General features: G+C 31.5%; 7 protein-coding genes across 8 annotated transcripts; 5 read left to right on the top strand and 2 right to left on the bottom strand.

Moving 5' to 3' along the window:
* The first annotated feature begins 7,325 nt into the window (after positions 1–7,325).
* LOC105138234 (Tetratricopeptide repeat (TPR)-like superfamily protein) lies at positions 7,326–19,105 on the top strand. 2 transcript variants are annotated; one of them, XM_011044276.1, is made up of 28 exons: positions 7,326–7,646; positions 7,746–7,837; positions 7,968–8,067; positions 8,375–8,479; positions 8,670–8,832; positions 9,231–9,351; positions 9,491–9,553; positions 9,680–9,760; positions 9,925–10,019; positions 10,116–10,266; positions 10,761–10,847; positions 11,183–11,302; positions 11,378–11,506; positions 11,591–11,688; positions 11,783–11,906; positions 12,010–12,117; positions 12,803–12,941; positions 13,572–13,682; positions 13,805–13,859; positions 13,990–14,065; positions 15,312–15,497; positions 15,596–15,706; positions 16,313–16,468; positions 16,566–16,724; positions 17,058–17,291; positions 17,602–17,772; positions 18,120–18,232; positions 18,332–19,105. In XM_011044276.1, exons 1-28 carry the CDS (start codon positions 7,487–7,489, stop codon positions 18,861–18,863), a joined length of 3,840 nt encoding a protein of 1,279 aa, XP_011042578.1. In that variant the 5' UTR covers positions 7,326–7,486; the 3' UTR covers positions 18,864–19,105. The 2 variants fall into 2 exon arrangements, with proteins under 2 accessions (XP_011042578.1, XP_011042577.1); XM_011044275.1 differs by having other exon boundaries at positions 7,746–7,840.
* Positions 19,106–27,534: 8,429 nt separating this feature from the next.
* Positions 27,535–30,252, top strand: LOC105138233 (cell division cycle 20.2, cofactor of APC complex-like). The gene is made up of 5 exons (XM_011044273.1): positions 27,535–27,902; positions 28,240–28,500; positions 28,682–28,951; positions 29,051–29,632; positions 29,753–30,252. The coding sequence occupies exons 1-5, from the start codon at positions 27,810–27,812 to the stop codon at positions 29,891–29,893; spliced, it is 1,347 nt and encodes a 448-aa protein (XP_011042575.1). The 5' UTR covers positions 27,535–27,809; the 3' UTR covers positions 29,894–30,252.
* Positions 30,253–35,144: 4,892 nt separating this feature from the next.
* Positions 35,145–37,387, top strand: LOC105138232 (syntaxin-121). The gene is made up of 2 exons (XM_011044272.1): positions 35,145–36,085; positions 36,607–37,387. Exons 1-2 carry the CDS (start codon positions 35,533–35,535, stop codon positions 36,960–36,962), a joined length of 909 nt encoding a protein of 302 aa, XP_011042574.1. The 5' UTR covers positions 35,145–35,532; the 3' UTR covers positions 36,963–37,387.
* A 5,930-nt stretch (positions 37,388–43,317) lies between these two features.
* On the top strand, positions 43,318–45,622 carry LOC105138231 (transcription factor bHLH91-like). The gene is made up of 4 exons (XM_011044271.1): positions 43,318–43,411; positions 43,568–44,473; positions 44,616–45,035; positions 45,151–45,622. The coding sequence occupies exons 2-4, from the start codon at positions 43,607–43,609 to the stop codon at positions 45,265–45,267; spliced, it is 1,404 nt and encodes a 467-aa protein (XP_011042573.1). The 5' UTR covers positions 43,318–43,411; positions 43,568–43,606; the 3' UTR covers positions 45,268–45,622.
* Positions 45,623–51,534: 5,912 nt separating this feature from the next.
* Positions 51,535–58,429, top strand: LOC105138229 (TatD related DNase). Its single transcript, XM_011044270.1, has 12 exons — positions 51,535–51,607; positions 51,742–51,762; positions 51,870–51,970; positions 52,284–52,341; positions 52,440–52,483; positions 52,633–52,713; positions 53,363–53,433; positions 53,564–53,674; positions 54,721–54,803; positions 56,930–57,146; positions 57,712–57,795; positions 58,061–58,429. The coding sequence occupies exons 1-12, from the start codon at positions 51,586–51,588 to the stop codon at positions 58,128–58,130; spliced, it is 963 nt and encodes a 320-aa protein (XP_011042572.1). The 5' UTR covers positions 51,535–51,585; the 3' UTR covers positions 58,131–58,429.
* Positions 58,430–62,751: 4,322 nt separating this feature from the next.
* LOC105138228 (33 kDa ribonucleoprotein, chloroplastic-like) lies at positions 62,752–64,966 on the bottom strand. Its single transcript, XM_011044269.1, has 4 exons — positions 64,443–64,966; positions 64,214–64,315; positions 63,223–63,531; positions 62,752–63,132 (listed from the first exon to the last, which is right to left on the bottom strand). The coding sequence occupies exons 1-4, from the start codon at positions 64,884–64,886 to the stop codon at positions 63,007–63,009; spliced, it is 981 nt and encodes a 326-aa protein (XP_011042571.1). The 5' UTR covers positions 64,887–64,966; the 3' UTR covers positions 62,752–63,006.
* Positions 64,967–65,171: 205 nt separating this feature from the next.
* On the bottom strand, positions 65,172–69,546 carry LOC105138227 (nuclear transcription factor Y subunit A-10). Its single transcript, XM_011044268.1, has 6 exons — positions 69,417–69,546; positions 68,535–68,846; positions 67,017–67,129; positions 66,850–66,918; positions 66,430–66,570; positions 65,172–65,978 (listed from the first exon to the last, which is right to left on the bottom strand). The coding sequence occupies exons 2-6, from the start codon at positions 68,773–68,775 to the stop codon at positions 65,577–65,579; spliced, it is 966 nt and encodes a 321-aa protein (XP_011042570.1). The 5' UTR covers positions 68,776–68,846; positions 69,417–69,546; the 3' UTR covers positions 65,172–65,576.
* Positions 69,547–70,911: the final 1,365 nt, after the last annotated feature.

Here is a 70,911-nt window from a genome sequence, read left to right as displayed (position 1 = left end):
ATATTTTAATATAATAAAAATTCTTCATAAAAAGGCAATAAAAATTCTATATGAAAGACTATAAAACACTTAAATATATATGCAAACTATAAATACTATATAAAATATCAATAAATCAACCTAAAACATGGATAGATGGGTTTACTTACATGGTTCGAGGAACATTTAAAAAAAAGGATTGAACCAAGACATTACTAAGTGTTGGGATAGATGAATTTGTGAGAATAAAGCTTAGATTTATGGCAAAATAGGGGGAATGGACTACTATTTTTTGTGGGGGAAGGAAAAAGAAGAACAACAACAAAGGGATAGAGGTTGATATTGGTTATAACACTTTTAAATTTATCAATGAAATTCTTGACGGAAACTGGTGATGGAATAATTCCCTCAATAATCTTGTTAGCAAATAATGATGTTTTATTTTACCAACATAATCACCAACATGATATTTCTTGATTTTTTAAAAAAATTTAAATTATGTTAGCAATTCCATTAGTTATTAATGACATAATATATTTTGTCGTTAATGGTGCTGGTAATGTTTGATAAATTTTTTTTGTCAATATTGAAAATTACTAATGAAAAATATTTAATTGGTAATTTTATTGCTATTTGACAATTTTCTTGTAATGTGAGTAAATTAAAGGGGAAGCCATCTGATTTGTAATTTTAGTCATTTTTATAAATTGAATTTTATTTGGAATTCAAATCAATACCTTCAAAAGAATTTCAAACACAGAAATTGATTTAACTTGTAAATTAAATTCTAAAGGTTTTAAATAGCCTGTTAGATAAAAGCATGAAAATACAACCATTTTTTTTTAATTTAGATCGACATCAAATATTAAAACTTAAAAGATCTTGATAAAGAATTTAAGTTAAATTGTGAACTTTAATTAAAAATTGAGAAGACATGATGGATTATATGGATGTGTTTTAGATTAATCGTGGTACATCATAACCATTAAATGGATAATAACCTTTTTTTAATATGAAGTTGAATTATTTGTGATTATAGTTTTAATTACAATAACTAGATCCATTTTGTGGCTTTTAAGAGCATTTATAACTATGCTTTTTTACCTAGGCTTCTTAAGTAGAATAACTAGCAAGGATGTTTTCTATCTGTAACATTCTTGCTTCTTGAATGATTTTTTATTTTAATTTTATCAATGATGCTTGCTATATAAAGTGAGAATAATAACACTTTTCAAATGGTCTTGGTGAGGAGGTAATGGTAGATGGAAAAGAAAATGTAGAGGGTTGATCAATGATGCAATTCAACTATTATTGTGGTGGTTCTATGGCCTGGATATGTTACCGAGAAGTTAGGAAAGATTACAATAAAAAGGAGCTAAAATAAAAACAATTATAACAAAAAAAAAACTCTTGAAAAGTTATGAAAATGATTTTCTTATATCTTTGTCTCTAGAGGCTAAACAGAAACATAAGCAATAAAAAAAAAGAAATACTTGGATTCAAAATCCAAAACCCAATTTGCCAAACTCAAAAAACCTTTAATAAACAACCCAACTTATTTTTTCACATTACATTTCTCTCTTTATAATTTCAATTTTGTTAAAAATAGAAATTAAAAGAAAAATGATTGTTTTAATGATTAAATTCTCATAATTTTAATGCTTTTCATCAATTTTACTTTTAAACTTTATAAAGTTCTTAATCAATAGCTTCCATCTATTTTTAATGCTTTTCATCCATATTTTTATCTAAATTGTTGATCTTCTAAATGACATTATTTTGAAGAAAGATTATTGTTTTTTAATAAGTGATTACAATAGAGGTTATTATTAAGAAATCAAAATAATTGAAGAGTAAGATTGATTTTAAAAAATAAGTTAGGCATAAAGTTAAGACTATTACAATAATTTGGCAAATTAGATAGGTGTCTTAGTAGGCCAAGTAAAAAAATTTCAAATGTAAAAACAAAAATCAAGGTGACACTATTGTTTTTAAATAAGTAAAGAAAATATAAGATTTGGATTTTTTACTCAATCAAGTTTTATAAGCTTGGTTAGTTTAATTATATGATTTAAAAAAAAATCATAAATAACTCAAAAAATACAATAATTAACCATAAAAAATAATTTTCTAGTATCATATTTGAAATAAAAAGAAAGAAAATTTTGTTAGAGATCTAGAGTTGTTCTGCCATAGACAACAGTCAACCATTAAAAAGAGTTTATCGAGATGTTTAAAATGGTATTGCAAAAGGCTTTATGACAATATTAAAAAAGATCGTACATGTCATTAGTGCAACGACCTATAAAGCAACTCAACAAAATATCATGGGATGAACATTTTATGCTTATATCAAATCAATTAATTTAATTTAGATAAAAAAATCTATAAAAAAGCTAAATCTAACAAATAATAAAAAATAAAAAGACTCAAGATCACCTGAATAATTACCAAAATTAATAAAAAAATCCTATAAAAATCAAATAAAAAAATAACTAGAGTCGAATCTCCTTGAGAGATGGAACTAGGAAAAAAAAGAGCTTAAAATAATAATGATCAAATTGGCAGTAAAAAAACTTAAGGACGATGAAATCATAAAAAAATAAACTTTTAAAAATCATCTTAAATAAAACAAATATCAATTAAAAGAAATAAGACCAAATTTGAAAAATAAAAAATTAAAGAGGAATAAAATTAAAAAAATCAAATTTCATATATCATTTAAAAAAAATTATAATCAAAATAAAAGGAACCAAATGTGAAGGAATAAATAATTGAAGAGCTGATTTTAAATTTTACAAGGTTAACATAGAAATTAAGGATAAGAGATGGAAAAAAAGGTCACACATACCAAACTAGAGGTCAGTTAGGAACACACGCATCAAACCAGAGGTCAAATTAAAACACACATCGTCCATGGATGGAGGGGAAGTGAAGATGATTTTAACACCATCTTGGAAACCACCTTTTGACCACTAAATGACATCTCATGTGCTACCAAAAAGATGCAGAGATAACTCACCCGATGAACATGTATTGCATGCGTTGACTAGGTTCTGTAAACAATATTTATGTTTATTTAATTACCAAACAACCCCTTAACTAACTAGATTTTTACAAAAAAGATGCAAAGGCCCTTGGATTTAAGTTATAAAAATTGTGTAAAATCAGTCATTCAACTATTGGAAAAAAAAAGGACCATAAACCCCTAAGATCCAACTTTATGATTTTTTACTTTTACAATAAATTATGTAATTTTAGCATGCTAAAAAATATGTAAAGATCTTTTTATCCCCGTTTAATTTGTAAATGACTTTTTCACCATTGAGAACAAACCATCCTATTCTTATACAAAGTTTAATGATTTTTTATAGAAAGATAAAAAGGTCAAAAAAATGTTTTAATTTACAATATTTTGTATCTTTGTTTATAATGGAAACCTCCACTCTTTTAGATATTATTAATATTTAAGTTGTAACTAAAAAATCAATTGAAATTTTTTGATCAAATTGAAAAGTTTCCACCATAGTGTAATTGCATTGTCTAATCGGTATATATTGTAGGATAAATACATAAATATATGATATGACATTCCCTTTTTTCTACAAAAAAGCAAATTCTTATAATTTAAATAAGAAATTATCTCGTCAAATATTTCATATCTTTCCTATAAATAACCAATTGTCATTTCAAATTTTTTTCCTCAAAAATCTACATTGAAATTAAAATTCATTTGATTAAGGAATTAAATTTTAGTGAAATAAAAAAAAAGCACGAGTCTTTGATTTTTTTAACACTAGAATTTTTATCTATTATAGATCGGGACAATAATTATTAATAAAAATTTTTCTGTTGATGGAATAATTTATTTTATTTCATACATAATTAATTATCTTATCTTATTTTGTGATTTAAACAATAATGTGATAATCACCAATAATTAGATATACTTTCCATTTCAATAAAAAAAGTACATTGATACATTATATAAAAAGAAATTAGATAGGTGGTTTACTCTATGACATGAGCAAAGCCATATGTTTTTCAATGTAAAAAAAAGATTTGACTAAATTGACTCAACTAGATTTAATAAACTCAACTAATTTAATTATATAAATAAAAAGTGCAACAATAATAAATAAAACAACAAAAGAATTGATAATGATGAACTAAAAAAATAAATGTTTATCAGTGCCATAAAAAGATATCCTCCACATATTCTTAAAATATCTCCATGATCTTATTTCATAATAAAAAAAAAATTAAATAAGGTTGGAATAACCCTATAAAAAAACAAAATAAAAAAATAATAATTTAAAGCCAATTTAAAGCAAGTCAAATGTTGCAAGATAAAAACAAAAAAAAAATTAAAATGATAAATAAAATGACCCGAGCCTATTTAGGTTAGTATGTCGAATTTATGACTTGGTTGTGATATCAGGATAACCCCATTAAAAATAAATTAACTGAAACTATAAAGCTCAATCATCAAATAACCTAAAGTTGAAGGGCAAAATTGAAAAAAAAGACTCGGGTTAACCTACATCCTAGGACATGTGTTCAGGATGACCCTATAAAAAGAAAAATGAAAAAGCAATATAAAGACCAGTTCTGAACCAATAAAATTCTGAACGATAAAATTAAAAAAATAATTAATTTTAAAAAAAGAACCTAAAAACCCATGATCAACTTGCGATATTCAGTGAAATTAATGACCTTAGTCATAAGCTTAGGAGTAACCTTATAGAAGGAAAGCCCTAAAAAATCAAGGAGAAAAATTCCCAATTAACCAAATGCTAATGAATGCAATTGAAAAATAAAATCAATAAAAAAGGATAAAAAACAAAACAAATACCAATAAAAAACTAAAGACCATAATTGATATAAAAAAACTTAAATCAAATGTTGAGTAATAAAATTGAAAATAAAATCAATGAAGAAAAAGATAAAAAAATAGCAATCAATGAAGATTAAATTTAATATAAAAATTAATTAAAACCAACTGATGAGGGATGAAATTGAAGAAACAAAAATCAATACTAAAAAGGATAGTAAAAAAAAGAACGAGTACTAAATTTGATACAAAAAACAAAGAATAAGACACCTGTAGTTTCTTTATAAAGTAACGAAAACCTGATGAGAAGAGAGAAAAAATAGAGGGAAAGAAAAAGTTCATGAGAACCCAACTGCCATGTTGTTGTGTACACATGCGTGACTACCAGAAAGATCACGTCAAGACACTTCGAATATCGCTATAAAAAGAGGTGTTAAGCCGTCGTCTAAAGCCTCACATGCCATTGGAAGATAGCAAAGCCTTCTCACATGCTGGAACGTGCGTTGCACCTAATAGCCTTTTTGTGCAACTTATTTATCAAGTCCTTCTATTTGTTTTAGTTTTAATTTTGGTCTCTTAACATTTAGTTGTTTTAAATTAGCTAAATTTTATTTTATTTTGCAAAATGGAGCATCGATTTTTTCCCTTGATAATACAAGATCCCTGTATCAAGGTAAATAAAATAAACTATTTAGTCAATTCCTAGATAAATTTAATTTGAGAGGATCTAATTAAAAAAAAAAAAGTGGAGGGATGGAAAAAAAATTACCTTGACCATACACATCGACCTCTGATGTTAGCAAATAAAAAGGACTCATTATTTGTTCAAGCTTTAAATTCGGTTCTCAAAGTTTTAATTCTTATAATTCAAAAAAATTAAATCTTAATTTGCTAAACCGAGCAACAAAATATTGCCATCGACAATGTAAAGCCTTTCATATGCAAACATAAAAAGAAATCACTATAACTAATACCATAGAAAAGCAACGTTAAATGAAAAAAATAAAAGAAAAACAAATTGAGGCATTAAAGTGGAAAACAATTTTGGAACAAAAATATAGAGAAAAATGTGTGAGTCTACATTGTTCTCTCTCTCATGACATAATGAAATATTGATACTATTTAGTTTTTTTTTTTAATTTCAATTGATTCTTTTCATTTTTAGCATTTAATATTTTGGTTTATTTTAAATTGGTTAGTCTTGTATAAACTTTTTATCATTTTTATTGGTGTTTGATTTTGGAAACTTTTTTTTAATCATCAAAGTTATCTTTGGACTAACCAAGTTAATTAGGTCACATTAGATTAATCCCCATACTATTTAAATTTTTTTTTTCCCTACTAGAGAATATGTTTGCAATATCTACCTCTTTTTTTTTTGCTAAAAAAATTGATATGATCTGCAATATAGCACATGCTAACACTCTTATGTAATTCTAAAACTAATTACCATGATTGAAAAAATAATGAATTCATTATAATTCAATTTAATTAAAAATAAGTGTAATTTTCAATGAAAATGTTTTAATATATTGCTCGGTCTTGCAATAGCTATAAAAAAACAATTATAATTATAGTACATTAAAATTTATAAAAATAATTAAATAAAATTTATAATACAACAAGTACCAATATTTGATAGTTCTTAATTTTATTTTATGGACAAGTAGGTAATATAAAAAAATAAAAAATAAAAAAATAAAATTAAGTTAATAATAATAATAAAAAAGTATCTAGAAAAAGATTCTAAGTGCATAGACTTGGGTGATTCAACGTGCCTCAACCTTAATAAGAATAACCAACCAAGGTGCGCGAGTTTGCAAATCTAGATCCATGTGCCCGGATTTTGATAATATTTTTTATAAAAGGAAAATAACATGGCATGTTGCTTGTTTGCTCCAATTTCAATGACTAGAGGTTGCTATAAAATCAATCCATGGGTGTTTCATATTTAAAAATTTATTTTAAACTATTTTTGATCAAAAAACATCTAAAATACATGTTATAGATCTAAATAAATCTTCTTTTACTATCAAGACCCAAGAAATATCAAAAAATAAAAAATAAATCCAAAACCTAAAATCTTTTAGAAATAAGATCTAGTATCCCATGTAATTTCAATTTCAAGGTGATATAATAATCCAATAAAATCATATTTATTAAATAGAATCTATTTACATCAAAATTAATTATTTTAATGGTCTTAGTTAGTGTTAACCAATATTTTTTTTTATTACTAGAATTTATTGATTTTTTTTGTAAATTAAAAAAAAAATTAGAAAAATAAATTTTTGGAAACAAATTTTATTTAGTTTTGTTTTTCTGTAATTGTAATGTAATTTGTAATTTTAATTGTAATATAATGTAATTTGTAATTGTAACTGTAACACGTTTTATTTACTAAAAAGAGAATGAAAGTACCGTGGCACCCTACCCTAAGTAAATAAGAGAAAGAGAGTGAAACAGGGATCCAAATAAGTCGATGCACAGTCCGTGGATCATCAAGCCAAAAGTCCAGTCCATTAATAAACAAAACGGGCCACCGTCATTCTCTTTACGCTAACCAGCTCCCTCCTTCTCCACAAGCACCAGACGCTGAGAAGAATTAAGAGATCTGATCAAAACCAAATCCGAGTCAACTCAGCGAGGGAGCCACCCGGTAATTTTGACGGCATGGATCCGGCGAAGACTTCACTTGGTAAAATGCTATTGGAGGAGATCACTCCGGTGGTCATGGTCCTCCGTACACCGCTGGTAGAAGAATCTTGCCTCAAAAACAGCCTCTCCTTCATCGAAATGCTTAACCCCTTTTGCGACTTCAATAACATCGACGGTTAGCTCTCGCTCTCTCCACTATCTATTTCATGCTACAATTTTTGAAGCTAATTGAGAGTAAAAATTGAGATTTTTCCTTTGGTTTTGTTAAATGCAGTGCCTGTACGGACTTCGAGTGATCAGCCATACAGGCTACAGAAGTTCAAATTGAGATTATTTTATGAGTCTGATATTAAGCAGCCGGATATCGTGGTAGTCGTTTTGTTTGGTAGTTTTAAAAAATTAAATTTTGGATTTACAATTTAGATTAGGTCAAGTTTTATTCTCGATGAAACTAAACTGCAATTTTGGCCTTTTGATTATGTTCTTGTTGAACTAGGTAGCGAAGGAGCGACTAAAGCAGGTTATTACTGAGGCAGGAGAGAAGGATAGATCGGATTTGTCCACTGATCCTCTAGATATTAGCAATGTACTTGCAAGTAAGTTCACTGTATGAGAATGTAAATTTGTCAACACGTAGCTATTTTATCAATTGTGTACGATTTCATTTAACTTGTCAACACGTAGCTATTTTATCAATTCTGTACGATTTCATTTAACTTTTTTTTTCTAATTCATTTGAATTTTTTTCTGCAGAGGTGAATGTTTTTATCGACTTTGATGCGAATTTATATTCTATTTTTCTGCTCCTTTGCATCTGCTTAATTTTCTTAGTTTAGATGCTTTTAACTAATGAAATTTATTTAAGATTTTAACTTTTTGGTGCATTTGAATTGTGATTTGCAGGCTCCAAATCTGAAATTTCACCATCTTGGTTTGAGATTTTCAATAAAGAGCTTGTACGTACTGTCTCTTTTTCCGAGCACGAGGCTTTTGACCACCCTGTGGCATGTAAGCTTTGAAAATTGATAGGAATAGGGGTTGTTATTTATTTCCCCATTTTTCTTTGGGCTACACGTGCACAATCATGATACATGGGTTATTTGGCTAATTGGATGATAGCTCTTCAAGGTTTTGGTTACTGTAATCATAAAACCATTTTGGGTTTCTTTCCTGAATTTATTTCTAATTTGATATGCAGGTGTTTCGGTTGTTTCTTCAAAGGATGAACAGCCTATCAACAAATTTGTGGACCTTTTCAACACTAACAAGTTGCCTTCCCTTCTCAATGACGGTGCAATGGACCCAAAGATTTTGAAACATTATGTATTGGTGCATGATAATAAAGATGGTCCCTCTGAGAAGTATGGTTTTCGTTCCTTTCTTTTTATGTTAGAAGGTATTATCTGAGCATACGATACAATAACAATAGATAGGGGCAAGTGTTTGGTTGCATAATTAAATCTTTGAGGTTATTATTCTGAGTCAATGCCTCGTCCTGTTTTTGACTCGGTGCATTTAACAGAATCTTCCGTTTCATACCATTTTCTGCAAAAAAGCATATCACTAGGGGCCAAACTTCATATTTGTTACTTGTAATATCAATTTGTTAATTTGGTACTGTATCCTGCATTTTGTTCCTTTAAATAACATTTTAACTACATTTCACACTGCTAAGATTTTTTTCTTCTCTCTTTAGGCAAGTCTTTACAACTCTGAATGTTTTTTGATGGGTTTTAAAATTTTATTTGTTTGATTCCAGGGCAACTAAAATACTAACAGAGATGAAAAATACGTTTGGCTTTAATGGCTGTCATTTACTTTGCATTAATTCTTCTCAAGATGAGCAGATAGAACATCAAGATAATCCTTGGGCTCCTTATGTAAGTTACTTTCTTGTATCATATATTCTTTTCATGCTTTGAAATATTTTACCATGTGATTCGTTTCTCTGTCTTGAGTTATTGGACACAATGAGCAAGATTAAGGTGGTGGCCTTATTTACTTTTGTGACATTGGCAGAAATTTGATTCTTCACCTAGTCAGGATCTTGGTCGTTATCTTAACATTGATGATTTTAATGAGGTAAATTGCTTTTATCACTGTGAGCATATGGTGTAAACTATATATTTTCTTTTGTTTCCTTATCTTTTATTTTGGGGTGAAATATTGTAGAGCTTTTAACAAATATACCCTACAAATTGGCAACAGATAAAGGATTTAATACAAGAATTATCATCTAAACATATCATTCCTTACATGGAGCAGAAAGTTCGTGTGCTCAATCAGCAGGTAGGGAATCTCCAGCATTCCTTTGTGCTTCGAGCCTTCTCATGAGGGCGCTTGCTTGCCTTCACTTGCACTACTCTGAAATCTAAGCTATTAATACAATTTTATTTTATTGTCTCTATGATTCCTTTTCCTTTCTTCCTCAAATCATAATTTATCATGGCTAGATTTCTGCTACAAGGAAAGGCTTTAGAAACCAAATTAAAAACTTATGGTGGAGAAAAGGGAAAGAAGACACACCAGATTCCTCCAATGGACCTATGTAAGTTTAAAAAATACCTTTTTTTTTCATGCCAAAGCTTGCTCCATATTTTACGCAAATTTTCCCTAATATAGGTTTCTACATTCACTGTTGAAGGTATACCTATAGCTCTGTTGAGTCTCAGATCAGAGTTTTGGGTGACTATGCATTCATGTTAGGAGATTATGAACTGGCATTATCAAACTATCGCCTTATTTCCACAGATTATAAGATTGATAAAGCTTGGAAGCGCTATGCCGGTGTGCAGGTATCTTCAAATTTTGTTTCTATAATTATTTGCTGTTTGCTACTCTTGATGACCATTTTCTAGGCTGTAATAATACCATGTGATTTCATATGGTGGATCTGGGATAGTAGTGTGATTATTGTTGGAAAAACATGGAGTGGTTTATTTATATTTATGCCTTTTTGTTCCTTACTCTAGCTTTTTGTTGTTTTGGGGTCCTATTCTGTGTGATAATTGGTGAATGTAATAAACAAACTTTTCTTTACCAGAACATTTGAGTGCAAAACCATGTTTTTGAAGCATTGTGAGCTCTTGTAACTTTTATATGGCATGTGTATCATATATGTTTTGGGAAATGCTTGGTTAGTCTGTCATTGCCTGGAAAATTCTGTGTTTTGCCTGCCTACCTGAAGTTCCTTTATTTGCTTCTTGATATTTCTTCAAACTATATTATCTCAACATGTGAATCATCTCCTCGAGCAACATTCTTCATTTGTTTCATTGGTTCCATGCAGGAAATGATGGGGCTTACATACTTTATGTTGGATCAATCAAGAAAAGAAGCAGATAATTGCATGGAAAATGCTTTTAACACTTATTTAGTATGTGTTTTTTTTCTTGCTTCATCCTTGATCTTGCAATATAAGGAAGAAAGCTATTTCATTATTGCGGATAAATCCTCTTGGTTGCATTTTGCTCTATTTAAAATGACGCACATACAACTCGTTTTCAGGCCTTGTAACTTAGCAGAGAAAGGGTGGTTAGTTTACTAACTTAGCTTTATATGACCACTGGCCTAACACAATGGAGCTGGTTATTTACACATGATGCTCTTAATCTGGCTACTTATTCCAGTCAAGTGAATCAAACAACAAATGCCACCTAGTTATGTACTCTTTCAACTTTGTCTAAGTATATCGAATTTGGTTTACTACAGAAACTTGGGTCTTCTGGTCGACAAAATGCTACACGCTGTGGTCTTTGGTGGATAGAAATGTTGAAGATGAAAGATCAATTTAAAGAGGCTGCCACTGTTTACTTCCGCATTTGCAGTGAGGTACCGCCCATTGTTTATGAAATAAAAAATGAATGAGGGTGGATTTATTTTTTACTGAAAATTTTCTTTTTGCAGGAACTGTTACATTCAGCTGTCATGCTTGAGCAAGCATCTTATTGCTACTTGTTGTCCCAACCACCTATGTTGCACAAGTATGGGTTTCATCTTGTTCTTTCTGGTGATCGGTATAAAAAATGTGACCAGGTACTTGTTTTATTTATGCACAAATCTGATTATAGCAAATTGCATGATGTGGCTTCTGATGATATTTGCCGCTTCCTCTTGTAGATTAAACATGCAATTCGTACATATAGAAACGCTGTCTCAGTATATAAAGGAACCCCATGGAGCTACATCAAAGATCATGTTCATTTCCATATCGGCCAGTAAGTTATTTCAAATTGATCCAACTGAAGTTTAACATGCTGGGCCTGCAGAATTTGCAAAGCACAATTTTTTAACAGGGCTTATTTAACGTAGGTGTTATGGTTTTCTTGGGATGTATGATGTTGCTTTCACACATATGTTGGAAGTCCTGGCCTGTAGCCATCAGTCCAAGGCAACACAGGAGTTATTCCTCAGAGAATTTCTTCAAATTGTTCAGGTGACTGCTATTTCCAAATGATAGACTCTAACCCTAATTTGATATAGGTGGTATTTATTTTTCCCATTTCCCTGAGTTTGACAATTCATCTTGGATGATGTAGAAAGCAGGGAAAACATTTGAGGTATTAAGACTTCAGTTGCCTGTTATCAACATCTCATCGCTTAAGGTCGATTTTGAAGACCATCGAACCTATGCATTGCCTGGATCAGTATGTTGTTCTACTACTCTGTAATCTATAAATGTCACCTTTCCCTAATAGCTTTTTAAGATGCCTTTCCTGCTCTCCCCTTTGTTTTATTGATATCATTAAATTTGTTTGGGTGCATACATGCATCAGCCCTAGCATTTGCTATATTTATACACCGAACATAGATCCTCTGGAAGACATTGAAAAATGATGCTATTTATCAGGAGGGGATTTCATGACTCTTTGATTCTGTGCGTTATGTATCTTAAGTCTGATATGCACATGACCTCATGGTTTTATTACTAAACCTTTTGGATTTATGAAGTTGCTTAAGAAATAACTTGAAGTCAAGTTTGTTGGTCCTGTAAGCATGGCCACAAGTACTAATTAAAATTTCACTGGAATGGGCAAAGCATCTTTTAACATATCAAATATCTTGTATTGTTATTATCTATACTTTTTAGGTTTTCCTAACCTAAATCAAGTGTGTTGGTGGTGTAAGCATCACCAAATATCCTAATGAATGCTCATATAAAGTATCTCATGAAGATATCAAAATCTTGTTTTGCTGCTATCAATATATTTATGATTATGATTGTCATAGTTGTAGTTTTATTTTCTCTTAAATTGGAAGACTGTCTGAATTCTGAAAGTGGTTTAGATGATCAGCTATAGCTGATGCTACCTTTCCTTTTTAACATACCAGACTAGTGTTAAAGAAAGTGTCTGGCGTTCATTGGAGGAAGACGTGATCCCGTCATTGCCTACTGTCAGGACTAATTGGCTGGAACTACAATCAAAGCTTTTACCGAAATATAAAGAATCAAACATCTGTGTGGCTGGAGGTATGAAGGTGATATTGTTCTATGGAAAATTGTGTAAATCTTCTTTAATTTATAAAATACATTAATCTATATGTTAGGAATGAAAATTTTTGATTTTGCTTAATTTTTGCCTATGTTCAACTCAGGGTTATTTTTGCTATGCACAGCAGCAAAACTGAATGTTTCTTAGTTTCCATGGATAATATTATTCGGAGGTTTTCTTTTAATACGGGTCATTAAGAGCACACAGCTTGTGAAATTCTGTCACTGACACTTCATGTGGTGTTTGGATTTGAATTTTGTTATTGAGAGTTTTGTTTTGTCGGGAATAATACTTGCAGTGCATGAAGAGTATTTTGAGACTGCATGTTAGTTTTGGACTTGAATTTTGATGAAGACAGATTCATAATGCATACAAGTTATTTCAGAGTTTTGTTCTGTCAGCAATACATGAAAAATATTTTGAGAGTCCATGTCTAGTTTTTTTTGTTACCGAGAACAGGAAATATTGGAAAAAAAGGGTTTTGATTGCTTATTTATTATGTAAGATTGTGAATCAGTACCAGGCGCACAAAAAAAGAAAAGGCTAAGGGGCCTCATCCTGTTGTATTGCCTTTAGTGGTATAACATTCTTTTATTTTGTGACTGCAGAAGCAATAAAGATTGCTATTGAATTTAAGAACCCCCTGGAAATCCCTATTTCAATCTCTAGTGTTTCTTTGATATGTGAGCTTTCTGCAACCTCAGATGAAACGAATTCTGGTGAGTTACAAGCAGTTTATTACTAAATTTTCTTTCCTTCTCTTTCTTCTCTTGTCAATTTGGATGAGGGTAAATTCATAGGAAAAAGAAAACAGGTGATCACAATTTTAATGTTGACGCAGATGCAAGTTGCTCAACTGCTGGAATCTGGAATAATGAAGAACATGAAAACTTGAGGTATTTGTGCAAACCTTTTCACAATCTTTCCCTTAATTTTGTTTGTTTTCAAGCCAGTTTCCTCCTATGGTGTTCCTGGATTCAGTGTCATTCTTAGAACTGCTAACTTAATTTTGCTCGCTTACTGCAGAGAGATAATATCAGACACTTCCTCATTTTCCTTGTCCGAGGTCAACATCTCACTGGGAGGGGGTGAAGCCAATTTGGTGAGTGCTTTCTTTGAACAGTTGAATGAATTTGCAGTGACTTAACACATTTGAAATTTTCTGAATTTTTTAGAGTCAAGGGTGTGTTATCCCTGTTTTCTGGTGCGTGTGAAAGAGAGAATTAAGTGCATCACTAAATGTACGATACCTGTGTGCGATTTTTCACTGCATGCATTTTGTAAGTGGTATTGTCGCCAGTTAATCAAATATTAGTGTGTGCTGCTCACTTTTAAAATTCGTGAAGAAATCAAGTTAACAAATGTGTCATAATGATGATTTACAAATAATAATTTTGTTTGGAAAATATAATTGACAAAAATGACCATCTATGTAAGAAGGTATAAGAACTAATAATGACGTTGAGGCATGCAAGAACTAGTCACTACTTTCAGTTTTCTTATAGATTCATGTCATTTCTTCAAGCACTTATGACACATCTATGTAGGTTTAAAATGAATTCAAATTAAACATTCTCACTTCTATTCGATGTTGTAGTTGATTTACTAATCTTTCTTTTTTTGCAATTATTTCCCTAATAGAAATATAATAAGTTGCAATTCTGATTTCTTTCCTTTTCTTCTTGATTTTTTCAATAATGAATGATTTTCAATTCTAATTATAATATATTGTACTGAATTTCAATTTTGGATGGAGCTAGTGCTCTTTCTTGGCTTTAATTTCTTTGAATGACAAATTGGATATGATATGGTCCAAAGTTAGATTATGATATTTTTATGCATTTCTATGTTCTATTAATGTACAAGCCAATGAAAATTTTATGTAAGCACAAGTACATAACATATGGCACCCACACCCCAAAATTTATCTCAGGTTCTGCCATTGGAGGAAGGCCTGAATCTTTGAATTTGTTTCTTTGTCCACCCACATTTTCTTCAGTTTGATAAACCAAAACTTTAAAAGTGCAAACCAAAATGGATTATTTGTCATAGGTGGTCCATATGGAAAATACTTCAAACCAGAATATAGCACTGAAGATAGTGTAACCAAAACTTAGTATACTGACATTTCTCCATGTGGATGTTTTTCTATCTCTTTAAGAGTCTAGTTGGTTTTCTATCTCTGTAAGAATCCAGTTGGTTTCTCTATTTCAATGGTCATAGTTACTGTCTTCTTGTCGATGATCATAGATACTTCTCTTTGATACAATGCTCTCCTAAGATATTTTGCTCAATAGTCATCGTCATTTTTAGAAGTCATGTTTTGACAATCCTATTTTTCCTTTCAGGTGCAACTAACAGTTACTCCCAAAGTAGAAGGCATTCTAAAAATTGTTGGTGTCAGATGGAAATTGTCAGGTTCTGTGGTTGGTTTTTATAGTTTTGGGTCTAATTATGTGAAAAAGAAAATTGCAAAGGGAAGAAGGAAAGCTAAGCAATCACCCGGCAATTACTTGAAGTTTATAGTGATCCAGGTACCGACATCCTGCCCCACCACACTGCTCCTTTGGAATTTTTATTTATTTAGATTAAGTTGGAATATCAATTTTTAAAAATATTCGTTCTTGTCCAGAGTCTACCTAAGCTTGAGGGCTTCATTCATGCACTACCTGAGAAGGCATATGCAGGACATTTACAGCATCTTGTTTTAGAGTTGAGGAATCGATCTGAAGTTTCTGTAAAGGTATGCTTTTTTCCCATCATTCTAGTGTCCTAATGAATAATGTACTTTGTGTGCCATTGGGTAGCATGCTTCTTGTATTTGTGACCTCACTGGCTATTGTATTGCAACCTTGTGATTTGGAAAATTGAATCATGTTGACCTTTTAAAGATTGATTTGATGATTTCAATGTCTTAATATTATTCTTGGTAAATGTTTTGGATCCACAGCTGTAGAGGCACAAATTTGATTCTTATGAATACCCACTTCATCCAAAAATGTTAAAGGTTAGGATGGTTTCCAAATTTTTCATTCCAAGACCTCAGTTGATGGTGCCTGAATTGGATAATGGCTTTTTTTTTAAAGAATATTTATGTTTGAAAGTTTCTTAATCTACTAGACTGCCACAATTTTTTATTTTATTTTAAAGTTTCTTAATCTCTTAGACTGCCACAAATTATTATGGTAACTTTGAGTGAAAGGAAGAACCCAACTTGCCTATATGTCAGGCTTTGTTAATTTCTCCTGCAAATGCTAGCATAAATACTGTCTATTAGTAAGATGCATTAATGAACGGGTGCTTCTATTGTCTTTTCTGTTTTAACTTTGTTTATAACCTTTCTTGGCAGAATTTGAAAATGAAGACCAGCCATCCTAGATTCCTAAATATTGGGAAACAAGAAGATTTGAATTTAGAATTTCCTGCTTGCTTAGAGAAGAAAACAAATGTTAGCCTACCTGCTAATCCAAAAATAGCATCTCATGGTGTTTTTCTATTTCCGGAGGTCAGAAGTTCACCTTATTGATTGGTTTGTGGCATTTACATAAAATTGGTATCTTGCCATTTTTAGTTATATACTTGCTGTTGCCTTTGTATTTCAGGATCTCTCAGTGCAAGGGGAAAATCCACTATTGTGGCCTCTTTGGTTTCGGGCTGCTGTTCCTGGAAACATCTCCTTGCAAGTAGTAATATACTATGAGATGGGAGATCTATCAAGTGCCATGAGATACCGAATTCTACGCATGCATTATAATTTGCAGGTATGTGCTTGAATATGATGGGGATTTGTTGTCTTTTCTTCATGCTTCATACTATTTATAATCCCGATAATAGCTTGAGATCATACCAAGCTTCTAGAGCTATCAATGTGAAATATTGAATGGGTTTTCTGATATCAAGTTAAATATTGTCATGGATGAATTCAGAATAACTTATGCTTGTGCAATATAGATATTACAATACTGATAATGTTCTTGTTCGTCTTTCAGTTGTTAAGAACCAACTATCATTAAGTTGGTGATGCATGTGATTTCTCTTTGTTGATCAAACACTTTCCTTATCTAATGTGATTCATTAAAAATCTTTTCCAATAGGTACTACCATCGTTGGATGTGTCATTTAAAATCAGTCCCTATCCATCAAGATTGCAAGAGTTCCTTGTGCACATGGAAGTTGTCAACAAAACTAACTCAGAGAGCATCCAGGTTAATCAGCTATCAACCATTGGAAGCCACTGGGAAATTTCTCTGCTTCAACCCATGGATACAATCTTCCCTTCACAATCTCTAATTGCTGGCCAAGCATTTTCATGTTTCTTTGTGCTCAAGGTTGGTACAAGAATCTGCATTTTCAGGTTAAGCATTTTTTGAAATTGCCCTTCCCTTGCCTTTCGACCTTTTACCTCTTCCTTCTTCTCAGATTAAACGTTTCTTTCTTCCTATCTTCTTCCATTTCCTTGTTCTGTTGTTTAGTGCGAAGCTTGATGTGCTTACTGCTAACTTGCACATGGATAGTATGGATAGTATTTCCTATTGTGTTTTGCCAATGCCCTGTAAATTCATTTTCATGGCCCTTTAAATTTCACCTAATTATGCGCTGCATTTTAAGCTGATCAATTAAATTATTCTTCGGCTTCAGAGTTGTAGGAAATCATTAAGTACTGAAGAAAGTACCTCACTTTTCCCTCACATTGGAAGCAATGTAAGTTTGGTTCCTGATGGTAGCAAAGGAGTTCCTTTTGATACATCCAAATCACCTTTGGCTGGTTTCCATGATTATGAAAGGTTGCAGCATGGAATTTCTAATCAGGTTGGTAATATCCGAATGACAATCAAATGCGGTGGCTTTTTTTTGGTACTGTCAGCACTTTCATCACTATCACCACCTAGACCACCAACACAGATGCACAGCCACCTTGCTTTTTTTGGGTCAAAATTCTGAGTGACAATTTTGGACATCCTTTACAAGCTGTAGTAAGTGTCAAGCCTAGGATTTTGTTATTTTGTTTTGGGTGCTCTGTTTAATCAAAGTTGCAGGCAAGCAACAATAGTGGCAGTTAATATTTTATGTTTGGTTGTGATCAGTCATCACATTTCCTTGCACTGTCTTTGTTTCTTTATTTGTCATTTTGAGCCTTCTGCTTTTGCATCTATCAGGAAGCTGAAAATGCAGTGGACTTTATTTTGATCTCTCGGCCACTAAAGAGCAATTCTCAGCCTGGAGTTGCAGACGCACATCATGTCTTTTCTCATCATGCATGTCATTGCAGGCAAGAATATACAAAAGTGCTTCCGGTTTGCAGTGGCTGTTCTGTTTTTTCTGTACATTCTTCAATCATCTATTTGTTAATTATTATTTCCATTTACAGCACTGCGAGCACAAGTCCAATAACATGGGTAGTTGATGGACCTCGAACCAGATATCACGACTTTTCTTCTTCATTTTGCGAAATAAATTTTAGGATGACTATCTACAACTCATCGAATGCTCTTGCGTCTATAATCTTAAAGACCCTTGATTCCACCAGCATTAGTGATCAGCTGAGTGATGAAGCTTCTGGAAACCAAGTTGGGTGGCATGATGTGTCTCTAGCAAAGGACAGTAAAATCGAATCTGATGCACTCAGAAACCATGTTAGAAAGTCACTATTACCAGAAAGTGTCTCTCCATTCATCTGGTCTGGGTCAAGCTCAACTGGAGTCCAAATCAAGCCGCTATCCACAACTGAAATTCCTCTTCAAATATGCGTGTTCTCCCCTGGTACATATGATTTGTCAAACTATGTTTTGAATTGGAATCTTGAACCAGTTAATGATCATGAAAATGTAGGAGAGAGAATACAATCTTCTGGGACAAGCCTGGGATATCCTTACTACCTTACCGTTCTCCCATCAGATTGATTCTGGTTATTGTGCCTAGCTTTGTTGTTTTTAGGTGTTGCAGAGGGTGGTCCCTATTGTAGTTATTTTTGCAACTTCGGCATGTATATTATTCCATCGATGTATTTGTTATTAATTTTTTTTTTCACAAAATAGAAATAGAAAAAAGGAATTAGTCATGTACTAAACATGCGACATTGTTTTGACCATTGAAAATAACAGAGGGAATGAAAATGAGAATCGATTGGACTGTCCACTTTTCATATTTTTGTATTTTATGAATTTATTTTGTTGAAAAATAGAAAAATTACATGTAAAAAATGTAACGGATGTGCCCCCTGATTGAGTTGGTAAGCCGCTGGATGAGCTATCTAGTGTACCATTAAACAGCTCTCACCGGTTCAGTCTTTGGATGATGATTAGATTATTGTGCCATTAACAACCATTACTAGTCTGTAGGAAGAAAATTGGATGTATGACTTGCAGACTTTTGAATCTAGTTGGAAGTATTACCTCGACAATTGCGTTGATTTTTATCTACTATTCCTTGGTTATGCTTTTTCAAGGAGTACCGTCAGTTTGTTTTGAACTATTTGCTTTTTTAAGTTTTTATGGCAAGAGATTTTGTTTTTGTAAAATGATTTGGCAAGTTTCAATAATTTCAGGTATAATGTACCTTCCTCTATTAATTTAATTTTTTTGTGCTAATTTGTGATTGTGTTAGGGGTTAGGTTAGAGTTTTTTTGTGTTAGTTTAGGGTTTTGTTGGTTTTAATTAAATTTACTATAAATTATGTTAATTAATTATAAAATATATCAATTCGTTGATAAATTACATTATTTAGGGAGAAATTGATGAGTTTATGTTATGGTTGTGGTTTTTTTGTTAGTTTAGGAATTTGATGATTTTAGTTAAATTAACTATAAATTATTTTAATTGGCTTAAAATTATACCAATTGAGTTGATAAATTATGTTATTTAGGAATAATTTTTTATGAATTATGACCTTGTTGATTATGCTCGGGTTTAAAAATTATTATGTTATTATGGTGGTATCAATTTTAATATTTTTAATTGTATCACTTATAATAACGTAACGAGTTTTTTCAAGCTAGATTATATGTTTCTCTTGCTGAACTAAAACAGTTAATATATGGAGGCATTGAGTGAGATTTGTTTTGAAATTAAAATTGATATTACTCAGAGAATGCAATATGGGATACTTGTAAATCATTATGTCTAATGATGAAAGTTTGAATTCAATTGTTGAGTTGGTCATAGAAAATGAATTGTAAATTTTAGAGCTGTACTTGAATAATATACTTAATAAGGAAACCTCTCTATTATGGAGTTCAATTTGATCCCAAGTTACACTCAAAGGACCATATAAACATCACAGGTAGCTAGTTTGTCTAAGATAAGTGGAGATGCAATAAATCTAATATTGACATGAAAAATTATAGATATGAAAGCTCGGTTGAGTATGACAATTGTTCCATACTGTTATGAAGACTCTGAACTAAGCAATAATAAAGATGACTATAATGTGACGACGTAGTTGGGGATGATGAGTTAGTTGGGCTAATAAGCCAATTCATAGGGCCTCACATTCTTGAATTTGAGGATGCTAGTTAGTTTGCTCAAACTATATGTAAGGATTAGGCTTTGAGTCGTAGGAATTCAAGCTTAACTATAGAGTTGGATGTTGGACAAACTTTTAGAACCAAGTTTGAATTAATTATTGCAATTAAGCAGTGATATATAAAAATTCATTACTATATAAGATGCAATGTTCAACCATAACTTATGTGCAATTACGATATATATCTTAACCAACATGCCAATTTTATTTACATGGGGGCATCACAAGAATTCTGATTCATTTAAGACTTTAAAATTGAAAGAACCTCATGCATGTATCAACCCAATTGTTATGTAAGGTCATCATCAAATTGACTAAGACTTATCCCTAATGTGATTATAACCATTATCAAAGATGAAATAAGTATTCACATATCTACTATTGAAGCTGTCGTGCATAAGTATTTTTTATGTGATGTCTTATATCATAAGGCATGCATGAATAACTAAACAAAAAGTATTAAAATAAATATCTAGTTCATATAAGGAGTCCTTTCAAATGTTGCTTATAGTTTTATTAGCTATTATAAAATCAAATCCAAGTATAGTTGTCAAGTCGGATCACAAAATGATTGATAACAATAAAACATTATTTAAAAGAGTATTTTAGACATTTGGAGCAAGGTTATCAAAAGTATGTTTTGACTCTTAAAATCGTATGATTTTACAAGTTAAAACAGATCAATGTATAAAATTAGGTTAAAAACTTGAAAACTAGTTAAATCAGGTCAAACTTAGTCAAACTCGTACAAAATTGGTCCAACTCATTAAAATCGGTAAAACCGGACCGATTTCATGACTTGGCTAAAAAAATTAAAAGTTTGCTCACTGCTGACTCCATCTCCTGATTTCATTGCGCACGACACTCCAAGTCTCCACCTACCCCTTTCCCCTTTCAGCCTTTCCCCTTTCCCCAAATCTCAAATTCTTAGAATCTCAAGTCTTAACCTTAACAAATTAACATCAGCATCTAGTTGAATAAGTTCAGCATCAACAAGTTGGTAGGATGCCTAGGGACTCTATTATGAAAATATTGATGCAAAAGGCTCATTCTTTGGACTTAAGTTGACCCATTTTGGAGCGATACCTTGAGGAAGTGAATTCCAAATACGGCTATATTTTTAAAAAAATTGATAAGGATTTAGGAGAAAAAGATGTACTTTTTGAAAAGATTAGATGAGATGAGATGTAAAGAGTCTCTATAACAATAAGGATCTCATTGTACGTGGATTTCTTAACTCTTTTGGTTTTTATTTTTTCTTGGATTTTAGCTGTTGTTTTTGAACTCCTTTTTACTCTTTATTACAATTTGCAGGCTAGAAATCCCTTGCTTCCACACAGTTGGATGGACTTCTCAAGGACAATTTGATTCTCAGGTTACTTCTTTTCCTTAGTGATATATTTCATCCTTGTTTGGGTACCATGATTTTAAAATTTGTTTAAGCAACATATATTTGACATTTTTTTTTATAAAAAGAACCTTGATACATGGATTGATCTAGGACTCCAATCTTTTGAGACCAAATAACTTTGCAACATAACAAATATGCTTTATTAAACTTCAAACAATCCATATGAGGATGGCCTTACACATTATTTGGAAAAAAGAAAATGATGGGTTTACTAGTGATTTGTAGTAATCGGAAGTGGTGGTGAGCAAAAATTAAACAAATAATTATAATGAAACAACCTTTTTTTAGCAACTATATTAGTTGTAACAAGCATAAAATAAACCGTGTAAAAAAAAAAACCTAAAGTATTGAGAAACTAATAGTTTTATGAAAAAGTAAACAGTGAAAAGAAAAATGGACGAGGGTTTCTCATTTATGGCGGTCAGAAAGTTAAATAACTATTCCATCCTGGGGATAGAGGTCTTAATCTTCTGAAGTGTAGGAATTGATTATTCCTTCTTGTTGGATAAGTTCTCTCTTAGAAGAAAAGGGATAGGAAGAAAGGAAAGAATAAATTAACATCAGCATTCGGCAGCACAACTGACCTAGAATCAAATCAGTGTGTGTGTGTTTTGACTAGTTAGGGTTGTCTTCTCTACGTGTTTCATGCTAAACCTAGTTTCATCAATTTATGTCACAGACTTTTAGGACTAAAGTTCTATTTGAAATTACTGAACAATTAGAACGATAATGTTAAGCAATTTGTGATGTGCGACTTTACATAATTATATCAACAGGTAAAACAAAATGTTATTAATTAAGAGCATCTTTCTATCCAATCTATTTAGACTTGTTCATCTTTAGAATTTGAATAAAGGCCGGTGACCTGGAAGGCAACGAAAACAATTTTAACCACATTTAACTTAATATATACAAGACTATTATGCAAAATTAGTCCAACAACTTACATGCATGCTTTTTATTTATTATGTTTTTAGAATTGGCATTCTGTTTTTACTACTAGTTTTGCAAATCTGCAAATCATGTGGGTGTCTTGGCAGATGATGTTACTATTATTGATGCATGTATTAATTCTTGAACTATAGGATACATGACATCTAAAAAAACTATCAGTGGCAATAGACTTGACGTGAGACAGATTGTTTGTTTTAGGTTGGTTAACTTTTAGTTAATGAAATTGTATGAACATGTATGTATTTTTATTTGAATTATATATTTTAAGGTGTTTGGACATTTATATTATTTATTTTACTTTTATTTTAATTGTGTTATAATATTATATACTATTTGATTGAATCTTGCAATTTAGTTAAAATATTTTACTTGTTATTTTATGATTTTATGATTTTACGATTTGTGTTTACGATTCAAGTTTATATTATATATTCTATGTTTTACTTGCAATTTTATGATTCATGTTTATGATTCGAGTTTCGTGTTTACGATTCAAGTTTATATTGTATATTCCATGTTTTACTTGTAATTTTATGATTCGTGTTTACGATTCGAGTTTATATTGTATATTCTATGTCGTGTCAAAAAGCATTTTTGACAACCTTGATTTGGAGTTGCAACTAAGGGGTTTAAATACTATTGTCCATTGATAAGTATTGATGACACTTACTTTTATAGGAAATACAAGATAAAATTATTGATTGAATTTGCTTATAACAAGAATAATAAGGTTTTTTTTTTTGTTATGTTATGCTTTGGACAAATAAAAGACAAATATTAACTAAACATGGCTTTTAGATTTACTTCGATGGTATCTCATAGGTGGACATATTATAGATGGACATATTGAATTATATATAATATCAAATAAATATGTAACAATTAAAAATTTCATAGCACATACATGGCTTGAGCTAATTGGGTATCATCATTATTGTTTGGGATACGTTTTTAGTAACTTTAATAAAAGGTTCAAAGATGTGGCATTGAAAAAATATTAGAGAAGATGTGTTAAGTACCTACAAAAAAGTTTGAAATATTTTATATTGGTATGATTTATAGGGATGAACAGATAAAAGAGTGACTAAAATTTAAAACTAAAGAAATATAAATGCTCTTATATAATGTTGATTGTCCTTATGACATTATGATAACTAATTTATCAATGGTTCTTAATAATGTCTTAAAATATTTTCATGGCTTGCTCATAATGGCTGTAGTGTTGATGATCTTTTATAGGTTATTATGGTGTGCACGATGTCAAATAATGACTTTGCCTCTTATATCAATGAAATTTTGAATGTGTTAGGATAAATTATAAAATTATGATTTAAAGGAGTTGCCGCCTATATGATGTTTCTAGCCATGGTAAGTTGTATTATTGATTGATTGTTTTTTTTTTCTAAATCATGTTTCTATTTTGTGTCCTGTCTAAAGTTCAAGATAGATTTTCCAAAGTAAGGAGGTCTCTACATCATCAGGCCAAAACTTAAACATTTTAATGCTCAAATTTTAACGGTGTATTTCTATTTTGTATCTTTAATATCTAGGGATATACTTTATAGTGTAATTTTATACCCCTAAATATTTAAGTCTATAATTATTTTTTAACATTTTATTTTTTTCAATTTATTTAATTTAACATCGACTGGAGGAGCCTATTTAATTTTTTTTTTAATTTCAAGAAGGCTACAGGTAATTGTTAAAAAGTTCACATAAATTTATAAGAACAAAGTGAGAGGCTGACTGTGTTATTTTTTTTTTTTTATGACTACGCTTAAGGAAAGAAAGATTCCTTGAAATTTGTGTTTAGCTAGGATTATAAAGTAGAGAGAAAGATAAAGGTCATTTTTTTCATTTCTATAAATTTAAAGTGTATTATGTCATTACTCGGTTAATGCCCTATGCTGTGTTGCAAGTCATACTATTTTTTTAACATGAAAAACCTTGATGATCAAAAAAATAATAATCCAAGAACGTGAATTACAAACCTTTGTTTTTTTTTTTTTTTTAATATAGTAATCCAAGAACGTGAATTACAAACCTTTGTTTTTTTTTTTTTTTAATATAGTGGCATATTGAATCAATCCGATTTAATTATTATTAACTTGTTAAACCAACAATCCAAATATGGAAACTATGGTAACCCTGTAAAATACAAATCAAAACCAACATGAAACATGTAATGAAGAATAATTCAAAATAGCTTTTAAAATAATACTGAGACAATAATATATTGAATCGAACTTTATTTTATGGTATAACCGGTTAAAATTGTGACTTAAATCATAAACTCTATTAAGTTAAATAATTTTATTTTTTAAATTTATTTATTTTACTTAAATATATGATAAAAAATAGAGATTAAAAAAAGAATTACAAAAAATATTGGAATAAAAAAATTAATGAGAAAAAAAAGAAGATGACAACATATTTGATCGACATGAGTTTCATGGTTTAATCTTTAAAACCCATGACCTAGATCATGGACTTCATTGAGTTTAATAATTTTATTTTTTTAGCTAAATACATGATAACAACAATAAATGAATGTTTTCCAAAAAAAATAAAATTAAACGATGTAATTGATAGGAAAAAAAATTGAAAGACAAAAATAAATAAATAAATAACATGTTGTCTGCTTTTATTCAGATTTTGGCCACCAATGGTGGCTGGAAAGTTATTGATTGGTTTGTTGGGTCAAAAACTTATTTTTAGAGTTTTTTTTTTTTGCCAATAAACCCCTAAATAACACCATTATAATATCAAAAAACTAGTTTATCAAGCTAAAAATTAAGAAAATGGCCCAAGAGCACAAAATCAAATCAAGTAAAAAATTTTCTTTTTTTGGCTTCAATCTATTTTTTAAGTAGGTTCAAAACAACCACAATCAAACTTCTATCTCTTATAAAATGAAAACCTTTGATATTAAAATTGATATTTTTAGGGCTAGGAATCAATGAAAATTGACGATTCTCTCAAACATAGGGATTGAAAAATAAGAAAAATGGTTCTTTGGATCAAAATTAAATTTTTAAAAATTATAAGAATTGTGAAGGTTTAAAAGAGAAAATAGGAGGATAAAAAACAATTTAAAGTGCAAAAACAATATTTAGGTATTGGTTATATATCTTCTAAAAAAAATAGATTTTAAACATGAATTGAACAACATATTTATCTAATATTGAGATAGAAAAAATATTTGATCTATCTTTGTTAACATGAGTTGACCTGCAAAATTCATGAGGACAATCTTGAAAAAAATCAAGAAGCTAAATACCTAATTATTTCAATTTTGAAGTACAAAATCAATAATAATATTTAATTAAAAAGAACCTAAATGAACTCGATTTAACTAAGCAAACTCATAATGCAAGTCATGCACATTTTTGGAGTCAATAAATTTCTTATTCCATAGATTATTTTTCATTTGATTATATGATAATAAAGTGTATGGTAATTGTTTTATATGAAACAACTTTTTTAGAAGTAAAAAAAAAATCGTGATAGGCACGTAATGCCGAGATAATAAAAGTACATAATTTATAACAAAAGGTGATATCACATTGTTTTAGGTTTGAACTAGATAAAAAATAGAGGAAGAAAAGGCATTAAACAAAAAATAATAATAACTCAAATGTTGCTAATTAATCTATTAATCTTGTAACCCAACTTAATTGGATTTCATGATTTTTTTGTCAATTTTCTTAACACACATATAAATTAAAAAAAAAACTAAAAAGAGTCAGGTATGTAGGCCTAGTGGCCTAATATGTCCAGGAATTAAAAAAAAATAGCCTAGGTGTGTAGAAATATTTTTTTTTTAATTTCTTAAAGAGATAGATGAGCATCCTCCTTATTTGTTTAAAAACTAACGACAACAGACAACTTGTTGTCTACATTTTGAAGAATCCAGTGATTAGAGATCGCTCAAAAAGCAGGGCTTCAATTTTTTTTGGCTTTAAAATCTATTTTTAACTAAAACACCTAGAAAATATATTGATAAACCTATCCATAATAAAAAAAATAAACTCGAACCTAAAAAATTCTTTCGATAAGATTTGTCTCCTTGGACAAGAAGGAAAAAAACATTTAGGTGAAGTTATCCTAATAAAATGAAACCTATTCACACCAATTTCAACCTTTTTGGTGGTGAGAATCAGCATCAACAATCACTTTTTTTTTTTACAATGAAATCTGAGTTTTTTTTTCTTATAAAAAAATATTGAAAAATAAGAAAAATAAACTTTGATATCAAAATTAAATTTTTAATAGTTAAAGAAAAACTATAAGCTATAAAACAAAAAAGATGAGAAATCAAAATAAAGTTTTTGTATGAAGTTTTAAGTTACCATCTATTATAGCCCTTATTTTTACTTTGGTGATGTGACTTTTAATTAAATTTTTTTTATGTAATTAGGTGTTAATTTTGGTTTAAAAGGTTCAATTATACAAAAATAAATAAATTCAAGAACTAAATAAAAAATTTTAAAAAATTATTATTTTAATTTATGATAAGTGATAGAAAACACTATAATAATTTTTTTATATAATATAGTTATTTTTAACAGTAGTAGTAGTAATAGTAATAATTATAGAGGCAATGAAAAGGGAACACGGTGAAGACAGAACAGGATAGTGGACAGTTTTGTCATTTTAATCGGTAAAACAGAATAAACATTCAAAATTTTAGTGACCGTTTAGCGCCACCGGCTTACCAGAAATAGATATTTACGCGCTATGAATTGCTCGTCCTCCACTCCTCCCTTCATTCTAATTTCTCCGTTGCTACAATTAGATTTTAATTGCTTTTGGTTTTTGTTTCTCTCACTGCTAATTTCCTCTTTCTTTCTTTCTTTCATCTCGTTACCATCATCGTCATCTCTTAATATGCTCTCTCTCTCACTCCATTTGTTTTACTCTTTCGTTCTGTTTGTGTTTCTTGTTCTCTCTGTGAACCATGGATTCTTCTTCTTCTTCGACCACTACTAGAATGTTTCATCCAAGAAGCGCACTTCGAGAAAACCCTCAACGGAAAAAATCGTATGAAAACGTGAGTCTACAAAAATATATATGAAGAATTTAATTATGCGGTTCCTTTTCTTTTGCTTAATTTCACTGATTATTGCAGTTATGTTGTTTTGTGTTTCTCAATTAATTGTTTAGGTGATTTGAGAATTAGGGTTAGGGTTTTCTTTTTCTTTTTTGTGTGCGATTCTGTATGTGGGTTTCTTTGTGCCTATCTGTTTGATGAATTGCTTCGGAGAAAGAAGGGATTCTGGGCTTGATTTATTTTGTTATTCTTATTAAGTTGAAGATTACTAAATTTTGTAGTTGCATATGATTATATTCTTTTTGGGTTCTAATTCAAATTTTCTTGTTCTGGACAGTTGGATCGATTTATACCAAATAGGTCAGCTATGGACATGGATTTTGCGCATTACATGCTCACTGAAGGAAGGAAAGCCAAGGAAAACCCACCTTCACAATCGCTATACCAGAAGCTTTTGGCAGAGGCGTTCAATATGAACGGAAGACGAATTTTAGCCTTCAAGAACAAACCACCCACCCTGGTGGACCCTATCCCGTTGTTTTCATCATCATCTGTTCATTCTTCTAAACCTGTCAAGCCCCAGCGGCACATTCCTCAGGTTCATGCATGTTCTCATCTTTTTTATGCGTTAGAATCACGGGCTTGGTTTTCAATAGCATAAGTTGATAGGGATTTTTATAGTTTACAGATGTAGTTGCTGATTGTTTCTGTTATTTGTGATATCCTGTCTGACTAATTTTGTTTCTAAATTGATTGAATGTTTGGAATTGTTTTTGCAGAGACCAGAAATGACATTGGATGCCCCTGACATCGTGGATGATTTCTACTTGAATTTGCTAGATTGGGGCAACAATAATGTGCTTGCAATAGCTCTTGGGAGAACCGTGTATCTTTGGAACGCTTCAAATAGTTCTATCTCAGAAGTAGTCACTGTTGACGAGGAAGATGGTCCTGTCACTAGCATTAACTGGGCACCTGATGGACGTCACCTTGCTGTAGGCCTGGACAATTCTAATGTCCAGCTATGGGACTCTGCAACTAATCAAATGGTTTGTACTCTCTTCCATTTATTTTGGAAGTCATTTATTTCTTTTTTAGTTGTGATATAATCTGACTGATGATTTCTTATTAACGTGTCATCGGTGCAGCTAAGAACACTCCGAGGAGGTCATCGATTGCGAGTGACGTCACTGGCCTGGAATCATCACTTACTTACAACTGGAGGAAAGGATGCTAAAGTCATCAATAATGATGTGAGAATAAGAGAACACATTGTTGAATCCTATGAGGGACATCGACAGGAAGTTTGTGGATTGAAATGGTCAGCTTCAGGCCAGCAATTAGCAAGTGGAGGGAATGATAACCTTCTTTTCATATGGGATAGATTTATGGCCTCTTCAAATTCACCTAGGCATTGGCTTCACAAGCTTGAGGACCACACAGCAGCTGTGAAAGCCCTTGCTTGGTGTCCCTTCCAGAGCAATCTGCTAGCCTCGGGTGGAGGCGGGAATGATAGGCACATTAAATTTTGGAACACCCAGACTGGCACATGCTTGAACTCAGTGGACACCGGCTCACAGGTTTGCGCTCTTCAGTGGAACAAGCATGAGCGGGAATTGCTTAGCTCTCATGGATTTACAGAGAACCAACTCATTCTATGGAAATATCCATCCATGGTAAAGATGGCAGAGCTCAGAGGTCACACTTCTCCAGTCCTCTCTATGACTCAGGTATTGATAATGAACTGATTTTAAATCATAGATTTCTATAAAAAATTATGTTGCCTGTTAGAGTATGAAACCATGATCATATTAATCTATAACCTTCTTCATTGCTGTTATTTTTTTCAGAGCCCAGATGGATACACAGTGGCGTCCGCAGCAGGTGATGAAACATTGAGATTTTGGGATGTGTTTGGGAATCCAAAAGCGGCTAAACCTGCACCAAAGGCAAATGCTGAACCATTTGCTGATGTATCCCACTTCCGCTAACATCATGCAAAAGCAGCAATGATTCATTGTGAGTTGTAGCTAGCAGACAAAATTTCTTATTGGGTTGGGGATGGTTAACTGCAATATCTTGTAGACGTACTTTTCTTCTAGCCACTAATCATAAGAGAGAAGTCAAACTAACAGTACATCAAAGACAGAGCAAAATCTGAGTTACAGAGCGAGTTGGTCGCCCATGTAGTAGTAAATGCAGCGATATTGTCATAATGGGGCATGTACAGCCATGGTGGCAATTACATGATAGGGCACAAAGATGTAATGTCATAATACATAATGTATATTCTTTTTAGAGTAATAAAACAAAATTACGAGATACTTTTCTTACGTGCAGAACACGTGCCGCCAGTGTGATCATATATTTTCGCTTTTTAATTTTATATTTGCCGCGGAACTTGTGGCTTGCCAAATGGTTTGGGTTTTTGGTTTGGTGATCTTGGTTTCCTGGTTTGTCCTCTCTATTGCCTATTGCCTATGCTATTTAGTTATTGTTTGTTTTTATATTTTAAAAAATTAATTTTTATATTTTGAATTAATATTTTTAGTATTTTTAAATAATTTATATATACTAATCTTCAAAATAATTTTTTAAAATAAAAAATATTATTTTAATATATTTCTAGATATAAAATATTTTTAAAAATAATTATTATTATACTCTCTTATACTTCTATCCTACATACTTCTATCCTACAGCTATTTTTAGAGTGTGTTTTGAAGTGTGGTTGGTGTTATTTTTCAAAGTGTTTTTAATTTAGAAAAGTGTGTTTATAATATTTTTTATTTTTTAAAAATTATTTTTAAAATTAACAAAAAAAAAAATTCAAATTTTTTAGAAAGTGTTTTTCAAACGTAATGCCAAACTCCTCTTATATATCTCCCTTTTAGATTCATTTGGATTCCACTTCAACGACATGCTAGTGTGTGCAAACCACCAGTTTTTTTTCCCTGACTTTAAAGTTAGTACATCCTCCAAAGCCAAATAACTACTGAGAGATGTAGATGTAGATTTTATTTAGTATTATGGTAGCAGATAGTTTTGAAAATATTTTTTATTTTAAAATATATTAAAATAATATTTTTTTAAAAATTATTTTTAATATCAATATATTAAAACAATAAAAAATATATGATATAATTAACAAATAATATATATATTTTTTTATTTTTTATAACGAAAGTGAGTTTTACCCCCAATAAAAAGGAAACCATTTCTAGAAACCACTATTTGGCCTTAAATCTCAAGTTTCTTATTATTTTCAAGACTTGTTTTGCAGTTATGAAGGTATAACTTCCCATGATTGTAACGATCTAAATTCTGCGAAATTATCTTCAGACGATGCAATCTCTTCTAAGGCCATCTTCCAAAGATGAGCTCAATAACGCTCTAAAAGCTACGAATTCTTGTAGGAGTGCAGGTGCTCTTGGGCTGTAAACAATTTTTTATAAGACCTTTTGGGATGTGGCGGGGGACTGTTTATTCTGTGGTTCAGCGTGCCTTTACAACAGGCCATTTCCTGTAAACTTTAGCTGAGGTCTCTCCTATGTTGATTCCTATGAAAATAGAATCTGGTTTCTATGACTCACTTTAGCCCTATGAGACTGCGATGTGGTTTTTAAAATTCTAACGATGGTCTTGTCAATCGTGTTCACTCCCCCTGTTTTTGGATTTAATTTCTCCAACTCAAACTAGCTTTTTTCCAGACCGGCTTGCTTCTGATAACATTTTTGTGGTTCGAGTTCCCTTCACACTATTCGGGAGAGTAGAAAACGTCAGAAAGGAAGGGTTCTGAAGATAGATTTAGCTAAAGCCTACGACCGAGTTGATTGGAGATTTCTTGAACAAATTCTTATGGACTTCGGCTTTCCTGATCTTCAAGGGTTCTCTGATTATGAAGTGCTTACTAGTTCATATTTGTCAATTATTTGGAATGGTCAAAAGCTCGAACCTTCTTAACCGAAGAGGGGTCTTCGTCTGGGAGACTCTTGTGTCCATATATCTTCTGTTTTATGCATGGAGAAGCTGTCTTCGTTAATTGAGAAGAGGTTCGGAAGGGGTGAGCGGCGTCCGATATTCTTTCTGGGTAGAAATGGGCCTTCAATTTCTTATTTATTATTCGCAGATGATGTGACGTTCTTTAGGAACGCAACTATTGATCAGGCTCGTGCCACTGTTTTAACCCTCGGGCTGCCACATTATTTTCTGGGTACAAATCCTATGTATTCCATGTAGACTACATGGTTACCTAGGGTGGCTTGTGATGTAATAGCTTAATGTGCTCATCAATTTCTTGGGCTCATAAAGATGGAAAGCAAGGGGTTCATTTGATCGATTGGGACCTGCAGGTCACTTTGTCGAAATCCAGTGGAGACTTGGGCATCAACAAGCTCGTGAGTGTGATACTGCCATGGAGTTAAGCTGGAGTACTATTTTTAATTATGAGCCTGGCACATTGGGGCTAGAATTTTGCATGCAAAGTATCTGCATGCCACTGATATTTTTTTTCTCTCACAGGGCTCCTCGTGGTGCTTCTTCTACATGGAAAGACATTATTAAAGGTCTTGACATACTTAAGGAGGGTTATTGCTGGCGAGATGGTGATGGGATGAGCATATCGATCTTTCTGGTTTGATAGTTGGTGTGTTTGGAAGACCTTTATGTTATGGGATTGAGCGGGTTCCAAGTCAGCCGCACTTAGGTTAGTGATGTTATTTCTGATTCTGGAGGTTGGAAGTTGTTCCTGCTTCACGTTTTTGTTTCCTGCTTTCGTACTAGATACTATCAAAGCTACTCATCTTCCCATGTATGATTGTATGGGGGATTAAGAGAATATGGTCTTCTTCTTCGGATGTTTCTTATACAATCCGATCTGGTTCTTATACAGTCCTAAATTTCGCAGCATATTTAGAGAATGCCTATTGCTTAGAAACATAATTAAATTGTTTATGTTGCCAGCAACATGGAATAGAGTATTGACAAATGAAGCTCAATTTAGCGTAACTTGGCTCCCTCTTCCATATGTTCTAGGTGCTATCAATCTACAGAAACTGTTCCCATGGAAGATTCTGTATTATGAGATGATTTGTTAGGCTTAAGGAGTTTGGAGAGTTTTAGCGTGAAACAACTGGATTAATAACTGAGGTTCATTCCGAGGTAGTAGGGGAAAGATGTTTGGAGCATTGAGTGTACGCATGAGTACCGCAATGGTGCGAATGGCCTTTTAAAAAACTTGTTAAGTATGGAGGCAAAATACTTCCCTAAGCTTTTCTAGGTAATGCAACAAGCTACAAGCGTTAAGAGTGGCTGACGATGATGGTAATAGTGATGGTGATATTGATGAGGTCAAGTGTGTTATCACGGTGATGATAATAACATCAAGCTTGTTACCATAATTGCCAAGACTTTCTAGGATGACAAGGTCTGATTTTGATTTTAGGTTGACAACATGGTTTGAGTGAGGAGATATATCTGATTGAGAAGTTGTTGAAGGTTTTGTTAGGTAGAAGTGTTCATGATAGCATGTAAATTTGTCTTACTTCTCAACCCATGTGTGTTTTGGTTGTATGTTGTGGAATAACTTGGAAATGTCAAAAATAAATTTTAGAAATTAAAGGCTTTTCTGTTAGTTTTCCACAGACACACTACTTGATGAGTTTTAAAATCCAAGATGCTTAAGAATAAAGTTGATATGTTAGATAATTGATTGATTTTTTAGTTCAAGCAATTTGATTCATTCTCCATAGTTAATGTATATGGTGACTTGATATGGAAAGCCACATGATTGGTAATTGGTAGCAAGTAATACTTGATAAGCCAAATGATCGGTAGTTATGGTGGTAATAGGTTGTGCCTGATAAGGTACGTGATCGATAATTATAGTAGTAACAAATGATGCATGATAAGGTAGATGGTTGTTAATTAGCGCCTGTAAAAGGTTCCTATTTATAGACATGAAGACTATTTAATGGTAAAGTCAGTAACTTTATAGAGAAAGAAAGTAAAATGATATTTAAGAGATAAACTTTAAAAATATGTATGCTGAAAATATTAAGAATGAAAAGATTATAAACCCTTGACTAGAATGATTCATTATGTATTTATAGCCTATGAATTTTGTCTTTTATGAAGATAAGAGGTTAAAATATAATTTCACCTTTATGATATTTTGAATTATATTTTACTTAAAATAATATATATTAGATCAATATAAAATACTAAGAGACATAAGTTAGGTTCTAAAAAAAACCCTGATAAATGTTGGGCTTAAACCCATTAGAGATGGGAAACGAGTTTAGACATGCTGCTTGAACCCATGCATGTTGGGTTCAGGGTGCTGGCCACACTAGGTGTGCACCCATTTTGGGTGAATGTCCTACATGGCTCGAGCATGGTCTCTTTCGGCTCCCTGTTATACATTAAGCCCAAGTTACCAATATTGAGCTCAAGAAAGTTTTTTTTAAAAAAAAATTATTTTGAAGGGTTTTTTGATCTATTTTGAGAGGTTTTTTAAGTCTATTTTATTTGGATACATCACAAATAAATAATATTTGACATTATTTGATGGAAAAAAAAAGCTATATTTTTTATTTTTAATTTAAAAAGGAGTTTGGCATAAACTTACAATTTATCCACTTCATACAAAATATTTTATTCAAAATGTCATCAAGAGTGTTTGATTTCGTGTTTTTTTTTTAATTTTAATTTTTTTTAAGATTTTAAATTATTATAATATATTAATATCAAAAATAAATTTTAAAAAATAAAATAAAAAATATTATTTTAATATATTTTTATAAAAAACACTTTAAAAATTAATTATTATTGTAATATATCTGGTATCTTGTTTCCGAAGACAGATGAATGCTCACCCACAAGAACACTGAAAATCTGGGTATTATGTAAAAATAAAGGGACACTTTATAATCATTTTCATGTCCCAAAAACATTTCGAGGGAATTCAAACAACTCATCCAGGTTTTACCATTGAAGCTATCAAAAACAAGTTCATCCTCCGTTAATTTTCCACATCTAAAAGAAAATCTAGAAAACATCTCTATCTAACTATCAAATCCAATTCCCCGTCACTGAAATGAATCCAAAAGGAACGACCATATAAAAAGATAGAGGTAGATAACTGAAAATCAACGCGACCAAGTCTCCTCTATCCTTAAAAAAACCCTCCCTCATTTAAACACTACTCCAAAAAATAATCCAAGAACGAAAAATCCACACGTTTTGCACCTATCAATCTTTAAACCCTTTACTCCGTTAGACCCATTCTCTCTGTCTCTCTCCTTTTTTTTCATATTTCACTTTCCAGGAAAGCTACCAACAAAGAAAATTCCTGGAGGCATGATAACGCTTCCCTTGCTACATTTCTATATCACTAATAAATTAAATTGTACATTTGTCAGCTTCTTCTCCACCTTAAAAGAGTGAAAGTCTTTGTTCAACTTGAACTGGCGACCTTTTGACCAGTCCCGCCTTCCCCAGCCAGCCAGCCTGCAATTTATGCATACCCCGTAAAAACCTTGTGCAAAGCCATTCTTTCTATAAAATTCTCTCTTTTCTCTCATCTTGATATCTTGAGATCATACTGATCTTGAAACCCTCTCTGTAAAACATGAATGATCTCTTGTCCAGCTCCTTCTCTCGCTTTAGCAGCGAAGAAGCCCCCCCAGCTCACCATGTAATTCAGATGTCTGAAGCGCCATCCACTGGAGGGGTTAACCTTGAAAAGTTCTTTGAAGATGTAGAGTCCATCAAAGATGAGCTGAAAGAGCTAGAGAAGCTTAATGGGAATCTTCAGTCTGCACATGAGCAAAGTAAGACTCTGCACAACTCTAGGGCTGTCAAGGACTTGAGGTCCAAGATGGATGCCGATGTTGCTCTAGCATTGAAGAAGGCAAAGCTGATCAAGGTAAGGTTAGAGGCCTTGGACCGGTCTAACGCAGCGAACCGGACTCTTCCTGGGTGTGGATTGGGGTCTTCTTCGGATAGGACTAGGACTTCGGTGGTCAATGGGTTGAGGAAGAAGTTGAAGGATTTGATGGATGGTTTTAACGGGTTGAGGCAGAAGATATCCACTGAGTATAGAGAGACCGTGCAGAGGAGGTATTTTACAGTGACTGGGGAAAATCCTGATGAAAAGACTATTGATCTCTTGATCTCTACAGGTTTGTTGTTAATTCTTGGACCGATTTTGGTATTCGATAAAAGAACCTAAAAGCGTTAACTTTAGATATACGGCTAAAGATACAAAATTTATTTGCATGGTAAAATTGATCTCAACTTTTTTTCTTCTTCTTGGTATAAAAACGATTTGAGATAATTGGAAAGAGGGAGAATTTAGACTAGTGTTCACGCATGAGCGAGGGGATGATGTTTGTTCATCTCATATAGGTGGCAGCAACCCATGATGAGTGGGGACTGGTTGGTGATCGTTGACGGCCTTTCCCATTTGTACATGCAAACTCAATCTGCAAATCTTTTCATTTAGTTTTGTCTATGTGTTCGTGGGATTAGATTCTAGCTAGTCATCACTTGGATCGGCACTAAATTACTCTACCAGCTAATGAATGGAGTCCATTCAAATAAATTTACCGTGGTTTCTAGGAGTTTTTGAATTCGAGACCTTCAAGATTGGGATAGATTTGTTGCAATGGTCTAATGATTTGAAAATTTTGTCACTATACAGGTGAGAGCGAGACATTTCTCCAGAAAGCAATTCAACAACAAGGGAGAGGCAGGATTTTGGACACTATTAATGAAATTCAGGAAAGACACGATGCTGTGAAAGATTTAGAAAATAATCTAAAGGAGCTTCACCAAGTGTTCTTGGACATGGCAGTATTGGTTGAAAATCAAGGTGAACAATTGGATGACATTGAGAGCAACATGCAAAGAGCTAATTCTTTCGTGCGAGGCGGCACCCAGCAGCTACAGGCTGCCAGGAAACTACAGAAAAATACAAGGAAATGGACTTGTTATGCCATTATTATATTGCTGATCATCATACTTGTTGTGCTGCTCATTTTGCGGCCTTGGAAGTAGAGGTGATGTTGTCTAGAGATCGATATGTCTATACCCATCAGCTGTCCTTCATTCCAGCTTGTTACGATAGCATTTTATTTTATTTTTTGGTGTGTGGTTTATTTATTACTCTCTGCCTTTAGCGGATTATTAAGAGGCAGAGAGATTTCCAATCATAGGATATCGAATGCAATTTAGGCGTGTGAGTGCATCCAGATTGGGAAAGCCATGGATTCCCTTTTGGGTCTAGGCAGGCATTGCCATATTGGAGACAAGCAACCCCTTTTCGTATTTAGGTTCTTTTCTGTAACTAATATTTTGGATTTTAGTTTTTGCATCTTCTGTTCTTCCTGGCATGTTTATACGCGTTTTGTTGATCATGGGCCATCCCTCTATATATATATATGCTTGTAACTAGTCATAGAAAAATGCTCCCTTGCCCTTTATTCTATGTTGCTGGCAACTTCCATCAAATATTTGGTGCGTTGGACTTGTAATCTTCTGCTTCAACAAAGGTGGCTTCGGATTTTCAACGACTTCCACTTGGCAATAGGGACTTGACTAGAATAAAAGAAATGGAAGGATATAAAATCATGCGAGAAGGCACGTGCTCGAGATGCAAGGGAGACTTTGATTTTTCATTCTTCTGGAAATAAGGCAGACGAAACTACAGTAAATAAGGGTGGAAATCTCACCTGAATTAAGTTTCCTAATAAACTTAGCTATGTCAGCATATGAAATGATGCCGCCTCCTTAGAAGTTTATCAAACTACAGTCATAATCCATGTACTAGCTAAACCATGCAATACTGAGAACTATGCAGTGCTGGGGGCTTAAGAGTTGAGACTAAGATAGCCTTTCCAATCCAGGGTTTCAACGGGCCTATTACTTTCATGGCTCCATATGAACTGGGCTCATGTAATTGTACTCTAGACTTTCCGGTTCATTTGATAGAAAATCCAACACAGACATAGAGAAAGATCCCTTCTGATGGGCTGAGCTGTGAGTCTGGGTCATTCTATGCTGCAAAAGTATTAAAATCCTGTACACCTGCACTGTTAACAGGTTATTCACGGTCGAGCTGCTGGAGGGAGAAGAAGAAGAACAGCCAACCTTCAGGTTTAAGTGGGAAATTAACAAGTTATGCGTTGTTATCTTGATCCAACGATGTGCATTAAGAAAACCAAATCTAATGGATTTTATTCGATTCCTTATCGGCACCGAGCTTGTACAGTTGTGTGCAACAGTGAAAGCCTGTGAATTTCTCCTGGGATTCCGACGGTTTGGCATCAGCCCTTGTTAATAATGTCTTAGATAATATCTCCGGGAAACTGCCAGGTAGAAAGATATGAGGAGTGGCAGCACGCAACAAGCTTGCCTCCTACAGACCATCCAGTTTGATGCCTATAGAACTGGCTTTTAGAGATTAATTATTACCAGCTTTCCCCGACAGAGAAACGTGTTTACGACAAACTTCTAAGGTATTGGGAACCAATTAAGAATTTAATTGCATATTGCACATGAACAAGCCAGTTTTAAGCTAAGTAAAACATCCTGGCTAGATTGGAGTTTTCTTGGGTTATTTTCCAACTCATCCTTTATAGCTTTTTTCCACGCAAAGTGGAAGAAATAGAGTATAGCCTGCCCGGATTTCCAACCTAGCTATATATATATATATATATAAAGTGGAGGTTGTTGAAGGGATTGTTAAGCAGTGTTTTACCTTAAATTATTTATGGTGATGTTGAGAATGCGGTCCAAATATCAAATAATATTTCATTTAAATTATTATTTTGATATATTTTTGAATAAAAAATATAAGAAATTTCATGAAATATATGTAGCTGGAAATTAATTTGTCTTTATGTTTATGAGATGTCTTCTCTTTAAAAAGGAAAATAATAATCTGTGCAGAAAATTTCCAAAACTTTCAGGAACACGGCAAAGAACTAGCTGTTTCTCTTTTGCAGGATTTCCTGTTCCTTAAAAAAGTCGTACAAAAACACCAGCGAAAGATCATTATTAGGACCACCGCAGAAAAAAAATTCCCGATCTTGATCGAAATTTGGTTATTTATATCTGTGTTTGTATTTTAAAAAATTTAATTTTTTAATTTTTTAAATTAATATTTTTTAATGTTTTTAAATTATTTTGATGTGTTAATATCAAAAATAATTTAAAAAATAAAATAATATTTTTTAATATATTTTTAAATAAAAACTACTTTAAAAAAAATGCAATCAACACTTAAATAGACAAAAAATAATGATAGACATCTAACTTTTATATTTTAATCAAATTATATATATATATATCACTATCTGTGCCTTAGTTGTCAAGTAAAATACGATTACTGTTACATTATTACACAAGAAACTGTATGGCAATTGAACATTTTCCATCGTTGTTCACTCTAACCCATAATACTATGGCTATTACTGTTTATTTCTACATTATGATTTTTTTTTTTTTTTTGCTATTTCATACTTCCAAGTTAAATTAGCATAGTTTCATGGATGAAGATTTTTTCAATTTGCATGCTCTCATGTATATAAAGTGTCGAAAAATTATTTGATGTAAAATTAAAAATTAATTTTAATAAATATAATTTTACGCTATAATAAAATACAAATAAAAAAACACTAATCAAAATACACAGTAACAAAACTAAACTCCCATTATTAAGACTTGACCGCCTATCGTTTTTGTCTCAAAACATTTTAATTTATACATTATTTGGTACCCATAGTTTTAAGATTTTATATTTTGATTTTAAAATTCATTTATTTCATGATTCAATCTAAGTTTTGAGATAAAAAAATAAAAAGTCATTAAAAAATAAATAAGATAAGAAAGTGTTTGGCTGGCCATAAAAAATACTGGTTTTGGTATTAATAGATTTATCTTTACAAGGATGTTTAATAAAAATGGAATTGTCCATTAAGTATGCTGAAAAAAAATAGAAGTACGTGCCATTATTAACAACTATTTGAGTCTAAATTATTAACAACTAGATGCTGTTTATATTCAAATACATTCAATTCTCTACCTATCTAACTTTAGAGTCTAATATGTTAATAAAAAATACTGGTTTTAAAATTTATATTTATCTTTTAATTTTTCTAGTTTTGTTTTTACTTAGTTTTAATATCTTGATTGTTTAGGTGGGTCTATAACTCCCTTCTAACTATTTGAGTCTAAATTATTAACAACTAGATGTTGTTAAAATCTGTTTATATTCAAATACATTCAATTCTCTACCTATCTAACTTTAGAGTCTAATATGTTAGTTAAATTCTATTAAACTTTCTTTTTAGAAGTTCAATTACCATGTCATTTAATAAATATTTAATAGAGAAGCAAAGTCCATGTAGCTAATTTGAATTGGTTTAGGAATTGGAACTAGGGTTTGCTTAAATTTAGTGTTTATAAAATTAGCTTAAATAGTTATAGATATAATAAACTACATCTTGAAAGTTGGCTGGTGGTATAAATGAGTTTATGACAAATATTGGTACTAATACTAATAAAAATTTTATATTTTATAATTTTGATATAATGTTTTGCTTCTCATATGTATTTCTATTCATGTAGACCATGTCACTAATGTTCGACCAAGTTGATAGGTTTGCATTGAAGCTTTAGTTTAATGTTTAATTGTCTGATATAATGCATGTTATTAAATTGAAAATGCAATCTCTGGAAATCGAATGTTATTTATTGGGAAATTGTGCAGGTTATAGATTTTGTAGAAGAAACAAGCACCCTTGGAAGACAAATTATTGAATGGAGACAGAGCATGTCCTGAACTAGAAGGTGTTCTTTAGCAAATTAAGCTGTTTCCTCTTGGTAAGAAAACAAGAACATATATAAAAGAAAATCATCCATCTTATTATATATGGTAAGAAAATCCCATTGTAGCTAGCTACTTTGGTTGCAATCCGCACGCAAGAGATTGGGATTTTTCTTGCATAAAATTAATGCTTTCGAGCCAATTCATAAGGTAATCAAATTGAATATATTTTAAGATTAATGAATTTATATACTCAAAATTGAAGGATAAATGAGGGGTTAGTTCGAGGTAGGTAGCAATTGAATGGTGGAGGGGACCACACATACATGGAGTAAACACACCTTCGATCTACCCCTCCGACCTAAACCACCATCCATTCGCTTCAATACCCACAATTCGCGTGAATAATTTTTTATTTTCTTATTTTTATTTTTTGACCTAAACATATACGTCCATGAAACAATTTATCCATAATTCGCCGACCACCTTGGGCCTTAATATTAATTAGCTTGCACCCTTTCTAGCCAATAAGCATCTTAGTTATGCCGTCTTTGCAGGTCCCACCTCATGTTTTTTCTTACCATTTGGCTTTTTATATGATAATAAAATTCATAAATATATGGAATACGTGTGTGTGTCCAATAAAAATATTATATTCTTCACACTTTAAATTATCACATTTATGTCAAAACCAAAGCTTAAATTATATATATAGAAATAATAAAACATAGATATGATACGAGACTCATGTAGAATTAAAGGCTTTTGAAAAGCTCTTTACATACAGACTGATAGGCACCATTTACTTGAACAACATAATGATAATTCTAGGCTTCCCATATAAATTATTAAGTTGGATTTTCTTATTTTTATTCTATTTTTATTAATATAAAATATAATAAAAAAATAAAAATAATTTACTAGCTATAACACATGGAAAAAACTGATAGCCTACACATATGACACCTCTTGATAGTAAAAAAAATACTTTTTTGTTATGGTATTGAAATTATCATTGTATTTTTTTAGTGGTTTTGTAAATAATATTTATAAAATATAATTAAGTTTTTTAATTTACATTTATAATTTTTATATAAAAAAAGTTTTTTTTCCAAATCCTGCATTTTTAATGAAAAAAATAAAACCCATGCTGAATCGCAGATTAAATAGTTTTATATGTCTTGCATAAATAAGGTACACAACGATCCTGAGTAGAAGCCATGAACCGGTCAAGTGTACTGCGTTAACACCACTGTACTGTGAACTGCGGAGGAGATGGACAACACTGTCCTCCTCCTCACCATACTCCGACTACAAAAAAGAAAAATGTCCTGACACAACTACAGAACAGAAGTACCTGCCTGATATTTCCACCTTTATCACTTGCCTGGCCCTCGCAATTCTCAGAATCTCCCCACCGTCATGGTTTATTAGCCTCCTGCCTCCTTTCCAACCACAAACACAAAAACCACCATTTTCAGGGATCAATCCCTTGTTAACCACGGAATTGAAATTAAAAAAACAGAGAATTAAAGCAAAAGAGATTCCAGTGTCTTGTTTTAGTGTTTTAGATGTGTTTTTTTAATATATTTTCAAATAAAAAATCACTTTAAAAAATACCTGGAATCAAAATATCAATGCAAGCTCTCAGTAATTCTTTCTGTCAATTTAATACATGAAAAGAGGTCAGTTATAATAAAGCAGGCACCCTTTTCTGTCCTCTTTCTCTTTCGTTTTAAAGAGAGAGGTGGACAAATTATTGAATGGATTTGGGTGATCGATGTGTACATGCCTTGCAGATGAACAGAGATATGCACTCCAAAGTATGGCCCACGATTGTTTCTTATGGGTATTTTTCTGGGCAATCTGTAAGCGTATTAGCACCTGCAGGCTGCAAATATCCCACAAACTTTCATGATTATTTAAAAATATGTTTTTTAATTTTTTTTGTTTACAAATGTATTCATATAATATTTTTTAAAAAAATTATTTTAATATTAAAAAATTAAAATAATTTAAAAACACTAAAAAACTTGAATTAAAACCAAAAAAATAAAAAAATAACTAGGTGTTTGAAAGCCTAATAGAAATTGGTTTTCAAAGTGTTTTTTGGAAATATATTAAAAATAATATATTTAAATTTTTTTAAAATTAATTTTTTACATCAAAACAATAAAAAAATAAAAAATAAAAAAATTAAATTTTAATAAACATAGGTAGAAACTAAATTTAAAAATATAAATTTCTAGCTATTCGGCAACTTCAAACCTGTCATTTAGCTGCTGATCTTTCTTATATATATATATTAAAAAAAAAAAACTGAAAATCATGTTCAGATAATGAGTAGGACCCATTTGCAGGGAATCTTAGTAACAACCTGCCTTCCTTCTGTGACAGAAAAGGAAGGAAATCATCACATAAAAATAGTTAACAATCCTGATGAAGATTTTTTCTTGAATAACACCTCCCTCCCCAACTAATTCATATGAATTCCAACACTAAAGAATAATATATATTATTTTATTAATATTTGTATATAATGCACAGATTCTGTTACAACTTTCAATTCCCTTTCTCCTCCTACATCCTGCTTTCCCCTTCCTATTTAGGAGTGTAAAATTCCATCTCTCTCTCTCTCTCTCTGAACTAGCTAAGCAAGAAAGCAAGCTTTTTCTTTGTAAGTTCTTCAATGGAGTACTAGCTAGAAGTGTCAACTTCTTTGATTTCTTTTGGGGTTCTTGTTTTCCATCATGAACTCATAAATTTCATTTCATTTCATTTCTTTCTTTCTTTCTGGGGTCTCATTTTTGGTTCTAACTAATATATATTGCAGGAGACCAAAGAGTAACCAAGGTAGATTGTCATCCTAAATATGTATGTAGAGACAGCTTGCTTTGAACCCAACAACTCCATGGTAGAAGAGGTTACTGATGATGGGTTTTGCCATGCTATACCACTCATGGCAGGTAACAGTACCACAAATAGCTTTGAAGAGCATCTCAAACTATCCATGGAAGAGTTTTCCAATCATTACCCCCAAGAAGAATCTGCTGCTGCTGCCTCCATGGAAGAAATCCAACTTCAACATCACATGGCTTTCAGCAACAACAATACCAACCACCATTTAATGCAACACTACCCTACTCAACTCCTATCATATGACCACTCCTCCAATTGGGATCCCAATATCATTCAATTCCAAGAGATGCACCAAGTACTTGATCAAAATAGCAGCTTTGATGCTACTGCTAATACACCATCCTCCTTGCCACCTGACCTTCTTAATCTTTTCAACTTGCCCAGATGCACATCAACATCTACTATGCTTCCTAATTCATCAATTTCCTTTACAAACCCTGCCCATAAGACTCCTTTGGGCTTCATGGGGGTGGACAACACATCTGCGCGTTTCGACCCATACACTCTTGCTCCACAGCCTCATTTGTTTAGGGAATTGGTTCAGTCTTTACCCCCGCAAGGCTATACTTTGCCCACGCCCTTGTTTGGTGGAGGCCAAGGGGATGATCATGTGGATGGACAAATTGGTGGAGGCCTTAGTTACCAAGATGGGGATCATGGAGATGGGATTTTTGAGTTTACTGATGAAATGGCTTGCATTGGTAAGGGAATTAGGAAGACTGGCAAAGTTACTAAGCATTTCGCTACGGAACGCCAAAGGAGAGAGCACTTGAATGGAAAGTACACTGCCTTGAGGAACTTGGTTCCAAATCCTTCCAAGGTACAACTTAACATCACATGATCAGCTCTATTACATTCGCTTAATTACCATATATATTGATCATTGTTATTTGGTGTCCTTTGCTTCTTAATGATCCTGTTCATATTTTTGGATGCTAAATCTCCATTATTTGGTGTGGTAGAACGATAGGGCATCTGTGGTGGGAGAAGCAATTGATTATATCAAAGAACTTCTTCGGACGGTCCAGGAGCTGAAATTACTAGTGGAGAAGAAGAGATGCGGTCGAGAGAGAAGCAAATGGCGCAAGACTGAAGAAGATGGTGGGGTAGATGTTCTTGATAATTCTAACATCAAGGTTGAACCAGATCAATCAGCATACAGTAACGGATCATTAAGAAGTTCTTGGCTTCAGAGGAAGTCCAAGGACACTGAGGTAGATGTCCGCCTAATCGAAGACGAAGTTACAATCAAACTGGTTCAGAGAAAGAGAGTTAATTGCTTGTTATATGTCTCCAAAGTCCTTGATGAGCTTCAGCTTGATCTCCACCATGCTGCTGGTGGCCTTATCGGTGATTACTACAGCTTTCTGTTCAACACCAAGGTCAGTTTTTATGTATCAGCCTCCATCTCTAAATTTTAATTGCTTGGTTTAATAAGCACACAATTAACTAAAAAAGGAGGGGTTTTGATGGAGGCATATACTTGTAATGTTGCAGATAAATGAAGGATCATGTGTTTATGCTAGTGCCGTAGCCAACAAACTGATTGAGGTTGTGGACAGGCAGTATGCGTCCAGTACTACTACTGTACCAGCTGCAGGCAATTGTTATTAGTGTGGGAGGACATCGTCTTCATATTCCTTTAGTTATAAGAATATCAAACTATTTTTCTGTGCTCTTGTTTAGACGATCACTCTTTGCCTGTGTTGAGGGAACAATAGGGAATTATTAGGCAAGGTATAGCTCGATCCTAGTGCTGACAATGTTGATGGGAGGATAATCATGCAGCTGCTTTTATATGTTTATTCCCAAGGTTGAAGTTTATGCTAATTAACTAAGTTCGTTGTCATGTTGGTGAACTATGTGGTATGCTCTGGTTGTTTTTGCACAATCTCATACGACAATCCCATAAAAAAAGGTTTCAACACTTGCTTGAAGTGCTGACTGACCGACAATGAAGATGTTTGTGTTCAAGGATGTTGAGTGAAAGAGTCCTATATTCATTTTTGCGCAAAGGATAGAATCACTACTATAAAATTAGCAAATACATGTAAACACATCGATTGGAAATATTTCATTGATAATTTAAGTGAATTTTTTTTTTGACTAAGTATGACGTTGTAGTAGTCATCAATAAATATTAACAAAAATATTTTCTTGATATATATAAAGAGAATTACAATAAAAAAAACAAATAAAAACAACCTAAAAAATATGATGACTTATCATTTTTACAAACAAAATTAATGATAAATTTAAATCCTTTGATTAAATTTATTTGTAATATTTAATTTATTACCCAACAAGCAACACTCCTCTCTTTCCCCATTCTTCTTTCTTTATTTTTCTCAATAATAAACACGGAATATTTTATCACAAATCAACCTCCCACTATAAATTCAACTACCTCAACACTTAGTTTGTCAGCTTTTTTATTTTGATTCAAATTTAATTGAATTCTCCATTTTAAGTAAACGAAATTACCTGTTTTTTTATTTATTTTAACTTGATTTTAAAATGTTGATTGCATATTTTTGTAGTATATAAATTTTATTTAAGTATTTACTTGTACTATAGATTTTTTCCACATAAATTTATTATATGATTTGTACATATTATAGTTTGTTTAAGATTTTATAAAATTATATTTGTTTGTAAATTATTGAAATTTAATTTGTATTTGTGACTTAGGTGTTTTGTGATGAAATAAATAATGATTTATTTAACGAGTCCGTTTTATATTTTGTTAATTTTATTTTGAGTTGAATTTTTTGATCAATGTATAAAAAATTGAATTTATGTAGATAATTGATAATGATCTAGTTGTACTATTAGAATAGTTTGAATAAGTTTGATTTAAACCAATGTTCTATTATTTATTTAGTTTATGTAATTATTACATGTTGTCATTAATATTCGATATAGGTTTAACGTAAGCAATGAATGATCATTCATGGATGCATCGAGATTCATCCGAAGGGTTGCATAGGATGAATTATTATAATAGGGTTCAGGATTTTATTAATTATGCATTATATAACTCGAGAGATATTAGTAAAGGCGGTATTAGATTTCTATGTAAGAGGTGTAAAAATAAAAAGTTTCTTAATCTAAATGTTGTAACGATACATCCTCAATAAAAATAAAAGTTTAAAAAGAGATGCCTATATTGGTTGGCACACAAAGAATCATATGTTCCTCATGGGATCATGATAAAAAGGGTGGTTAGGTCAACTTTTAGTTTTAGTAACGTGCATGAAACCATATATGACAATAATAATCTTTATAAAAATATGGTTATGGATGCGATAGGAATGAATCGAGGTTAAACCGGTTAATGTTTAATATTTGATGAAGGACTTAATGTAGACGCAACCAATTTTTTTTTTTATTATCTTTTTGAAAGACTTTAACGAACCATTATAAAATGAGTGCACAAATCATAGTAAATTATGGGTCATCACACATGTATTAACCATCAAGTCAAATTATGAGTTGAGTAAGGCCTATTACAACACAATTATCGAATGAGTGAAAATCATTTTACCTGAAAGGATGTCTTTGTTTTCGCCAAGTTATGCCAACAAGTTTATTACATATACAATCCTTTCTTTACTTTAAAAATGATCATTCAAGAGCTTATTAGTTATTCGTATTAAAAATCAAACCTAGAGGTCGTATTCAGGTTGTTCAGGATGAAAATGATAAATTAACCATGAGAGATAATGTTTTTTAACTTGATGAATTAGTTGATCTATATCAACTTGCTTCGTTTAAAGACTTAAAAGAAACTCAAATTTTCACGTAGCCAAGAATACTTTTGTTAATATTGATATTGAGAAGTTAAATGATATTTTAAGAATAGTGGGCATACGCAAGTTAATTAATGAAGATGATAATAGTGATAAAATCAATGTAGAAGATTGTGATGGATATGATAATGATGAAATTGAAAAAGAAGATAATTTTGATTAATTTGCACAACACGAATGTGTAATGCCATGAACTGTAATGCAATATTTCTGAATGAAATTATCTTTAATGAAATGATAATGATGTTTATTAATTATTAAATTACAATAAAACATTTATTTTATATGATTTTATTATTAAACACAAAACTTGTATTATTGTATTGTGTGTGTTGTTGTGATTTTATGTATTTGTATGATAGATACATAAGGAATACATATACAATCTGATAACAGAAATTGTTTTGCATTGATGAAAACACCAATAAAATTATAAAATACAAACAGATACAATGACGGATTAAATCCGTCAATATATTTCATGGGGCATTAGAAATGTTCCCTTCATACTGGCACTGTTCATTATGTTGAATACATATGAGATCATTGAAAGTTAATGTCCGTCGGTATTTTTCTAAGAGCTAAGTTGTTGTTCACTACTCACTTGCATTATTTGTTACTGTTTAGTATATACAAAATCATCGATGGTTAATGTATGCTTGTATTTTTTTAAGAACTAATGTATTATTCACTTCTCACTTATACTATTTTATTATTTTTCAATATATGTGAAATCACTAATGGCTAATATACATCGGTATTTTCTAGAAAACTAAGGTACCGTTTACTTCTCACCTATGCTATTTATTACTGATCAATACATACAAAATCATTGACAAACAAAAAAAAGTAGTTAGTGATAGTTGGCAGATTTCTAAAAAAAAATTATTAAATTAAAAATCTCAATTAGACTTTAAAGACAGACACACCAATCAAAAAATTAAAAAAAATATTATTCTATTATTTATTAGTAAAACCATCAGGAAAAAAACCCAAATTAAAAGATCAGAATTTTTAAAATCATAACAAATAGGCACATTTCTCTTCTTCTCTCATCCTAGATTGTCATCGTCCCTTCTCTCTCTTTTTATCCCTAACCTATTATTTTCTATTCTCTTATTCTTTTTATCCTCATGTATGGATTCTCCTTTTTTATTTTTCTCTATTTATTTAATAATTTGTTTTGATTTTTTTTTTCTCTTTTCAAGCTCAGGAAAACTCAACATTAAGGAAAGACTATTCATTTTCCTTCTCTTTTTGTGTGTTTTTTCCTTCATTTTTTATATTTTTCTATTATTAATAATTGTATAAATGTTAAAGAGATTTTTTTCTATTTTTTTATTTTTCATTTATTAATAATTGTATAACTAGTAATGGAATTTTTTTATAATTTTTCTATTATAAATAATTGTATAATTGTTGATGGCAATTTTGTTTATTTTTCTTAAATCTTTCTAATATAAATAATTGCATAAATATTGATGGTGATTTTTAATTTTTTTTGTTTTTTCTATTATTAATAATTGTATAAATATTATTTAAAAAATTTTCTTAAATGATTTTATATATATTTTTGAAATGTTTTTAATTGTTCTATTCTATAATGATTGTATATATATTGGTGGGATTGTTTTGATGATTTTATATAGATTGTTGAAATTTTTTTAATTTTCTCTTATTAATATGGTTAACTAATTGATTTGTTGGTGTTAACAAATGATTTTCAATTTCATGAAAAATAAAAAGTATTTAAAAATAATAATAATAAATATTTGTCAACATAAATAAATAAATTTTAAAATAGCTAGGATAATTGAATAGTTTTTATTGTGAAATATTGATACTAGATATCCTTTCATATGTTTATATTAACCTCAGTTTATATTAACCTCATATGATCATTTCGTAAATAGTCGTAGCAAAGTTAATTGAAAATTTGGTTAATTAACATAATTGAAATTATTTGATTAACATAAATTGAAATAAAATTAACTAGCTTGTGGCAATCTAATTTAAATTATTGTGTATTTGTTGCTTAGAAATTTTAAGTAGTCTCTCATACAGAGGAGGCACTGCCAATTGTTTTTTTAAATAGAAATGGTTTACAATACCTTAATCCTTTAATTTATGTAGATGCCTAGATAAAAGTCAATAACACATTGTGCATATATGATAGCTGTTAGTTTTTCTAGCAATGCTTTTGACAATTTAGAGTTGTCAGGTGCTGGCTAAAAATAGGTACCTAATACAAAGGTATTCACTCACGATACAGTCTCATCAAATACGATGCCACCATGTTAAGGGGGGTCACTTCATAATAGGATCCATTTAACTGGAAGTATTAGGATCAGTAGAAGAACGACATTTCAATGTAAGTTTTTTTTCCTTTCACATTCACATGCTAATAATTTTTGAAAATTTTATTTTAATTAATAAATACAATTTCAGGTATACAAACATGAAAGTTGTCAAAATCATAACAATGATGATGAAATCATCAATGAAAATTTCATTGTTTCATGGAGTTAGGTTTTCAAATATACTAAATAGAAACCTGTGATTGATGCATTATTTAAAAGGTTTAAGGTTAATATTAACTTAAATATTTTTTTATTATGTTAATTCGGCTAGTTTATTAACTTATTAATGAAATTTTTCTTGTACAAATTTTAACTATAAGGAAAATTTTGAATGAGATAGAGTTGGCAAATGCTATTGCAAAGATGGTTTGGAATAATCACATTGCAACTAGGTAGGATTGAAATGAAGATAAAAAATTTTAATCCTTTTATTCAATTTTATTATTTATTTACTAATAGATAATTTATTTGTATGATATAGGTTATGTAATTTTTGAAACAATGCACAAAAACAAAAAAATATACAAAAGAAAGAGTGATTTTTGGAACAATGCACAAAAACAAAAAAAAACAAAAAAATATACAAAAGAAAGAGAGCTTCCAGGCTAGAAAGAAATTATAGTTTGGAAGGATTGTAGACTTTCATATGTCTCAAAGGCCATGTGGGTGAAATATATTCAGCATGTGACGTCCAATTGTTCCGTGTGATAATCATACTCTAGTGTAAAGAACCAGAAACAGTGTGTTTATGATTCTGTTATCACGCACACCAGCAATTTCTATTATCTTTTGTTTCATATATGAAGCAGATGATAAGATTTTTTTAATTAAATCTAATTTTTTAATTTTTTTATAAATATATTTAACTAATAACAATTTTCTATTGCAATCTACGGTTATTAGACACGAACTAAGCTTAATGGAGCTTTTTGTGGAAATACATGTATGGATTGATGACCAATAAAAAAAGGTATAACAACTCATAGATAGCTGAATTCAACACTTTGTGGTATGTTATTTTCAATCATTTTTTTTAAGTTATTATATTTTTGAATTTGTGGACTTTTTTTTTCAAGATGCATATAACATTGAGTTGAAGGAAAGATACGATGATGATCTTTCGACCCATCCAAATCTTGATTTAGATTTGTGGTTGGAGGTAGGATCATTTAGTGGACTCGTTAGAAATCAGGTGTACAGTTTCTCTAACACCACAACCGAGTTCTTACCGATCGTCCGTAGTGTTTTAATAGTTGGATGCTCGCAATCCATTTCAAGTATTCAAACTCTGGAGTTTTAGGCGATTTTAAACCAATAAGTTAAAGATCAAATAGCCCATATGAACGACTTAGTGATGAGATGATCATACTCTACCGATTGATAATGAAAATGATATTATAGATGAGTGATACATGGACTCCCTCTTACTTGTCCCACAGTCTAGGTGAAGACCCATCTCCTCTAGTGTTTTTATTATAAATTAATTGTATTTGAACTCATGAATGTTTGAATTTATAATAAATATTTGAATTTTATATTATTTTATTTTTTATTTTTTAATTATTTTATATTTATATATATATATATATATATATTATTAATGGGGTTACCGACAAATATAGTATGTCTGTATATTCCAGAAAATTAAAAAAAATTACTATAAATATCACTGTTATTATTTATTTATCAATTGAATAACAAGCGGTCTATTTGACAGTTACAGTTACATACCAAACAGGAAGTTCAGTATCTGAATAGCAATGGCAACCATACGAATGATAGGCGAGTGATACTAACTATAATTCACTCTCTTTTCTTTTCTTTTCTTTTATCTCCACTGTCGAAAAACCTGATTTTACTCAATTCATTCCCCGTTTTTTTTTCCCTGTGTTCTTTTGTTGTTTTCTCTGAAGCAGATATAGCTGTGAACTTCACAGGTCAGTCAGACATTTCATCAAACACATTGTTAACATATTTCTTAATTCCACTCTCTCTTATTCTCTTCTTCTTAAACTGAACAGTGCGTGTGTAAAATGCCGTGCAGATGGAATGTTCAAAGGGATCTACAATGGGAAGCAGTACCATGTAGCTGATATAGCCAATGTGTTGAGCAGGGCTTGGAACGCTGGTGTAGATCGAATCATTGTATGCCTCCGGCACTCTCTTTTTCGTTACCCTCTTACCATGTTTGGTCTTTTAATCATTTTAATAACTTAATTGGTCTAATGAAGTTCTATTTATGCGTTTTTGATAATTTTAAGAACTTAAATGAAGTAGTTTTGATATTATTGGTTTTTAATTATCAAGTTGCCGTTTCTGCGTTTTGACTTGTTTTAGATTATCAAATGTTAAAAAATGGTTAAAAAACAAAACGGGAAAATTTTACTAGAAACCTTTAGTATGTAATGAAATAGTTTGCTTTAAGATGATGTTAATTGATCTGTGTTTGTGTTCATAGGTGACTGGTGGGTCCCTTGAGGAGTCGAAGGAAGCTCTTGCCATTTCCGAGACTGATGGTCTTGCCATTGTTATCTTCTTATCAATACATGTTGCTTTTGCTTATTTATAAGGGTTTCTGGTTTTTGTTTATCTGAAAGTTTGTTGTTTGTCACAGGAAGGCTTTTTTGTACGGTTGGAGTCCACCCAACAAGGTGTAAGGTTGATTACTATTCTTGAAGTTTGGTTACTTGTAGTGATTTCATGTGTTCTAAATTTATCTATAAACTGTGATTTTGTTGGAGTCTTGGAGATGTTCCTGTTCCTGACAGTGCTCTTTTTTTTTTTTCCTTTTCTTTTAATCTATTCAGGAGTTTGAAGAGAGTGGGGATCCAGAAAAGCATTTTCAGGCTCTCTTGTCATTGGCCAAAGAGGGAATGCAAAAAGGAAAGGTATGCTTTTATTGGTCTTCCTCACAGGACAATGATAAGGCATCACAAATTTGAGAATATGTGAAATATTAATATAATTATATCATAAAAGATATTAAATTAACGTTTAACTTAATTCTTTCTAAGAAGAGAGTGATGCAGAATCCTACAATCCCAACACCTATCCAATGAATTTTGTTCTTCTCCTAATAATGATGCCTGATTTTTTTAAAAAAAAAATTTTTTAACTTAATTCTTTCTAAGAAGAGAGTGATGCAAAATGCTATAATCCTAACACATATCCACTGAATTTTATTATTATCTGGATAATGATGCCTATTTAAAAAAAATAAAAAACTTTGCATGTTAATTGTGCATTTGGTCTTTCATTGTTGATATTAATAGCAAGTCATCAAATCTTATTTATTCTTGACTTAAATATGATGGAAAATTCTATACATAGAAGAGTTATCCTGTGTCATTATGTAGCCTCTTGTTCTTGGAGAGTGATTCTAATGATACTATTAATTTGAAAACTTTCTGCTACTTTGATCTCTAGTCTTAATTTTGTCATTGATTTTCCACATTACAAAACTTGTTTGTAATACTATTCTACTTACATTGGTAGTGTTCTTTATGATGCACTTTTTTCTTGGATGTTGAATGTAAGGTGGTGGCTATTGGTGAGTGTGGACTGGATTATGACAGGCTTCACTTTTGCCCACCAGATATTCAAAAGAAGTAAGTCATTGCTGACAAAAATGTTCCTTGTGGATTTCTTTGCTCCTCGTTATATGGTTGCGTGTCATTCTCATCTACTCCTATTACATGTGGGCACTTTATTTATCCATAATTCCATATCAACAAGCAGGTACTTTGAGAAGCAGTTTGAATTAGCACATGCCACAAAGCTACCAATGTTTCTACATATGCGTGCGGCTGCGGCAGATTTCTGTGAAATTGTAGAACGTAACAAAGAAAGGTTAGCTTGCTCTATTTGTAGATGAAGGAACCAGATGATGGTGTCTAAAAGTTTGCTTCACTCAAATTTTGTTTTATGACCTTTCTTTCAGGCTGCCCAGTAGCCTTTTGCATAAATTATTGATGCAGAACCACAACAACATCACCAAATCAAAGGATAACTAAAACAAGAGAGAAACACTCAACCATGAAGAAAAATTTAGGTTTTTTATTTCAATCAATAAACAGTGCATATGTTTTGAGGGAAAGGAGTTGAAAGGAGAATAATGTAAAGGAACTTAAGCCACTTTCCTTTGTTTGGATGCTAAAATTATCAATAGAAAAGAAAGGAAGGGAAGGGAAAAGAGGGGAAAATAAGACTTTCTGACTTACTAAAAATTTTCGCCTAAATTGGGAGGATAGTGCAGGAAATGAAAAAATTGACAGAATTTTGCTCATTGTAACCTCTAAAAAACTGTTTTCCTTTCTTTTCCATCAATATAATGAAAACTTCATTTCTCTCACTTCTCTTAATCCAAACAAAAGAAATTTGATTTCCCTTCTTTTCCTCCCTTTTATCACCAGTTTAGTTTCTCTTATATTCTCTAGAGTTTCTTAGTTGCCATACAGACTGAAAATGTTAAACCGTATCTGTCTAGGGTGTTTATTTATAGGTACCCAAATAAAATAAAAGGTCCTCATAAAAGTAGGAAGCATGAGGAAACTAAATATTAAAATTAAACCCTATATTTCTTTCTAAAATAAGCAGTCCGAAAAACTTTATTATGTGGTTCTGCATCAATTATATCCATAAATATTAACCATTGTTCTAAAAAATGACCACCCAATCATTTGCATGTTAATGGTTCAACTTGAATATGCTTTTCAGGGAAAACCATTTCATGTTCCAAATGTGTTGACGTTGAGTGAAAAATGAAAGGCATAGTGTAAAATGTGGTTCGGACATAAATAAATTTCACTTATTTATAGCTGTTTTCCTTTGGTGGCATATGTCCAGGTTGATGTATGTGGAGTGAACTGATTTCCATAGTAAATTGTAATTTACAGATTCAGTGGCGGGGTCACTCATTCATTTACTGGTAGTGCAGAAGATTGCGGAAAACTTCTTTCATTTAATAATATGTATATAGGTGAGCATACACTTTTTGCATCTGCTAGTTCCTGTTACCCGGCTTTTCATTAAATTTTTCTTTTTGGTGCTTGAGTCTTCGACATAGTGACATGAGAGGAATTATTTCACTAGATAAATTTATAAGCCATCTTCTTAAGAAGCTAAATTCGTGGTAGATGCATTTATCTTTGTAAATGCAAATTTTGTATAAAGTGCTGCTTATTAGGGGAAGAAAGTAAAGATTGTAATGGTTTTAGGTGGATTTGATGTGGGACAATAACAAAAAAGAAAAAAGCATGGAAAGAAAGAAAAGCTACAAAGAGAAGGAATTTAGAGGAGGAATAATATGTGATATATATTCAATTCATAAAAAACTGTCTCATGAGATGAAAAAGAAACATATAAATAGTATAATTCTAAAACATCCAACTATTAAGCTTGGCCTTTCAATTAAAATTGTCTAACATAAATAACTTAAATCAAAATAAGACAAAACAAAGAGTGACAAGCCTAGATGGGATGGGCCTCAATCTCCCAAGCAAAAAGTGACAGGCCAGACCATTCTTCGTCGCCTTTGTCTATATACTCGTGTGATTGATGATGTGGGTCTGATGTCTCCACCATCTCTCTCATGGTTGGAGAAACTTAACCCTGTCAAGTGCAGCTCTGATTTGAAGATGATCTGATCGAGTTTGTGATGTGGTTGATTCTGCTGTGGCTGATGTGTAAGAAGTGTGCTCTTCGGGTGATGGCTGGTAGGTGTGGGTTTAGGGATAAATGGGCTTGTGTTGAATATGAACAATATATATATATTCAGATCTGCTGTTGTAAATGAAAGGCTAAAAGAAATAAATTTTATGGATTGCTACTTTTTTTTTTACTATTGATGAAAGCTTCTCACAAAATCTAGAATTTACTGGCTAAATTGAATGTCAGGAATTTAAACAAGCTCATAGATCATTTAATTGTGAGAACAATTAAAAGAACTTGACTCTGATACTTAAGTTGATGCAGGACAATAGATAAAAGAAATAAAAGTAGAGAGAAATAAAGAAGCCAATAATTAAAGGAAAGAAAAGCTAGGAAAAAGAGAGAATTTAGAATAGTTATTCGTATCATAAGATGAAAAAAATAAAAATAAAAATAGCATAACCCTAAAACATCCAACTACTGGGCTTGACTCATTAATTGAAACCATTTAACATAAATAACTCAAATAAATAAAACAAAACAATGAAATAGGCCTAGATGGGCTCAATCTCCCAAACCAAAAAGTGACAAGCTAGGCCATCTTTTATCATCTCCTTTCATTGCTCTTGTAATATGTGGTGTGAGTTTGGTGTCCTCACCAGGATTGGTATTGCAGTTAAGGATGCAGTCAAAGCCCTAGAAATTCCTGGTTTGAAATTTTTACATTGGTTGCAGAGGCCAAAATGTTACTGGAATTCGAAAGGATTTTCAAGACTGGAATATGATTACTTTTCCATGTTCTTTGAAACTGATCATTTTTGGCAGTAACACACATGCTAAGAAGATAAGGAGGCATAAATAGCACAAGTAAAATATTAGGTAGTCTGAGTAGATAGATGGTGTTTGGTGAATTAGAAAAGGGGATGCAGTGCATCTTGTCGAGATTGTTTGGCTTTCTCTTCAAACAAATTGGTCAGAGATGTGGAATAATGGAGCTTGCTTGAATTACCTGATAGAGATGTGATGGATGCTCCTTTTTTGTTGCAAAGATTCTGATGGGTTTGTTTATGTAAGATGTAGAGTTATGACTTGCTGGTTTGGGTTTACCATACATCGATTATATAGATTCAGTGGTCATCAGAGAACAAATATGACAAAAACCTGGGTGCAATATTTATCTTCTCTTTTTCCTTAGGCATCCACTCTTAATCTTTAGATACAATTTAATATTATAATTATCCAAATTAAAAAGATGCTCATGATGGAATTTAGGCATTCATTGTCTAGGTTGTCTCATAAACAATATCTAAAAGTTAAGTTTTCTGTTCTGCACTAAATGCTTAAGAGAATTTATTACTTATTTCCTAGTCACTAACTAGCTAGAATTTCTTGGTGTTTGGTTTTCAAGTTATCAATGACTACATGAATAGTTCTTTACTAGCATTCTACCAACAGGTGTAAATGGCTGCTCTCTGAAAACTCCTGAGAATCTTGATGTTGTGAGCAGTATCCCTGTTGAGAAAATGATGATTGAAACAGATTCTCCATATTGTGAAATCAAGAATAGTCATGCTGGGATTAAGTTTGTAAAATCTACTTGGCCTTCTAAGAAGAAAGAGAAGCATGAGCAGGATTGCATTGTCAAAGGTCGCAATGAGCCTTGTTTAGTTCGGTAAGTGAAACATTTTGTTCAATGGCATATCCGACATTATTATTTCATATTTATATTTTTGTTTCTAAAGATTAGAAGCCTTTTCTTAACATTTATATAATGGAGTTTATATATGTTGGATAGACGGAGTGTTTTAGAATGGGAGGCTTGCAATTTAGTTATGGAAACTGTTTTCAAATATTATTGCAGCCTTGAGTTCAAATCAGTTATAATTACTTTAAGGCTGATGCTTACACATAAGCTGAATTCTCTGACAATATAAAGATTATCCTTCTGGATCAGAAATCTCAGCTGACACAAGTATTTCCATGGTGCACACAGATGCATTTTGGGAAAATCCTGGAATCTGCTACCCATTCTTCTTCAAACCTGTAGCCCTTTAAAAAAAATGAAAAATCCATGCTTCTTTAGGTTAGGATTGTTTATTGTGACTTTTATACTAGTCAACCTAAGTTTCATACTGGACAGCAATTAAAAAATTGTGGTAGTAAAGTTTCTTCACGGTTTTGAGTTGGATTCACTATTTTTCATCTGTTTCTTGAAACAAAACTGGTGTATTTTCCAGGCAAGTTCTTGAGGTTGTGGCTGGATGCAAAGGCATCACTGAAATAGAACAAATGAGCAGGACCATTTACCACAACACCTGCAGGTAAGCACCTTCTGAAGTTCCTGGATTCGCTGCTGTTGATCCAGGCATCAAATAAAGCACTCACTAAGCGATGGAACTAATCATGGGATGATCTTTTGCTATTTTCCTATCATGGTTAATCGACGATTCTTTTTTCTGGGAATATTAAAATTAGAACATAGTGAAATGCAGCCAGGTTAATGGAACTTCAGGGCCTGGCGAATTACTTTCAAGAGTTATTTTAGATTTAAAGTTTTTTCTGTGTAAAACATATGTTGTTTTGCAGGGTTTTCTTTCCCCAAGACCTGGATTCTGCTGCAGATGCTCTTCTTTCAGGTCATCTTGATTCTCAATGAACTTCTAGTGGTTTTATTTGAGCCATAAAAAGAAAAATTCCCATCAGTGTTAACATTTCCAGTTCCGCTGCCGGTTGTTGAAGCCATAAATAATGCTTCCATCTCATGACATCTTGTTGTAACAACATTGGCATCATCTTATGAAGGTTACATATTTGCCAGGTGTCTTTTTTTTTTTTTTTTGAACTGCCCAGCGGTTTGGGATGGGGAGGATTTCTCCTTGCATACTTCTCAATTAACTGTTGATCAGCAAATTCACTTGTATATGTGACAATACACATTGACATGTACCGAAACAACAACTCACGTGATGTGGTAAAAGAGAATGAGATTTAAAAGAAAAAATTTTAAGATAATTTTATAGTGAATTTATATATTTTGAAAATTGGAGGCATATGAGACTTGTTTTTAAAGATAATATTTTTTATTTTTACAATGCTTTTATAAAAAAAAAATTAATTTTAAAAATTTAAAAATAAAAATAATTATTATTAAAATTTTAAAATATAACTCAATCAATGAGAGGATTAATATGAATAGACTTGAATTAATATATAAACATAAATTATTATTATTATTATTATTATAGTTATAAAAAAGGTTAAGTTATGGGTTAAGAAGGTTAATTTTTGTTGACCTGAAATTTTTGTTTTTTTTAAAAGAAATCAACAGGTGTTTTACTTGTGTTTCATTTCGAGTTAATATAGAGTTTTGACTAAGTCAGTTAATTGTTTTTTTATTTTTTTAATTCAAACTAATTTAAGTCTTGAATATTATTCTGATTTTATAATTAAAGTTATTATAATATTATTTATATTTCAATTCTTTTTACACGTATAAATTTGATAACAATATATATTAAAAATTAAATAGATTTTAATTTATTTTATTATATCTTATCCATCGTAACTAAATAAAATACAAAAACAATTATTTTATCATATACATTACTACCAAAATACAATTTTATGTAAGTCTTATTTTTGTGTTTTGTCTTTTCTATTATATCTCTTTTATCTCAAGAAACTAATTAAACACAATATCTTATTGACGAAGGGTGGAAATGGCTTAATTTGATCAGCAAATAAACTCAAGATTTGTTTCTATTGATTTCATTTGACCCCTTATTGCAGACTCCTCAGCGATATTTGTTCAGATTTTGACTTCGATACTTGAAGGGGATTTGCTGCTATCCAAAAAGCAAAACAACAACTAAGGGATCCAGGCCATATATATGAGATTCGGGAAACCTGGTCAACTCGCGTTTTAAAAAAAAATTAATATTTTTTATTAAAAAATAACTTTTTAATTTTTTTAAATCATTTCAATACATACACTGTTTTAAAAATAATTTTTTAAAAATAAAAAAATATTATTTTAATATATTTTAAAATAAGTAATTATAATTACTTATTAAATAGTTGTTTGGTTCTGTGACTACAGGTAAAATTCACCCGCAACTATAATTTTTATCATTTGATTATGCTCGTATCACCGTTTTTTAATAATAGGTTTCACCATTAACTATAGCTCAACCGCATGTTACAAGAAGCGCAAAAAGCTACTTCTTATGATGAGAAAATGAATGAAGAGCATGTTAAACTATTCATGTTTAAAAATTAACACAATACAATGTTTTTGTTGCTGTAGGCTTGAACCAGCGCATGAAAGTCCAAAATACTTGGTATTTTTTTAATTATTATGAGTAAGATTTATTTGTTTTTATTTCTTATATCATTATTTTATAAAAAAAATTATATCCAAAAAATAGAAATAATTCTACATCATAAATTAATAAAAAATCTTTATCATTTATGTCATATTTAGCATAAACAGTAATATTCAATATAAACATGATTTTATTTATAATGCCATGTAAACATGATTTTTTATTAAAAACAAATTAATGCAAAAGTTACATAACTTGTTATTATAGTTATAGCCCAACATTAAAGTTTGATGAATTAACTCAAATTAATTTAAAATATAAAGTTTTAATTTAATTTTTTAAATTAAATTAAGTTTTATTCTGATTTTAATTGATTTATAAATTAACCTGTTTAATTGATTAATTTTAATTAAATTAATTTTCATCCAGTTTAATATAAAACTCAGGTCGGCTAGGTTTATCAAAGCTAAAAATACATTGAACCAAGTCCGACCATACAAAATAAAAAAAATATTTTTTATTTTTAATTGTGTTTTATTCAAAAAACTAGTGTTAAACAGTATTCAATAACTATATAAATTAGACGGAGATTGCTTGATAATGCCGCATTTCCAGAATTTGATTGCAATCTCAATTTTGTTCTTGATTATATTTTACCTAATGATGTTACTCTTTTAAGAAATATGTGAAAACTGTAATCCTTGTCGGATATATTTCATAAGTATTGGAATTGTGGATAATTTAATGGAACAATAAAAAGTATTTTATATAAAGTATTATTTATTTCATGATATAATAGCAATAGTTAAATCTACAATATTTAAATTAAAAACCATCAATATAAATATATATTTTTTAAAATTATTTTATAACCTTAATTTCAAAAACATTCTTAACCAAACACATTAAACTACTTTTTGTTTAACCTCAATTTCAACTACAGTTTTAACCAGTCACCTGTTTTTTCAAACCAATTTCAACTAAAAGTATTTTTTATATAATAATGTTTTTCAAATCACAACTACAACAGCTACGGCAATACCAAACAAGTTTTAAATTTAACAAAAACTTGCAATGTTTCATATGATAATGCTTGTTTTCTTGTTTATTTGATATAATTTTTATCATTTGGTTATGTACCATAATTTTTTAATAATGGGTTCCACCATTAACTATAACTCAGCCACAGATTATAAGAAACAGCAAAGAGCTACTTCTTGTAATGAAATGAAGAGCATGTTCCACTGTTCATGTTTAAAAATTAACACAACACAATGCTTTTATTGCTGTAGGCTTGAACCAGCGCATGGAAGTCCAAAATACTTGGTATTTTTTTTAATTATTATGAGAGATTTATTTATTTTTATTACTTATATCATTATTTTATAAAATAATTATATCCAAAAAATAAAAATAATTCTACATCATAAATTAATAACAAATCTTTATCATCTATGTCATATTTAGCATAAACAGTAATATTTAATATAAACATAATTTTATTTATAATGCCATGTAAACATGATTTTTTATTAAAATAAAATTAATGCAAAAGTTGCATAACTTGTTATTATAGTTATAGCCCAACATTAAAGTTTGATGAATTAACTCAAATTAATTTAAAATATAAAGTTTTAATTTAATTTTTTAAATTAAATTAAGTTTTATTCTGATTTTAATTGATTTATAAATTAACCTGTTTAATTGATTAATTTTCATCCAGTTAAATATAAAACTCAGGTCGGCTAGGTTTATCAAAGTTAAAAATACATTAAACCAAGTTCGACCATACAAAATAAAAAAATATTTTTTATTTTTAATTGTATTTTATTCGAAAAACTAGTGCTAAACAGTATTCAATAACTATATAAATTAGACGAAGATCGCTTGATAATGCCGCATTTATAGAATTTGATTGCAATTTCAATTTTGTTTTTGATTATATTTTACCTAATGTTATTGCTCTTTTAAGAAATATGTGAAATATGTAGTCCTTGTCGGATATATTTCATACGTATTGGAATTGTGAATAATTTAATGGAACAATAAAAAGTATTTTATATAAAGTATTATTTATTTCATGATTTAATAGCAATAGTTAAATCTACAATATTTAAATTAAAAACAATCAATATAAATATATATTTTTTAAAATTATTTTATAACTTTAATTTCAAAAACATTCTTAACCAAACATATTAAACTATTTTTTATTTAACCTCAATTTCAATTACAGTTTTAACCAGCCACCTGTTTTTTCAAACCAATTTCAATTAAAAATACTTTTTATAAAATAATTTTTTTCAAGTCATAACCATAACGGCTATAGTAATACCAAACAAGTTCTAAATTTAACAAAAACTTGCAGTGTTTCATATGATGACGCTTGTTTTCTTGATTCACCATAAAGCACTTTTCTTGATTCACCATAAAGCACGGAAAGGATTTTTTTCATTTTTTATTTTTAATTCATGGGAAATTTCAATATTATTATTTATAGTTATAAATCTTTTTATTAACGTACAAGTATTAATTTTGTTTTAAAAAATTTATGATTATTAAGATAAAAATTATATATCTATTTTATATGAATAAAAACTTAAAAAATCATAAATATAATAAAATAATATTTTAAATTTATTTAAATATTCTAATAATAAATAACCAATTTCAATTAAATAAAATTAAAGAGTAAATAAATCTGATAAATATTTTTTTAGAGTATAAAAAAAAAGCCAGTAAAGGGTCAACCCTGTCCCCACCTTTATTTTGTTTTTTAAAAAAATAGATGAAATACCATCTATCACAATTTAGAATATTTAGAATTTAGAAAATAGACATGTCTCAGAGCTCTCAAACCTATAACCTTTTGTTTGTCACGCTTAATTGAAGATTTGAATTTGTTTTAAAATAATTAAAAAATATATTAAGATGTTTTATTTTTTATATAAATAGTCTTAAAGGTTAATTTGCACTATTTAAATTTTTTACTATCCAAGCCACAATACTCAAATTGCACAGCAAAGGACTGCAGCCTATTCAAATTCTACGGATTTTGTACCAAGTGGCTTGTCTACAGTTATGGAGGAAAACACAAGAACAAAAGAGGTCCATATAGTCAAAAGATTTGGAAGTTGATGGCTATATCTTCTCAGAGTGCTCCATCTAACAGAAAACTTAAGCACCCACAGAATTACCATGGTTCTCTCAGGCTCCAATGCTGGACAACAATTCACTGCTCTCAAGATTGTTTTCTGTGTTGTTTTCCTTAGCCGGAGGAGGGTAGGATCTTTCTCCAGCCAAATTCAATCGCAAAGGCCGTCCTTCAACCTCCTGTTACAATTACATATCAGCTGATCAAAACACTGGATGACAAGCAAAATAATTCAAGCATGCAAAAGCAACAACCAGTTCAGGTCTTACCTCTCCGTTCATGGCTTCTAAAGCAGCTTCTGCATTCTCTGCAGATTCAAAGGAGACAAAGCCAAAACCACGAGATCTCCCTGTGTCTCTCTCGTAGATGACTTTGGCACTTAATAAGCCTGGCTGGTTGGCAAACGCATCTCTAAGACCTTCAGAAGTGAGGCGCCATCCAAGGTTTCCTGCATATAGCTTGTGCTCACTGTCTATAAAGCCCTTGTAGCCACTCCGTATCCTTGGCTCCATTACCTCCCTCTCACCTCCCCTTGGTACTTCTGGGAAGTTAACCCTCAAAGTTCGACCTCCAACTTGCTGTCAAACATCACCAAAATCATTGTCACCATTTTTCATCTTCTCATACAGTACTCAATTAGCAGCAGTCAAATATAAACATGATTATCACCTTTGATAACACGCATCTAGAAAAGTACACACATGAAGAATTAAAAAAGAACAATGTTTGGGACAAGGATAGGAGCTCAGTTATGTTCAGGACAAAACTTCCATAAAGACACTCTTTAGTTGACAAAGCATTTCCTAACACCACCAATCAGAGCTTGGATTCTTTCTATTCAGATAAAGACCGAACACAGATGCAGTTGACAGCTAAAATCATGATCAGAATTGGACTACATCTCAGAACAAGTTGCTTACCATCTGAAAATTAATTTGAAGCCAACTTACATTTCGTTTTTAGCAGTTCGCAGAGATGGCAATAACACGTGATTGGTTTTGCACCAGCTCAATGCAATGACAACAGAAGTCGAAATACAGACAACTGGTAAGTGAACAAAATGGACTTCTAATTTCGTTGACACAAAACACAATTAACTCTAACCACAATCGATTAGAGAAAAAAGCATTATCCACCTCTTCAACATACACTTAAACAACCCCATAACACATCATATCAGTGCAAAACTAAGAATTTGGCATGGTTTGGGCACTCGAAATCATAGACAAAGCTCAAACCGAAAAAATGGAAGTCACTTACTGATCCATTGAACATCCGAATAGCTTCTTTAGCTTCTTCAACACTTTCCATTGTAACAAAACCAAAGCCCCTGCTCCTATCCGTAACTCGATCGCAAATAACCTTAAAACCCCACCCCAAAAAAAAGAAGAAGAATCATAAGCATTATTCCTTTGTCTAATGCTCCATAGACAGAGAAAATGAAAAAAGGAACATTCAGAACGTAACGATAAGACAAAAGAAGTCAGACCTCAGCACTAAAAACACGACCAGCTGCCTCAAAAACCTCAGCCAATTCCGAAGAGGTCATGGAATATGGTAAATTGCCCACATAAAGCTTCCCTTCTTCTCTTGCTTTGATCGCCCCCACATTTCCTTCTTCTTCTACAATTTCCTGGTCAAATTCGTCTGTTTCACTTTGTGAGTCATCTTGAGCTGTGATGTTTTCATCTGTTTCAACTTCAAAATTGTCAAAAGAGGCAGCAAAAGTACCATGGGAAGGAGCGATGGAGAGTAGAAGGAGGGAATTGGAGTTTTGGCTGTTGAGTTTTAGGGGTTTTAGAGGTTTAAGGAAGGGTTTTGATAAGAAGCAGGATGGGATTGGAAGTTGTGAGTGAGTGAAGGAGAGTTTTGAGAGCTTTGTGTGCAATGGAGAGGAAGTTATAGTTGAAGCTGCCACGGAGAAAGCTGACATTGTTATTCTGTGAGACAAATTGACAAGGAATGGAGGGTTTGAAATATGTTTTGATGATTTTTTTGGAGTAGTTAGAAAGATAAGGTTTTTTATTTGCATTTATTGGTTTCGGCCCTTTGGGTTTGGGTCTTCTTGTTACTGAGCATGGACCAGAATTTCTCCACAGCTGCCCACCTTCGTTTCTCCCCGTATCACTCTAGCAATTTCATCCGACTAGATTGCCATGCCAAGAAAAGGTGCTAAATGCTATTTTATGCTTTTGTTTCGATAGTACTGTTCCATCAATTTGCAGATATAAAATGGGATGAAATTTATAATAATAGAAATATTTAAGACAACACAAATACATAGTTATTTCTTACAATTAGGAATCCATGGAGTAGATAGCAAGCCCAAGAGCATGAATCATTCTTCAACATAATTTAGGGTAGCCTTTACACACGTTTATTATCTTGTCCATTAGCTAAAATATTTACAATGCATTAAGGATTTAGCACCTCTAACCATCCCATGACAGCAAGGTTGTATGGAATGCAATAGATGACATTAATGCACTAGAGCCAAGAACGACTTGCCCTAACAACCAATGGTGAAGTCCAACTTCAAGCCATAATTAGGTTGCAGGTTCCTGCAAGGGTGGGGTCTGGTCTAGTTCAAGGAACAAGCACCAACCCGATTTTTGTTCCCTTGCTATTTTAAGTTGCAGCAGTTGTCAGCTGCTGCAACCCACTTACTTGGCATAACAATGCCATGCCTTCTGTCCATCATGCCTGAGAAACTATGGAAAGTCGGCCCAAGATGATTGATCTGAAGGAGGTCAAGTTCTCCCCTATTGTACATGCTAGTCACTTCTGACCCTGAGAGAATCGATCCACCACCATTTGCTTCCATTGAGGAGTTCAAAGTTGCTCCAACTGATTCCAGGACTTCAGAATTCTGAGAAACAGTTGCCTGAGAAAGTTGAAAATCACCAGCTTTCTTTGCCTCCATTGTCCCTTTTCCTTCATTTAACTCTCTTGTATTCAAGAAACGGCCACCACATCCCCTTGGTCGGCGCATTGCATGGAGATGGCGTGAATAGTGCATATAGGGCTGTCAGCAGAAAAAAACTTGGTTATTGAGCCAGAATGCGGAGAGGGATTTCTTTCAAGAGACAAGAGTCTTGCCACTAGCCTTTAGTGGCAGATTGAGAGCATGTTTGAATCTCCAATACAAAACATAATAAGAACCAGGCTAATGAATTAATCAGACACTCATTTAAGCCAACATAATATCTCAAACATGGATTAACCGTGGTCGCTAATTTAGAGATATACTTATGTATTGCATTGACAAACCTGTCAGTTTGAGTCAAATGTTTTCCAAAGGGAAGATACCAAAGCCTGCCTTGAATTGCAAACTTGAACTAATGTACAAGGGGAAAGATTTGGGACATTGGTTGCTTGAAAGATTTTATTTGTCTGCCCTTTTTTTCTCTCATATGATGTGAAGTTTCAAGTCCTATAGGAAGTGCAAGATGAGCTACCACATCAAGAGATAATACCTTACGACTGGTGGTCGATTTATTCTCCAGCACAGCTTTTGCACGGGACTTTCTACGCCTCATAATTCCATGGTACTGCTTAGCATTTACATATATAGGTCCATCATCTGCGGTCATGCTCATCGGCAGCATAATTCGGCCCTACATTATTATGAATAAGCATAGAATTAGTTAATTTCCAAGAATTCTACTTGTTGCTGGTTGTCTTCAACAATAAAAGAGAACTCAAATATGAAAAGGGTATATTGTCACTATAATCTATGGCACAGGTTTTTTTTCTGATTTTTCTTAGGGGTATGATGGGAGTGGCGGACCACATTACTATCAGTAGATTACAGATTAGTATGCCAAGTATTTTGCTTCACATGAGTAAATGTAATTGCAAAAGATGTAATTTCACTCGTGAGAAGAAACACAAACCGAAATTTGAGGTCCAAAAGTTGAGAATACTCCGTAACATTGATCCACAAGAGGATACTTTGTGCAAATCTATAGTTTTATCAACGTGCAAACCATTAGCCATCAGCTACTATAAATCAGGTTTGAATACTGGCTATATAAAACCTAAACGGAAACAAAATTCTCACCACAGGCTGACCATATCCCATGTCAAAATGAGCACGATACTCTGGCAGAGCTGTTTGCAATGAAATGGCTGCCTGAAGATTTTTCTGTCCGTCACCAGAAGTTTTGCAGTCACCTGAATGAGAAATTACCTGGTTGGTTAACAGATAGTCATATTGGAAGTACCTAGAAAAAAATTTGTAGATAGATTGGAACCTAATTGGCTGATGCGTCAACTAGGGACCAGAAGGTCCAGAACTGTCGTCTGTGATGCTTTATTTCATATTAATGGATCAAAATAACTCAGCAGAAGTTCTAGATACGCATTGAAGATATCTGATATCAAATGGGAAGAAGATAGTCTTTGAACAGGTTCTGGAAAATATAAAATGCTAGGAAGAAATATCTAATCCTTCAGGAAGAATTCATCCATTACTTCATCAAATGAGGACTACTAGACAGAATAAGAGAAAAATGCTCTAACTTATGATACCAACTTGTCTGTTGGGCATGAAAGATGAAGACAAGTTAGGCCAGTCGAGCACTTCCTATTTCAAGCTAACATTTCTGTGCTGCTTTCCGCATCTTCATGCCAAAAAATGGCTTTGAGATGCAATCATCATTGATTACAATTTCTTCCCATTGGCGATACATGTATTTGTCGATGCAAACAAAACTAAATGCATCAGGACACAGTCCATTTATTTCCTGGCACGCATTTGATTAGTTTATCATCAATCTTGTTTTCATGTTACCTCAGTTTATTCCTTATCATAGGAGAAAGAAATCTTCAAGATATTCTTTTATCCCCAAGTTCATCTAGCATCAAGCACAGCCAAGACATTGCTGCCTCCTAAATTGTACACGAACTACTTTCATGATTTTATCCATTTCATTATGAAAATCCTCCAAAAATATAGCAAGTTTTGGGCACCGTTCAGAGCTATATGGCTGCAACACATTTGACCAGAAAATTTTCCAGCTTGTTCAAGTGTTTTTTCCTCTGGATTCTAGTACGAATGTTCATTGTTTGCACATTGATATGCCTTATGTACCATGCCTAGACAGAAACTAACTGCCATTCTTTACAAAAATATGGATCAATCTACCATAACACTCATCACTCTACTTTATCTAATTTGACTTGTACGATGATTCCAAACAAACTTGCGCTTCCAACATTTTGGCACACCCATTACTGTGAATGAAAACTGAAAGTTAACCTTATATCCTACTTGACCATTAATTACTGGCTAAGTTCTGTGTCCTCATTTGGGAAACAACTTTATTAACCCTAATGTCACTCTTATATCAATCAATTTTGGGAAAAAAATCATTATAAATTTGTTTAATTTTGTAATTCAAGACAGTATCTAAAACTTTCTGGTGCATACAGCCGTAATCCAAAGGTTAAACAGAACACAGTTTTTCTATGCCTTTTGAAGCTGGAATTTTGTAACTAATGACAAAAGAAATGCAACAAATAAATCAGAAATACATCTATGAAAAATTCTAAACCATAAAAAAGGAGAAAGATTTACCTGGAAATATAGTGAATTGAGTAATATTCCTTTTATCTAGCCTTTGGTCAGTACTCATCCTGGCCTGCTTAGTCGCAGCTTCACCTCCAGTGGCAAGCTGTTCTACAGGTAAAGCCCTCAATAGGCCACACGATTCACCAGTAACAGCTTGTGACCCAAATGCAGTCCACCATGGCACTGTTGACAACTGCCCACTTGGATTATGGACAATTCCTTCATGTTCTTTGACTTTCATTGTCATTAAATTCCCTCTGCAATGACCTTTGTGATTGCGTTAATCGTCTTTATCCCAACAGTAGTTCAAACTAATTCCTGCAAGTTGAAATTTTTAATCAAAATCCTCTCCAAGATTTCTGGTGAATTCAACCCCATAAAAATACTAAAAATATACATGGACAGAACTCCTACAAATTATATATCACCAAATAATTTTCCATCGTAAAACACAATCCCCCAGCATAAAAATCTCAGCTTCGTCAACCAAATCTTCTCAGAAAAAATGAAGCAGAACAGATACTTCCTTTTCTTTTCTTTTCTTTTTAAGAAAAAACTTGAAATTGCCAAATATCAAATCCTAGAATAAGATCATCATCATCATATTATAAAGATCAATTAAACACCAACCAAATAAAGGGAAAATACAAGAAAAGGAAGTGAAAATACATGAACAGAAGACAGTTCTATGCATAAAAAATAAAAAATATACAAGGCATAAAATGAGCCCCGTCTTAGAGTACAAAGATAGTGACCAAATAAACCATAAATACACAGCGAAGAAACCAAGATAACAAAACAGAAAAGAAAAAAAAAGAAAAACAGAGTCAAAACTGGAATATCCTGTAAAATACAATTTTTGAGAGGCAGATTAGATGGTATGCGTACTAAGAAGTGGAAGCAAGCAACAACTTAGGTCTCAGACAGAAGCAAAGAAACCCCATTTGCTAAGAGCCATTTCTGTAAAATCTCAAGCAACAAACAAAAAGAAAGCAGACAGAGAGGGGGGGGGAGGGGGGACGAGGGGTGGGCGAGGGGTGGGGGGGAGGGGGCAATAAATGCATCCAAGTGTAATGGATTTACACGCCAGTAACCAATAAGCACGAGCTTTCATGCAAATCTTTTGGACACTCACTGTACGTACAAGAATATTATTGCAATAATTTATTCATCTCTCTCTCAGTCTCTCACTCACTTTTTAAACTTGTTTTTCTTAGATTTTTTAATTTTTTTCAATTACTATAAATAATCCAACATCGAAGATCTCATTTCCACTTCTTTTTTCAGTCCAAAAGGGGGTCTGTTGGGGTTGAAGCCAAGTAGTGGGCGTTATATAACTGCCAGGTGCCATCTATTTGTGGTGTAACACTGTAACTGCACAATTTTTTCCCCAGCTTGTACAAACTGGGTTGCAAGCATGTTTAGAAGAAGTGGTGTTTTTGGTAAAACCCAGGCTATCTATATAATTATATACAAAGATAGATAATCATGTATGTATTGTTGGGAGCTATTTAATTTCTTTGATTATTTTTTTAATATTAAAATAATGATATATTAAATTAATTTGTATTTATTTATATCAATTCACCAAACCTAAATATAAATTACATTTTTTTCAGATTTGAACATATCAATTAATTTATTGATCCATTAAATCTAAAAAGAATAATTCAAAATTAACTTAACTAGCTAATAACACACTAATCTTCAAATTGAGTTTGAGGTGTCTACATAGCTCAACAAAACAACACAATGTTATAAAATTTGATAGAAGGATAGACATATATCAAGGCACACATATAAATAAACATACCTTCGCATCAAACTACTTTCACTATTATATTTAATATTAAACGTTAAATGCTTATGGTTTTTTTTTTGTCATAATTAGGCTCGCAAAACCATGTTAGAGCATGTCTATGTTTAGTGGATAACCTATGTAATTGTTGGGTTTTTCAAAACTTTTAGATGCAATGAAAATAATAATTTTAAATATGTTTTAGGATTTTTAAGAATTTTGTTAAACAATTTAGGGTCGTCTGGAATTTATATAAAAATTACTTTAAGATTAAAAAAAAAAAATTAAAGTTTGATCAACTTTTTCAAGATTAAGTATCACAAACCATAAATTATTTATATATTTGATTTTTAATAGTAATTCACGTAAATTATTAGTGAAAAACTTTTAAAATCCATCTAGAAGAGAGAGGTTGCTATGTTTTTGAGTTCTCACTCTTTATTTTTGTGTTTTCATATGTTTTTATACCATATGTTCTATAAAATACTTTTTTATCTTATCGAATCAAAGCTTACACCAAAGAACATAAGGCATAGTAGTTTATTTATAGTGAAAATATGATAACCCTTTTAATGATAAAATATT

The sequence above is a fragment of the Populus euphratica genome, unplaced genomic scaffold, assembly GCF_000495115.2.
Source record: "Populus euphratica unplaced genomic scaffold, PopEup_1.0 scaffold74.1, whole genome shotgun sequence".
Lineage (NCBI taxonomy): Eukaryota > Viridiplantae > Streptophyta > Magnoliopsida > Malpighiales > Salicaceae > Populus > Populus euphratica.
The sequence above is the reverse complement of the archived record's forward strand: the minus strand, read 5'-3'. Positions and strand labels throughout refer to the sequence as shown.

What these genes read in the sequence shown, in the direction of transcription:
- LOC105138234 (XM_011044275.1), top strand. Translation starts at nt 7,487, where the DNA reads ATGGATCCGGCGAAGACTTCACTTGGTAAAATGCTATTGGAGGAGATC. An exon ending in ACATTGATGATTTTAATGAG is followed by an intron (nt 9,554 to 9,679) that starts GTAAATTGCTTT and finishes AATTGGCAACAG; the next exon opens with ATAAAGGATTTAATACAAGA. An exon ending in ATGCTTTTAACACTTATTTA is followed by an intron (nt 10,848 to 11,182) that starts GTATGTGTTTTT and finishes GGTTTACTACAG; the next exon opens with AAACTTGGGTCTTCTGGTCG.
- LOC105138233 (XM_011044273.1), top strand. Translation starts at nt 27,810, where the DNA reads ATGGATTCTTCTTCTTCTTCGACCACTACTAGAATGTTTCATCCAAGA. An exon ending in CCCAGCGGCACATTCCTCAG is followed by an intron (nt 28,501 to 28,681) that starts GTTCATGCATGT and finishes TTGTTTTTGCAG; the next exon opens with AGACCAGAAATGACATTGGA. An exon ending in ACTCTGCAACTAATCAAATG is followed by an intron (nt 28,952 to 29,050) that starts GTTTGTACTCTC and finishes TCATCGGTGCAG; the next exon opens with CTAAGAACACTCCGAGGAGG.
- LOC105138232 (XM_011044272.1), top strand. Translation starts at nt 35,533, where the DNA reads ATGAATGATCTCTTGTCCAGCTCCTTCTCTCGCTTTAGCAGCGAAGAA. An exon ending in TGATCTCTTGATCTCTACAG is followed by an intron (nt 36,086 to 36,606) that starts GTTTGTTGTTAA and finishes GTCACTATACAG; the next exon opens with GTGAGAGCGAGACATTTCTC.
- LOC105138231 (XM_011044271.1), top strand. Translation starts at nt 43,607, where the DNA reads ATGTATGTAGAGACAGCTTGCTTTGAACCCAACAACTCCATGGTAGAA. An exon ending in TGGTTCCAAATCCTTCCAAG is followed by an intron (nt 44,474 to 44,615) that starts GTACAACTTAAC and finishes TTGGTGTGGTAG; the next exon opens with AACGATAGGGCATCTGTGGT. An exon ending in GCTTTCTGTTCAACACCAAG is followed by an intron (nt 45,036 to 45,150) that starts GTCAGTTTTTAT and finishes GTAATGTTGCAG; the next exon opens with ATAAATGAAGGATCATGTGT.
- LOC105138229 (XM_011044270.1), top strand. Translation starts at nt 51,586, where the DNA reads ATGGCAACCATACGAATGATAG. An exon ending in TATAGCTGTGAACTTCACAG is followed by an intron (nt 51,763 to 51,869) that starts GTCAGTCAGACA and finishes AATGCCGTGCAG; the next exon opens with ATGGAATGTTCAAAGGGATC. An exon ending in AATGAGCCTTGTTTAGTTCG is followed by an intron (nt 57,147 to 57,711) that starts GTAAGTGAAACA and finishes TGTATTTTCCAG; the next exon opens with GCAAGTTCTTGAGGTTGTGG.
- LOC105138228 (XM_011044269.1), bottom strand. Translation starts at nt 64,886, where the DNA reads ATGTCAGCTTTCTCCGTGGCAGCTTCAACTATAACTTCCTCTCCATTG. An exon ending in TTCGGATGTTCAATGGATCA is followed by an intron (nt 63,532 to 64,213) that starts GTAAGTGACTTC and finishes GATGTTTGACAG; the next exon opens with CAAGTTGGAGGTCGAACTTT. An exon ending in TAGAAGCCATGAACGGAGAG is followed by an intron (nt 63,133 to 63,222) that starts GTAAGACCTGAA and finishes TAATTGTAACAG; the next exon opens with GAGGTTGAAGGACGGCCTTT.
- LOC105138227 (XM_011044268.1), bottom strand. Translation starts at nt 68,775, where the DNA reads ATGACAATGAAAGTCAAAGAACATGAAGGAATTGTCCATAATCCAAGT. An exon ending in TCAATTCACTATATTTCCAG is followed by an intron (nt 67,130 to 68,534) that starts GTAAATCTTTCT and finishes TTTCTCATTCAG; the next exon opens with GTGACTGCAAAACTTCTGGT. An exon ending in TGGGATATGGTCAGCCTGTG is followed by an intron (nt 66,919 to 67,016) that starts GTGAGAATTTTG and finishes ATAAAACTATAG; the next exon opens with ATTTGCACAAAGTATCCTCT.